At 36.2% G+C, this 72,089-nt stretch overlaps 1 protein-coding gene across 1 annotated transcript; it reads left to right on the top strand.

Moving 5' to 3' along the window:
• Positions 1-15,078: 15,078 nt before the first annotated feature.
• UBE2D1 (ubiquitin conjugating enzyme E2 D1) lies at positions 15,079-45,827 on the top strand. Its single transcript, XM_041749747.1, has 7 exons — positions 15,079-15,334; positions 37,271-37,334; positions 37,428-37,459; positions 40,153-40,230; positions 41,299-41,404; positions 44,415-44,508; positions 45,244-45,827. The coding sequence occupies exons 1-7, from the start codon at positions 15,311-15,313 to the stop codon at positions 45,287-45,289; spliced, it is 444 nt and encodes a 147-aa protein (XP_041605681.1). The 5' UTR covers positions 15,079-15,310; the 3' UTR covers positions 45,290-45,827.
• Positions 45,828-72,089: the final 26,262 nt, after the last annotated feature.

The raw sequence follows: 72,089 nt of genomic DNA, 5'->3' as shown, positions 1-72,089 counted from the left end.
TCAATTACTCTCCCCTTTACTTCTGTCATGAGACTCACTTCCACCCTTCCTTTCTTCTGCAGAAGATGGAATCTCCTTAAAAAAAGATTTTATTTATTCATGAGAGACATTGAGAGATAGGCAGAGACATAAACAGAGGGAGAACCTCCACAGAACTTTTTAACTTTGATGTAGATACATTTGTCTATTTTTGCCTTTTATTGCCTGAAACTTTGATGTCATATTCAAGAAATCATCACCAAATCCAGTGTCATGAAGGTTTTCCCTCTATGTTTTCTTCCAGAGGTTTTATTGTTTTAAGTCTTCAATTTAGGTCTTTAATCTATTTTCAGTTCATTTTTGTATATGGTGTAAAGTAAGGTCTAACTGCTATTTATGCAGACTTTTATATAAACTTTCAATTTCCTCTCCTCAACTCCTTACCCTCTCCTTCCAAGGAACTGGAGTTTTATTGTCTGAGCCTTTCTGGGTCAGCTGGCTTTTGTTTGCTCCTCTTGGCTCCCACTACACAGAAGTTTCTACCTACTTTTCAACGACCAATCCTTTTCCCTCTTACTCCTTTACTATAGCTATTTTCCAGAGTTCTGTTTCTTTTTCTTTTTTTGTATATTTTTTATTGGAGTTTGATTTGCCAATATATAGTATAACACCCAGTGCTCATCCCGTCAAGTGCTCCACTCAGTGCCTGTCACCCATTCACCCCATCCCCCCGCCCGCCTCCCCCAGAGTTCTGTTTCTAGAGTCATACTCTCTTCTGTTTTCTCTTTACTCCTTTAGGTGCAATTTATATTTTCTAGTTTCAGGTCCATCCTCTTACATGATTTCTCTCAGATATGTATTTTCAGTCCATGTCTCAATCTACCATTGGGGTAATTCGTCTTGGATACCTCATACATTTGATAACCTCAAATTGTATACGTGCTAAATTCAGTTTACCATCCCCTCTCTAGAAGATTATCAGTGTTAGCACCTTTATTTCAGTCATTCTCATAAATCTGGAGTTCAAATTTACTCTTCTTTTTTTTTCAATTTCTTGATCTAGTTGTAGTCTAGTTCCATGGATTCTTTTTTCAAAAGTTTTTTCTTTGTATTTCTAGTGCTGTCATCCTTGTGTAGATTCTCATTATCTTGGCCCTAAATACTGCAGTAGCAACTGAATTTGTTTTCCTTCCCCTATTATCTCCTCATCTAGTCCAACCTATGTTCTACTAGACAAATTTTCTTTATTTTTTAAATTTTTTTTCTAGACAAATTTTCTAATTAATATATCACTGTCACCTGCCACTCCCATGATAAAAAACCTCCTCTAGTTACACTAAGGCTCAACTTTGTTTCTAGATCTAGCAGTCAACATCCTTTACTATCTAATCCCAATCATTGATACAGCTAACTGTATCTCCTTGCTAGTCCCCAAGGAAACATTGGGGCACATTTCATACTCATTTCCATGTGCATTTCCTTTTGTTAGAAAGTTCTTTACCTATTCATCTTCTAATCCAAATGCTTCACTCCATTCAAGTGCTCTTATTCCTACAAAGGTTTCCCTTACTCTCAAGTCCATAATACCCTTTATGAACACCTTAAACCTTTATCCTCTGTACCATATCCCTTATGCTTTGCACAATTTAGTTGACCTTCAGGAGATTTTGTTATTGAGCAAATAAATAAATATTATCTTGCACTAATACTTGTTTATTTCATTTTTTTTTGCCATCTTCTTCTAATGTAGATTTTAAGTTTATGGAAGGTAGGAGCTTTATAATTTTTCTTCTGCATAATTCTTATCATCTAGTACAGTGTAATACCCTAAATAGAGGTAATCCTGAGGGCAAAGATTATTTATTGATAGTGTGGGCTGATGGCCAGATATCTGCATTTCTAATAAGTCTTTCATCCATCTCTCCATCTCATAGGATTTTGATGTACTGTTTGAGGATAGAGATCTTATCTATTCTCTTCACCATATGTCTTTAGTGCCTGACATATAGTAGTTATTAGGTAATAATTTTAAATTGATTATGCATTTGACTACAAACCACATTTGGATACCATGGCCTGGGAGAAAGAACAAGAGACTAAATTAAAACTTTGAGCTATGTGTGAAATACATATGTTGCATATGTATTTGCATGTTGGGAAAATTCATATGAAGGTTTTGAAAAGTTTAAAGCAATTCCAAAATGTAAACTATTATTTAAGATGCTAAAGCTGTTTTTTTTTTTTTTTGAGTGTTGACTTCTTTCTATTGGGTGGCAAATTTTCCCTATAAAAGAAAAATAACTGTGTAAGGTTTATTTTTAGGTGTCTTATTATTATAAAGATGAGAAAAATAATCTTTTTAAGGGTATAAATCATAGACCTTTGACTTGGAAGAGCACCAAATGTTTAAGCTCCATTCACTTTAAACAAACACACCATTTATTGACTTAGTTATAGATGAGGAAATTGGGAGTTTAGGCAGATTTAAGGATTTGCCTAATGTGGAGATTCTTTCAAAGTGTTGTCCTCAGATGCTTCAGGCATTGGAATATCCTAGAAAGTTTGTTCAAAACTATAGCTTCCAGAGCTCTACTCAAGACAGTAAGTTAGATTCTTTAAAAGAATCTGCATTTTTAGAGGCTTCTTGTATATTAGTGGCTTTTGGTATAGTGCTTCTCACACTCTACTGTTCATCTGAATTACTTAAGGATCTTATTAACTACAAATTTGGATGCAGCATGCCTAGGTGGGAGATTCTTCATTTGTAACAAGTGCTCAAGTGATGCTTATGTTTTTTGTCCATGGACCACATTTTGAATAGTAAAAATCCAGAACAGCAGTTCTCAAGGTGTAGTCCCAGACCAGCAACATCAGCACCATCTGGGAACTTGTTAGAAATATAACTTTTGTTCCCCACTCCAGATCTACTGAACCAGAAACTCTCATACATGTGAAAATTTGAGAACATATTAAAATTTGATAACCACTGATATAAGAACTTTTATTGAAAATCCCTTGCCAGGGGTGCCTGGGTGGCTCAGTGGTTGAGCTTCTGCCTTCAGCCCAGGTCGTTATCTCAGAGTCTCGGGATTGAGTCCCATATTGGGCTCCTTGCATGGAGCCTGCTTCTCCTGTCTCTGCCTCTCTCTGCCTCTCTGCCTCTCATGAATAAGTAGATGGAATATTTTAAAAAGAAAAAGGAAAAGCCCTTGCCAGAACCTACCAGGTAGTTTGATTAGTTACCCCAGGTTGAGGTTTGGACATTTTTTAAGTTTCCTAATTGACTCTAGTGTGCATTCAGGATTGCAAATGATAGTTTGAGATATGTTGGCCTAAGGTGACACCTGTATTCTTAGGACCTAAATCTCTTGCATGCTGGTGACATCCTCTTTCCACCCTTTCTGTGGTTCCTAGACACCACCACTTCAGCATACTGGCCTGTGCTGGGCTGGGATGCTATCTAAGTATCTCACCACCACTTCCTCCCCCAACCCCAACAAAATCTAACAAACCCCACCAGACACACACACACACACACACACACACACACACACTCACACACACACACACCAACAGAGAATAGGGAGGGAGAGAAAGAAAGAATTATTTCACCTAAGGAGATTTTTAAAGATTCAGTTTCCCAGCCTAGGATAAGGTGAAGAAATTTGGCTTTCTTTAAAATTTTCTAGTTTTCAAGCACTTTGTCCTGTATGACCCTGTATACCCCATACTCTTCTCCCTTTGCACAAGCTCAGATTATTTTCTCACCTGAGACAACTTTTCAAATTGAAAAATGCAAATGCTTGGGTTAGTTTAAGTAAATCAATAGAGTAGATAGCCTAAATTCTATGATGGTTGAATAGATTTTAAATCAAGGTATGACTTTTAGATGCTCCTTTCTGTGGGGAAAAGGCTGAGCTGAGAATAGAAAATTATCTTTTGGTGCATCAGTAGATAGAATTCAAGTCACACATTTACAGCTAATTGCTTCTGAGAGTATAGTTTTATCTAATCTTCCATTTTTTACAATTCCTCATTTTTACCAACCCTACCACTATCATAACTTCCCTCTACAAAAAAATTACACTCTTTATCAAAGAATTCATAATGAATTCCTACTAGTCTTATGTAGGCAGTTAATTAGTACTGTTTGGCTAAATTTTTATAGTTTAATGGGGATCAAAACACCAAGCTAAAATAATTAAGTCCCTATAGTAGAACTCCATAGACTAACAAGAAAATGAGTAGAGGATGGAAACTTGGGAGAATGTGGAAATTAGTCTCTATATTAATTTTCTATTGCTGTCCTGTTTAATCCTTTCACCCTGAGCACTGGTAGGACCTGTGAATATGATAGAATAATCACCCCTTTGATGATTTTGTTATAATGGTTCTCCCTCTTAGCAGACTTAGAAATATTGAGAGACAGAGGGAGATATATTCTCCTGTTGACCTTGAAGAAGCTGTCAGGTTGGGAGAGAGCATGTGATTAGAACTGGAGGGAGATTTCTAGGAGCCAGGAATAACATCTGACTGACAACCAGCAACAAAATGGGAACTTCAGTTCTATAGCCACAAGGAACTGAATTCTGTATACAACCTGAATAAACCAAAAGAGGACCTCAGATTCTAGGTAGGAATGCAGCCCTGTTGACTTCTTGCTTCTGGTTCAAGAGGAAGAAAAAACAACACCAGATTAAAACTCAGATCTGCATCAAAGAATAAAGAGCAAGTAAATGGTAAACATGTGGACAAACATAAAAAAAACTGTCCTTTTCCTGAACACTTAATGCAAAATTACAACATGTATCATAGGATTATAGTATTTGTAGATATAAAATGTAAGACAACAATAGCACAAAGAGCAGAGAGGTATGCCATTGTAAATTCTTACATTTAACATGGAGTGATACAATGTTAACTCTGGACAGACTCTCATAAACTTAGGATGCATATTTTTTAAAAGATTTTATTTATTTATTTATTCATGAGAGGCAGAGAGAGAGAGAGAGAGAGAGAGAGAGAGAGAGACAGGCAGAGGGAGAAGCAGGCTCCATGCAGGGAGCCCGATGTGGGACTTGATTCTGGGTCTCCAGGATCACACCCTGGGCTGAAGGCAGCACTAAACCGCTGAGCCACCCAGGCTGCCCTAAGATGCGTATTTTAATCCCTAGAGTAAATAACAGGGACAGACAGAGAAATGTAAAAATGATTAGCTAAAAATATAATAAAGGATTTTTCTCACTTTTTTTTTCCTTTTCTTCTTCCACATCCTTTTCTTTCCCTTCCTAAATAATTCAGAACTAAAACCAACAGGTAGGACCAAGCAAGTTAGGTGTCTATGCCAGAACTGGGAGAAATACAGTAGCCCAGACTAATATCAAAGCCCAGCTAGGTTGAGAAGGATATCCACATGGGGTGGGGTGAGGAAGGTGTGGTCATCAGAATTCTAATATGCCTTGTTATTACTTTCCTAGAGCAACCATAGTGAAGAATCACACACTGTGTGGCTTAAAATGACAGAAGTTAATTTTCTTATAGTTCCAGAAGCTGGAAGTCCAAAATCAAGTTTGGCTAGGTTGGTTCCCTCTGCTGGCTCTGAGGAAACAACCTTCCCCTACTTCTCTCCTAGCTTCTGGTGGTTGTCAACATACTTGGCTTTCCTTGGCTTGTGGTAGCATAACTCCAAACTTTGACTCTGTCTTCACATGGACATCCTCACTGTTTCTGTCTCCTCTGTGTCCAAATCTCCCTCTTTTTCCCTTTAAAAAGACACAAATTATTGGAGTTAGAGCCTACCCTAAATCCAGGATGATTTTATTGTGAGATTCTTAATGAATTATATCTACAAAGACTCTATTTCCAAATAAAGCCTCTTCCTAAGGTTCTGGGTGTACATGATTTTTTTGGGTAATACCATTCAACCCATAGCATCTCCCAAGACTTTTACCCTCTGGTAATTTAACAGGCTTGTGAGACCCTGAGCAGAGAAACCATCTAAGCCATACCTGGATTTCTGATTTACAGAATGAGATAATAAATAGGTTTTGTTTTAAGACACTAAGATTGTGGTAATTTGTTACTCAACAATAGAAAAATAATACAGAGAGTATCTGCAAAGGAAGGCTGCCTGATGCAAGGTATAGTGGAGTGAGGAGGAGGGCATCCTCATGGAAGACATCCCAATTTGGAGTGTTGAAATTCAAGTAGAGATAGAAGAGTGTTTATCCAGAGAGTGGCTTAGCACCGGGTATCATAGCCAAGGTGGGTGAAGGGAGCATCATTGTAGAAGGGTGGTAATGGTGACTTTTCAGAGCCTAACCAGGATGGAGAGACATTCATGTTAGAGGGCGGTGGCCCAGTAGAGAGTATTAGAATCTAAGCTGAATGAGGGGAGTGTCCATATGGGAAAGCAGACCAGTGCAGGCTTTCAGAACCTGAGCTGGTGAAGAAGATATCTGTGTAAGAGGTGGCTCAGTGCTAGTTGAGAATGCCCAATATAGGTGAGGACATCCATGGAAAAGGAAAACCCAGTTGGATTGTCAGAGAGCAAGTGGCATGAGGAAAGTTCTGATGGTGGTGCTGCCTAGGTTTGAGTATCAGAGCCAAGTGAATAGAAGACAGTATTCACATGGAGAGGCACCCCTACATGGGGTGCCAGAGCTAAGTACAGTAAGGAAAGTGACCACATTGAGGGGAGAGTAACCTAATACAATGTATTGGAGCCCAAGTGTGTCAAGAGGGCTTTCATATGGTGAGATAGACTCAGAACAGGTAGTTGGAAAAAGAATAAGATGAAAGGGGCGTCCATATGAGGGTTGCGGAGTGTGGCAGCCCAGTCCTGAGTGCTGGAGCCCAAGTGTGATAAACAGGAAATTGGGTTAGGGAATGGTGAGCTGTGGTCACAGATTAGTTATATCAGAGGAATTGACTAAATAAGCAAATATTTTTTAGTATAATGGGAGATATTGTCTTGTTAGAAAAGTGAGTTTAAAATGTGAGAAGGAAAAAAACTAGAATGAACTTTATAGTGTTGGAATTGAATTAGAGATTATTGATGTAAAGAGATAAAACTATAAATGTAAATGTTTATATATGTATATACACACATGCATATATTTACCAACTTTGTCCACGGTAAGGGTCTGAGGATAACTACACCCAATAACAATGACACACTAAATGCCCAGATTTGGGTTTCTAAATAATATTACCATTAAAAGGAAATAGAATTCCTTGATGGAAATGGCTGAGTCCAAAATCGGGAGATAAAAAGTGGAAGATTAACCTCGAGCTAGTTTTTTCTGTCAAAAAGTAAGGAAAAAAATCTCAAAGAACGAGAGGAGATAGACAGAAAGGCAAATAAGTCAGTTTGAAGGGGCTACAACTCACCAAATCTGGAATAATTGAAGCATCAAAATTAATGATGGTGATAGAATAACTGAATAAACAAGGAAGTCATGGGTCCATAGTGATATAAATATGTAAAAGAATAACTTAGCAGTTTGAGGAGGAACAGCTTACCTAGTCTCAAAGTATTCCATAAAAGGGGCGCCTAGGTAGCTCAGTGACTGAATGTCTGCTTTGGCTCAGGTCCTGATTCTAGCTAGGGTCCTGGGATCAAGTCCCGCATCAGGCTCCCTGCAAGGATCCTGCTTCTCCCTCTGCCTACGTTCTGCCTCTCTCTGTGTCTCTTGTGAATAAATAAGTAAAATCTTAAAAAAAATATATTTCACAAAATACTTATTAAAAAAAAAACAAAAAGGGTAACTTTTCTGTTAGAAGCCCCTGATACCACCTTAAATCAAGTGATCAAAATGAATATCATCATTAATAGGTCAGATTGAATTTAAAATTCATCAAGAAACATTACAGCATCACTTCTCTAATATTCCTGCGAAACATGCATAATTTAGATCTAATCATGACAAGAGATCAAATTGAAGAACATTCTACAAAGTAAATGGCCTATAATATTCAAAAGAGTCAAGGTCAATAAAGTTAGGAAAGACTGAGAAATAATTCCAGTTTGAAGAAGGCTAAAAGACAACTAAAGGCAATAGAAGATTTTGATATGAATCCTTTTGCTATAAAGAACATTCTTGGAGCAACTGGCAAAATTTGATTGGGGTCTAAGAATTAGATGGTAGTATATGTCAATATTAGTTCACTGGTTTTTGGCTCTTATGGTTATGAAAGAAATATCCTTTTTTCATTGAAATTACAAACTAGTCTACTCATGGGTGATGGAGTATCATGTTGGGAACTTACTCTAATATTGTTCAAGAAAAAGTATTTTATACTATATCTCCAACTTTTATTTAAGCATAAGATTTTGTGTTTTAAATTAGAAACTGTCTTTAGCCACAGCAATTTCTTACAAAATGTGTCTCCTGAGGCAGGGGAAATAAAAGCAAAAATGACTATCAAGACTTCATGAAGATAAAAGGGTTTTACACAGCAAAGGAAACAGTCAACAAAACTAAAAGGCAACCTGTGGAATGGGAGAAGATATTTGCAAGTGACTTATCAGATAAGGAGCTAATATCCACAATCTATAAAGAACTTATCAAACTCCACACCCAGAAAACAAACATTCTGACCAAGAAATGGGCAGAAGACATGAACAGAACTTTCTCCAAAAAGACATACAAATGGCCAACAGACACATGAAAAAAAATGCTCACCATCACTTGGCATCAGGGAAATACAAATCAAAACCATAATGAGATACCACGTCACACCTGTCAGAATGGCTGAAATTAACAACTCAGGAAAGAACAGATGTTGGCGAGGATATGGAGAAAGGGGAACTCTCTTCTCTGTTGGTGGGAATGCAAGCTGGTGCAGCCACTCTGGAAAACAGTACAGAGGTTCCTCAAGAAGTTAAAAATAGAGCTTCCCTAGGACCTAGCAATTGCCCTGCTAGGTATTTATCCCAAAGATACAAACATATTAATCCAAAGGGGCATCTGCACCTCAATGTTTAGAGTAGCAATGTCCACAATAGCCAAACTATGGAAAGAGGTGAGATGTCCATTGACAGATGCATGGATAAAGGTTAGTGTATACACACACACACACACACACACACACACACACACACACAGGAATATTACCTAGCCATCAAAAATAATGAAATCTTGCCATTTGCAATGATATGGATGGAACTAGAGGGTATTATGCTAAACAGAATAAGTCAGAAAAAGACAAATACCATATGATTTCACTTATATATGGAATTTAAGAAACAAAATAGATGAACATAGGGGAAAGGAAGGAAAAATAAAGTGAAATTTGAGAGAGAGGCAAACCATAAGAGATGCTGAACTCCAGAAAACAAACTGAGGGTTGCTGGAGGGGAGGCCAGTTGGGAGATGAGGTAAGTGGGTGATGGGCATTAACGAGGGCACTTTTTGTAATGAGCACTGGGTTCTATATGCAACTGATGAATCACTGAATTCTACCCCTGAAACTAATAATACCACTAGCAGAAATCAAGAGTCAGCTGTTTAGTCAACTGAGCTACCCAGATGTCCCCAAAAGGAAATTAACTTTAAATATAAAGATACAGGGGCAAGTGCTGGTTAAGTGTTAAGTTGGTTAAGTGTTTGCCTTCGGCTGGGGTCATGATCCCAGGGTCCTGGGATGGAGCACTGCCTTGGGCTTCCAGCTTAGTGGGAGTCTGCTTCTCCCTCTGCCTCTGCCCTTCCCTGCCCCGCTCATTCTCTCTCTTTCTCTCTCCTGCTCTCGCTCTTGCTCTATCTCTCTCTCTAGCTCTCAAATAAATAGATAAAATATTAAAAATAAATATAAAGACACAATTATATTGGAAGTCAATGGATAGAAAAAAATACCAAGTAATAAGCATCACAAAGATAGTACGACTATGTTAATATCACACAACTAGACTTTGAGACAAAATGTACAACCCCACATAAAGAGAACTTAATCTGAAAGATAAAATGATCAGTTATTAAGCAGACATAATAATCATAGATGTGTATGCATTTGACACTGGAGCTTCAAAATATATGAAGAAAATTTGAAAGAATTGAGGGGAGAAATAGACAAATCTATAGTCAGCTAGGAATTTTTATCTTTCTTCTCAGTAATTGGTTAGAATAATTGAAAATTACTAAGGACAACGATGATTTGACTTGATTAATAGTTCTGGAAATCTATCCCCAACACTTAAAAAAGTCACATTTTTTTCAAGTGCATATGGAATGCTCTCCAAGATAGACCACATGCCTGGGCATGAAAACAAGTCTCAATCAATTTCAAAAGATTGAATCTTACAGAGTATGTTCTCTGACCACAGTAACTTAGAAATTAGTAACAATATGATGCCCAGAAAAGCCCTAAATATTTAGAAATTAAACATTATAATTTTAAATGACCAAAATGAGAGCAAAAGTGAAAATTGAAAATTATATAACTGCTTGGGAAAACTTTTTGGTGGTTTCTTATGTTACTTATGTTACATATACTATTCTATAACCCAGTAATTCAAATTGTAAGGTTTTGTCTTAGAGAAATGTCAATCAACATTTGTCTATAAAATAAGATGTATAAGAATATTCCTATTAGCTTTATTTGTAATAAACCCAAACTGGAAACAACTCAAATGTTCATCTCTCTCTCTCTCTCTCTCTGATATATATATATATACACACACATATAGTGGGAGAATCTCAAAAACATTATGTAGCTTTAAAAAGTAAAACACAAAGAGTATGTATTGTATTTTCTATGCACATGACATTGAACAACAGACAAAATTGATCTATGGTGCTAGAGAGTCTGAACAGTGGTTCCTTACTCCGGTGGAGAATGAATAGAAGGGGTAACAAGGGTATTTTCTGTGATGATAGATATGCAAATGCTACCAGCTTGGGAAAGTAACTTCCCAAAGCAGCTAGTGCAATATTCCAGACTTTCTCTCTTATTTACAAGGACACTCTTATACTTGCCATATAAAAAAGAAGAGTAAGGTGGGGGGATGGGTCCCACTTTCTGAAGCACAAAAATGGTGCCTCAAAATAGCCCAAATATATCTCTCTGTAGGTGAGACTTTGTTGGTGTCTTTCAGAAGCCTCTTTGCCCCAAAATACTTCAAACTTTCCACAGCTATTTGGACCATGGTAGTCAACCCATACTTTGTTCACTAACTGACAATTTACAGCCTAGAGTAAAAAGATGATTTGCACCAAAAAGATTCTTCCTTTTGGGGAGATGAAATAGGGAGTATCAAAAAGTACTCAGCCATTTACCAGCAGGAGCAGTTACTGGGAGAGTGTCAAAAAGTTAGTATCAAAAAGTGCAAACTCAGATAACCTAGGTGGCTTAGTGGTTGAGCGTCTGCCTTTGGCTCAGGTCTGCTTCTCCTTCTGCCTATGTCTCTGCCTCTCTCTCTCTGTGTCTCTCATGAATAAATAAAATCTTTTTTAAAAAAAGTGCAAGCTCAAGCCATGTATAAGAGAAGCTAAGGAGGAGCTGGAAAAATGAGAATGGGCCAATGTGCAGAGAGAGAAGGGAGACCTCGGGAAAGGGACAGTAAGAGTAGTCAGGCTCCAGACTTGTCTTAGGGGTGTTGCAAGGGTGGGGGTGTGAGGATGGGGGACTTCCAAGTTAACTTTCAGATCCCATAAACTATTTCTATCATTCTTCCACTGTTCTATTCTCTTGGACATTTTCTTTTAAGTTACATGAGTGGATTTTTGTCCTTAATCTTTGTAATGTAGAATGTGATAGTCGTTATTGTTCTGGGCTTCCTGAAAAACTTTCCTCCACCCTCACCTTTTAGTAACAAACTCTGATCCCTGACCACATGGAAGAAAGGTGGACATATCCAATAGGCTTTTTGAAATATAAGAGTGAAACTGGAGGGACATGTGGGCTGGAAAAGATCATCATCATATAAACAAAAACAAGGAAGTATTTTTTTTCTATTTGAAGTTATTTTAATTCCAGTTAGTTAACATACAGTGTTATTTCAGTTTTGGGTGTACAACATAGAGATTCAGTACTTCCATACATCACCCTGTGTTCATCAAGACAAGCGCATTCCTTAATCCTCATCCCCCATACCCACCTCCCCTCTGGTAACTATCAGTTTGTTCTCTATAATTAAGAGTCTGTTTCTTGATTTCTCTCTCATTTCTCCCTTTGCTTGATTGTTTTGTTTCTTAAATTCCACATAAGTGAAATTATATGGTATTTGTCTTTCTCTGACTTATTTCCCTTAGCATTATAAACTCTAGCTCCATCCATGTCATTGCAAATGGCAAAATTCATTCTTTTATGGCTGAATAATATTCCACTATATATATATATATATATATATATATATATATATATATATATATATATATAAAACCTCTTCTTTATCCATTCATCATTAGTCGATGGACAGTTGGGCTGCTTCCATGTCTTAGCTATTGTAAATAATGGTGCTATAATCATAGGGGCACATGTATCCCTTTGAATTGCTGTTCTCATTTTCTTTGGATAAATGCCAAGTAAGGTGATAGCTGGACCAGAAGGTAGTTCTATTTTCAACTTTTTGAGGAACTTCCATACTGTTTTCTACAGTGACTGCACCAGTTTGCAAGAGAGTTCCTTTTTCTCCACATCCTCACCAACACATGTTGTTTCTTGGATTGTTGATTTTAGCCATTCTGACAGGTATGAGGTGATATCTCATGGTAGCTTTGATTTGCATTTCCCTGATAATGTGATGATGAGCATCTTTTCCATTTTTTCCCAAATTTTTACTTAAATTCTAGTTACTTAACACATAATGTAACATTGGTTCAGGAGTAGAATTTAGTGATTCATCCTTTACATATAACACCCAGTGATGAGCATCTTTCCATGTGTCTGTTGATTATCTAAATGTTTTCTTTGGAAAAATGTCTGTTTATGTCTTCTGATCATTTCTTAACTGGGTTATTTATTTTTGGGGTGTTGAGTTTTAAAAGTTCTTTATATATCTTGGATACTAACCCTTTATTGGGTATGTCATTTGAAAATATCTTCTCCCATTCAGTAAGTTGACTTTTGGGGGTTTACAAAATATTTATTTATTTATTCATGAGAGACGCACAGAGGCAGAGATATAGGCAGAGGGAGAAGTAGGCTCCTTGAAGGAAGCCTTATGTGGGACTCAATCCCAGGACACCTGGATCAGGACCTGAGCGAAAGGCAGACAGACACTCAATTGCTGAACAGGTGTTCAGCAGGTGTCTCAGTTGACACCCAGGTGTTTCAGTTGACACCCAGGTGTCCTAGTTGACTTTTAGTTTTATTAATGATTTCCTTCATTGTGCACATTTTTATTTTGGTATAGTCTCAATACTTTATTTTTGCTTTTGTTTCCCTCTCAGAATACACATATCTAATAAGAAGTTACTACAACTGATGTCAAAGAGGTTACTGCCTGTGTTCTATTTTAGGATTTTGATGGTTTCCTGTCTCATATTTAGATTTTTAACCATTTTGAATTTATTTTTATGTATGGTGTAGGAGAGTGGTCCAGTTCCATTCTTTTGCATCTTTCTGTCCAGTTTTCCCAGACCCATTTGTTGAAGAGATTGTCTTTTTTTCCATCGGATATTCTTTCCTGCTTTGTCAAAGATAAACTGACCATATAATTTTGGATTTATTTCTGATTTTCTATTCTGTTCTATTGATCTATGTGTCTCTTTTGGTGCCAATACCATACTGTTTTGATCACTACAGCTTTGTAATACAACTTGAAAGTGGAACTATGATACCTCCAACTTTGCTTTTCTTTTTTCAGGATTGCTTTATTTGGGGTCTTTTGTGGTTCCATACAAAATTTTAGGGTTTTTTGTTCTAGTTTTCTGAAAAATGCTGGTGGTATTTTGATAGGGAATGAATTAAATGTATAGATTGCTTTGGGTAGAATAGACATTTTAACAATATTTGTTCTCTCAAAGGAAAGTAATTTTTATAGAAAACTTCCAACATATTAGTTACTGGCACTATAAATTTTAACACCAATTAATTTTTATACATCTAGGGATTATTACATCTATTGACAGATGAAGGAACTGAGGCTTAGAGAGTTTAAAGTGGCTTAGCCTGGTTACACAGTGGGTAGCGATCAAAGGGATCAGTCTACAAAGCCCATACTTCCCCATCCACCCTGGGGCAGCCTCCCAGTTTATCAGAGTCCGCAGGAGGTCTACTTTCGAGGAAGATATTGATGATGAGATCAAGGCTTGGGATTCTGAGGCACTCCAGCTCTTGAGAAGAGGAGCTAGTGACAGAAAAAGGAAATTCAGAGAAGTTTAGGACCCAGTTACTGTGGTGCTATGGAAGATAGTGTCAGTTATGTTTTGAAAACCAAAATGATGGTCAGTTGTCAAATGGTTCAAAAACATCAGAAAGGGTGAGGAGTGAATTGGATTCAGTTAATTAGAAGTTCAAGCGTGACTTTGGTGAAAACTGGTTCTGCTTGTGTTGAAAGAAGCCAAGTTTTAATGAGCACACAAGATCCTAAGAATGCAGTGAGGAGTGTGAGTATTGAGTAGGTACTGTGAAAGGAAGGGATGGAGCCTATAGCGACGGCGAATATGAGTTTGGAGTTCCAAGGAGAAGCAGACATGCGGGATTAGCAGTGGGTAGAGGAGGTACCTTTTGAAATAGGAACTAAGGAGGTAAGTAAGGAGTCATAACCGGTATGTCTCTCTGCATTTGTGAGCAATTTAGGCGATTTGCATTTTTGAGAAGACAGTGAAGTCCACAGAAGTAAAAATAACAGGATGGCTGTATTGGAAATTCTATTGGAGATCCCTGTGTTTTACGAGCTAATTTGTTATCCCTATTTTACAGATTGGGCCCTTCAAGTTCATAATTTGATCAAAATCAAACTGCAGAAACCCAACTCATGACCGCACAGTTCTGAATCCGCGCTGGGGTTGAAGTCAGCGGTGAGTAAGCCGACGTCGCCCGGGGCGGCCGGCCAGGGACAGGGCTGGAACTACACTTCCCAGGGTGCCCGGCGGGGCGGGGCGGGGCGCGGGCAGGGAGGGCGCAGGCTCCTTCCCAGAAGCAAAAGCGGAAACAAAAGAGTCTCGCCGGCGTCCCCGCCCTCACACTCGCGCACACTCGCGCTCGGGCGCACACGGAGCAGGCACCGGCGCCCGGAGCGAGCCAGCGAGCCAGCGAGCAGCGAGCCGAGGACCCGTCGGGCTGAGCCGGCCGAGCAGTGAGCGAGTCGAGCCCGTGACGACCCTACGCCCCTCGCGCCCCGTAGCTGCCCCCAGCCGGCTGGTGTCCCCGCCGCCCTCCCTGACCCATGGCGCTGAAGAGGATTCAGAAAGTGAGTGCCCGGGCCAGGCCTGGGGCGACCGGGCGCGCTTCGGCTCCCTGCCCACGCTGACCCCGGCGATGGTCGCGAAAGACGCGCCGGGAGGGCACGGAAGGGGCCGGTGGGCGGGGAGCAGGGGGCCGGAGATGCCGGCGGGGCCAGCGGGCACTGGACAGGTGAGGTGGGAGCAGGGGCAGGTCCCGGGTGGCCCGACGGACTTGGAGGCGGGGGCCCCGCTGTGAGCTCGCGCCGGAGCTGCTCCGGGAGTCCCTGGGTGGAGATCCTCCTCCGGCTCCAGACCTTGCCAAAATCTGTTCTTCACCGTAACAACTGGATTTTGCCCTGCACTGGTCTAGTTGTGGCCCCTGTCATGCTGTGTTTTCTCCATGCCGTTTCTTAAGCCCTTTCTTTTATGTTCTTGCTTCCCCGGGCTCCCGGAGAGGGCAAGGAAGGTGTGGTGGGCCTGCAGCCTTTCTCCTCGGTGCTGTGGGTTTTTTCTTGTCCAATGCGGTTGGCTTCTGCTCAGATCCCCGGACGGGCTGGAAAAGCCCATTTGGGGCCCAGAAGCCAGGAGAAGCCTCTTGTGTCTTCTATTTTGGTGCCTCTTCTGCTGCCACTTCAGGTCACATAGCTGTAGTGAAAACATAGTTGCTGATACACAACAAGATGACCTCCTGGCTGTGATTCATCGTGAGTCAAGCCAAACAGGTTTTTTTTTCCCCCTCATGATAAACTTACATATAAAGTTCGAGACACAACAGAAACTACCACAATTTAAGTTGTTTGATGCTTTGACACATGAGTATAGAATGAGGAGGAAATGTATATATTCATTCAACAGATATTTATCCATCCCAAAGGATTGCCTTCTCTTGCATAATACTGTATTGCTACTGTTTCAGATGTGAACATCTTACAAAATTGAGGTTGGGGCATTTTTTTTTTTCTGTTCACTTTTATTTCTTGTTGGGTTATGGGTCTGTTCACTGACACAAGTTTTAAAAAGGTTTATAGTTATATGGAGAACGTTGAGAATTTATTTTTAAAGGGGGAGGTGTTTCAGCAAGTTAAGCCAATAACAGACAGCTGTCTTATAAATAATTTTGGGAAGAAATCAATGCTACAGAAAATATTTATTAACCTTTTAAGGCATGAACTGATGGAAATATATACATTGTGTTCTCCGTCAGTACTGGCGTCATCTTCTGGTACAGAGGACAGCAACTTCCAGGTCCAGCCTTTTTTGTTGTTTTTCTTCAAACATTGAATTTGTAGAATCCTGGTTTTTGTGTGTGTGCGTATACCACTTGAGGGTCTTCTCACCATAAAACATAAAGCTAACAATCCCCAATTATTGATTGTTTTCTGATTTGAAGATAATGCAATTACACATTCAAAATTACCCTAATTTTGAAGCCCTAATCAGCATCTTTGCCATGCCTTGTATGCTTATTAATAATATGTAATCTTGGCTTACATTTGATTTGAAAAATACACATGTTCCAAAGAAGTTTTAAAATTCCATTTCCTTCTTTCCTACTTGGGAGGATTCTTCACAAGACTTGGCTTATAAAATAGGTTTTAAATAATGTAGAATTTGTCCACAGTAAGTAGGCATTCAAAGAAAATGGACACTATTTGTAAATACTTTGCTGGGCAATTGTCAGTCATCATGCTGAACCAATGTATTTGGCTTATATCTATAATCTGGAATACACTCAAATCATATTTTTATTAGCTGTTATTAGTTTATAACAGAATTGTCTGGTAAAAAAAAATCACATAGAATTGATTTAGGCCTGTAACAAATTGATATTTTGGAGCATAAATTGAGGATCCCATAACATCCGATCTCTGTATGCCAGTCTTTGGCTTTCCTTTTCTGTTATCAGAAAAGTTGACTTGCACAAATCTCCTTTCCACTAATCACATGTTCATATCATTCCTTCACACTTTAAGGAGTGTTATTTTGTTTGATTCTCCACTTCTCCTTTTCACACATTCTTGATTAAAAGCCAATTCCAAGTAAGGTGTGCTGTTTGCCTTATGAACAGTTACAAAGTCTTCTTTGGTATCATTGGTATATAAATTCGTATCTGAATCCTGCGTATTCCGAGGAAAGAAGATACATATTAACTTTTGGCCTTTCTTTTTAAATATATTAAAATAACTGTCAGATACCTTCCAGGTCATTGGGTTGTGCATTTCTTGTACCTAAAGTGTCAGACCTTAAAGCTGTGAGGAACCTCAGAGAATTGCAATTTGGAGTTGAGTGGAGGGCAGGGGCAGGGGGCCAGCTTCCAGGGTAGTGTATCAGAAATATCTGTGGGACATTTTCAGACTGTCCCCACTGCTGCAAATGGAGAGATGGGGAATCCCCCAGATGGACTGGAGTGGAAAGAAGGTTGAGAACCACTGACTGTAGGCCGTAGTCCATTCTTATTCAAAGAAGGAACCTGAGGCCTAACCTGAGGCCTGGAGTGAAGGAGTGCTTTGTCCAAGTTAATCTCTGAAAAAGTCACTTGGCATATTTAAGAATGTCTTAAAAAGTTTGTGACTTCACATTTTTCACTTCATATGAAAAGGTTAAAGATGACTGAATTAAAATTATATTTATATACAAAGCATGTAGATACCAGTGCTTAAAATCGATTTTATTTTTTTATACTAGAGTATGCTAAATCATTTAATACTCTTATTTAGACATCCAGTGTCAGTTTTGCATTTCAGCTCATAAATTTACACACCCATGCCCTATTTTTAGATACAGGGAAGATGTTATCACAGTCACCTAAATCACTAAAGGGAAAAGTTCAAACAAAGTCTGAGGAGAGACACCTAAAATATGTTTGAAAAAAGAGGATAGTTTTTCAGATGGGCATCTTTTATTTTCTAGAATTATTTTTTAAATGTTTCTTTTATCAGTGCTATTTTTAGTCCTTGATAAACTTGTTTTGGAAATCACTTTTAAAATTATGAATGTTGTATCATAATACTGAATGTTTTGAAAACCAGGGGGAAAAAAAAGGGAGATCCTAATATAGTCATTAGGATCAATGATACAATAATATATCATTTGTATATTTACTTCTAGATTTTTAAAATTTGATAAATTGAAGTAATGATCATTATACTAACATGTTATGATAGGCTTTATTGCCTTTTTGGTCTTTTGAAAAGTGAAACAAGCATTTTGTTTTATAAATATAGCAACACAGATAACTATTCCTTAGTGTACAGTTCTGTCCTCAAAATGGAATATTTGCTTTTTTAATAATCAATTTGACTTAAATATATATAGATAAACAGATTACAGTACAAATTTATAAATGTTTTGAGCTGCTGAATTTTTTGATTTGTACAATTCCACATTAAACTCTTTACATCAGTCTAGAAAACCTTGAGGATACTTAAGAAAATAACCCAGCTCTCTGTGGATAGAGCATCAAAGAGAAGAAGATCCGGTTTTTATTTCTGGCTCTGTGACTTAACTAGCTTGTTTCTCTATACATACAATGATACTGCACTAAGTACATCCAGCATGTGTAATATGTACTGGTTACTCTATGAAAGATGCTATTCTAAGTGTCTGACATATATTAATTGATTTAGTCCTTAGTGGGCCCAAGAGGTAGAAATGATTGTTATCCCCTTTTTATAGATGATGAAACTAAGACACAGAAATGTTGGGTAATGTACCAGAATCATGTATCTAGTAAGTGGCAGTGCTGGAATTTGAAACCAGATAGCTGGCTTCAAATTCCATGCTCTTAACCATTTTAGTACATGGCTTTTCTTATCCAAATGGACTCATATCTATTGTATTTAAATTGATAGACCTATAGAGTCAAATGAGTTTATGGATATTAGTGCTTTGCCAACTGGACAGTTCTATACACATGTAAAGTGGTATTATAATTAAGACTTTGGCATATTTAATCATGGGTCATTCAGTGTGTTGATTGTGCATTGTAAATCTCTGCTCTGAAGTAATGTACACTGGATCGTTAAACATGGTAAATGAATGATACAGTTTTGTTTGTTTTGTTCTATCACTTAAGATTTCTCCCCTTCAAAAGGATTTAGAAAAATTGTAATTTAGAAATGTTCTGTCAAAGTATCATTTCATTGTGAAGTTTTCTTTTGAGAAAACTATGAATTAATACAGCTATTTAGTTCTTCTAGTGGCTTTGAATAGCAGTCGACTGTTCAGATTGTACAAATGTTAGGAAGACTTGCAGATTACAAGATTATCTAAGATTCCAGATTGTTTCAGTAAAAAAGATGTAACTTTAACAAAATTTTTTTAAAGGAAGAACACAATATTTATGCTTCATGGTAGATGAAGTGGTTTGCCTTGAGATGAAAGGAAGAAAGTGTTCTTTTTCTAACAAGCCACCGTGTGAATTTTTCTGCTTTTAAATCTTTGTAATTAAGCTCAATCTTCCTCCTTTTGCCCTGGTATCATGTATTTTTCCTTCTTCATCACAAGAGGTGTAAAAAAACAAGATAACCTATTGTAGTTTAAGAGTTCTGAGGTTCTTTCTCTGTGGAAATAAATAGCATAGATCTATATAAGGCCGTTTATGCCTATTTTAGGAAGCCAAACACATATTATTATTATAAAAACCAACTTAGCAGGATGTGGGATTGCCCCCAGTATAGCATCCTTACTTGCTTTAGTTCCCTGAAATTTATATAGAAAACATATTTAATGAGTGCCAGTAATCAAAATAATAGACTGGATACTTTCCATCGAAATGGAATTAATGGTTGTGTATAATGTATTAGCTCTCTTCCCTTCCCACTTCTTTTTAAAAGTGGTTGAACTGATACTATGTTTAATTAAAAACAGGTATGGAGATACATGTTCTCTTAACCCTATCATGCTGGAATAAAAGATGTAGAGTATATAATCTAGATTTTTAGGGGATGGGAAAGATCCTCAGACCACCTCCGAACGTCTGTCTGAAGGCAAAACAGGTTCTATTTCTAGCCTGTCTTGGTCGAGAGATGGCCTCTTAGAAGCTTAGGTTCCTCTGCATTTTTCTGGTTCTAGGATGAATCTGTAAAGGTTTGAGTCACACACATTAGACAGTTTTTAGAGGCTACTATGTTCCAGGAGTTGTCCTTAGTATGAGGAGGAAGCTACCATCCTGAAGCTTACAGTTTAGTGCTACCCATCCTCTCTCTGTTTCTTCCACTTGAGTTTTTTTGTGGCTCTTCTCCTTCAGTGATACCACATTGCTTATTAGATGCCCAGTCTGCCCTTTCAGATTTATGAAAGCCTTTCCAACAGGGATGAGGTTGGGGTATTGCTTCCTTCACCTTAAACTTCCTTAGTTGTACAAATAATGTGATGATTCTCAATCCAGGTGACCACCCTCCTTATGTGAGCAGAATTTGGATTTCTTTAGAGGGAACCAAACAGACCTGATGGCCTGGGTTCATTGTTCTCCAAACCAGTAAAACCCTGGCCTGTGTTTATGATTCTCCCAAATGTCGATATGTTGTATTTTCATTTAAGTGTTAAAAATTTTTTAAAAATTAAAAATATTTCCTAATTTCCCTTTTGATTCTTCTTGAACCCTTGAGTTATTTAGAAGCGTATTATTTATTCTCCCAGTATTTATGATTTACAGATAGCACTCTGTTATTGATTTCTAAGTTAATTCCATTGTCCGTGAAGAACTTGTTATTTGACTCCTTTTAAATTTTTGGGACTTGGAAAAATAAATAAATAAATAAATTAATTAATTAATTAATTAATTAATTAATTTTTGGGACTTGTTTTATGGCCCAAAATATGGTCTGTATGTTTTACTTGCATAATAATGATGCCATTCAGGCGCTCAACATAGCTTTTGAATGAAAGTGTTTAATAATTTCTAGGATTCATTTTGCCAGTTTCTGGTTGGTGTCTTTAGAGCCTAGGTTATTTCTAAGGAATGAATGCCAAACTAAGGTTTATACCTTCCCAGTGTCTTCCTGTATGTACTTTTATGAGCTTCCTGAACTGGGGTGATGAAACCAGTTTAGTGGGTCACAAACAGCATTTTAAAAAAATGAAATATAAAATATTAATGCTTTAGGTATAATAAGGTTAATACTGTTTCATGAAACTTTTATATATTTATATCCCTCTGTGTATATGTGTACTCAGTTGTGATGTATGTAATCCTGGGTTATTTTGTTATGAATTGCTATAAGGAAAATTCAGAAATCACTGTTCCATAACATAAGATCCATAGATAAAATAAATATAAAAAATACATGCCACATGTCCATACATATATATATGCATGTATGTATGTATATATAGAGAGTGCAAATGAACATATATACACACACAAACAGGTACACACTCATATACATAATGTCAAATGTAGCCTTGGAAACAGATCTATTTGATAAAAACTGTCAGTGCTCATTGTTTTCTACTAAAAGTTGTTGCTTTTTACAGTGATTGATGTACACCACAATATTCAAGAATAGTTCTGGGTGATACAAAGACTAATTGACTTATTCTGTGAAGACTTATTAAGTTCCTACCATATACCAGTTATATGGGATAGAAATGTAAGAAGTGATATTTAATGACAAATATTTGATAAATATTGAAAAATATGTTTGTCTTTTAAGTAGATTTTAAGAAATAGGCTGCTAGCTTTTATCATTTCATCTTTTTTCCTGAAGCATCGTCTTTCTTGATTACTCTGAAGTAAATAGTAGCTTTTGATAATGTAGCATTGAAAATGCTGTGTGTTGTGTGTCAAAATTCTATTATGCATTTTGAAAAGTTGTACATAATTTCCAATCATGTTTTTCTTGCCTCTCAGTGTCTTTGATCACAAACACTCCTTATAGCTTACGGAGTAGTGCTCATTTCTAACCTTTTATAAAAATAAGCTCACAGGAAAAGATAAAAAGAATGCCTTTTCATTCCCTTACTCGTCACACTTCTGTTTCTCTTGAGCACAGCTGAAACTGTGCAAATGGCCTTAATTCGAGTGCTGGAGCATTGTTGGCTCCAATGTTGATTGAGAATAATGGGCTCTAGTTACTACAGCCTTGAGGTGAGTATTGTTTTGGTCCCGGAGAGTGCTGGAGTGGAAGTCAGATGGTCTGAGCCTTTGTTCTAGCTTTGGCTTTGTGACCTTGGCCAAGAAACTCATAGTTTTTAATTTTTAATTTTCTTTATGTAGAAGTGTTATGCCTTGAACTAGATAATTTCTGTGGTCCTTTCTGATTTATAATTTTAGGCACCCCTAAATAATGTTATTTGCTTTTTGTTTTGTTCAACTAACAGTAAAAATGGTTACGAAAACAAATATTGAGCAGTGGCACAGTGCTCTGCTGCTATATGAAACTTGAATTAAAATTCTATTTACTTTGAGGGGATCCCTGGGTGGCGCAGCGGTGAGGGGATCCCTGGGTGGCGCAGCGGTTTGGCGCCTGCCTTTGGCCCAGGGCGCGATCCTGGAGACCCGGGATCGAATCCCACGTCAGGCTCCCGGTGCATGGAGCCTGCTTCTCTCCCTCTGCCTATGTCTCTGCCTCTCTCTCTCTCTGTGACTATAATAAATAAATAAAAAAATTAAAAAAAAAATTCTATTTACTTTGAGATGTCAGAATTGAAATAAATGTTGGCATCTTAATGTATAAGATTAATGAGTCTTTTAAGATGTCTTACTCTTTGATTAAAAAGCAGTTATTTGTGATGCAAATAAGATATATTTCTGTTTTTGTAGCAGTATCATAACAAGCTTTTCTGATTCCATTTAGCTTCCATCTGTTTCACAGGTGTCTTTATACTTTAAAGACTGTTTTATCCACATATTTAGAAAACTGCCTTATACAACTACCTTACATGTAGTAGATTTTTTGAATTCTGGTTAATGCATTTATGCAGTACCTTCTATATGTAAGGCGTATACAAAATGAAGTGAGAAATATGGAAAAGTGATATAAAACCAGTATTATCTAAGAAATTTAAAACTATTAAGGTTAAGGAAAATACCATAAGAAAAATATAACGCACTTTGAACAGAAAGAGTCAAAAGTAGGAAAGGCCAAATTTCATTGGGAAGATCAGGAAAAATTCTATGGAGAAGATGAAATTGGATATAGGTTTGGAAGAAAGCACAGCATTTTTAAAAGACAGGATTTATTTATAAAGGAAGGTACAGAATTGAAGGTACCAGAAAGTACTTGTCTTGTTTAGGAATGAAAAGATAGTCCTGCTTTTGGGAAGTATTTGGGGGAATAGTAGACATAAAAGTTCATACTGTGGAGGGCCTTGAAGACCCATACTGAGAAATGTGCCCTTAATGCAGAAGTTTGAGGAAGCCGTTAAAGTTTTTTGAGTTAAGGAAGTAATGTTCTTAATCATATTTTTAGGTATGCATTCTTGCCCTCATAGAATATAAGAATGTTTACCATTTGTGATTACAAATCTGATGAATGTCATGAAAAGGGGAGTATAGAGTACTCTGGGAAGATGCCTGGACCCTTTGAAGGGTTCAAGGAAAACCTTAAGAAAATGTTTAAGATGAGACATAAAGGTAAAAGTAGATAAAGCCAGTGAGTGTGGGGGGTGGGGTTGGGGAGGAGGTGCTTAGTAGTCTTCTATTGAAAAGGAAACTAGGGACAAGATAGCATTTTGGGGACTTTAAGTTATGACTGGTACAGAGAGTATTGGAAGAAAATGATTGCAGATACAAGGCAAGAGAGAAGGAGTCAGATGCTAGAACGCCTATAAGCCATTGTAAGGATTTAAAAATTTTCTGTTAAGGCTAATAAGAAATAATGAAAGCATTTGATATGGTACTTTGAGAAGATGATTTTGAATACAATGTCTTGGTAGAGGAATAGGACAAGTCAGTGAAGACATTGCATTTGTTCAAGTGAGATCCAAAGAGGGTCTGACTAGGATGGTAGCAGAGGACAGTTGGAAAGAGGGTTATGTGAGAAAAATTCTAAGGTGTTTCGACCACCTGGTGTTTTTGAGTTGGTCTGACCCACACATGTCTACCTCTGCTTGGCCTTTCAAATCAGATCTTTGAGGCTCAATAGTCAAGGCAGTCTCTTCAGAATCCTTCTACCCAATCTGTTCTCAGATACTTCAGTAGTGTCTTCCTAGTTTGAAAGTTTGGCTTCTGGGAATGTCTCTTTTTGCTTCTCTCAGACTTTTTTGCCCTTTGGGCCTCAGTTTTTCTATATCCTGGAACTGTTCGAGTTGGAGAAATTTGGACATTCTGAACAACTTGGTACTGATTAATGTGAGGAGGTAGAAGGGTAGGGTGGGACATGAAGGGAAGAAGGAATCACATGGTGATTCTAAGGTTTAGAGTTTGGATTACTGGAAAAAAGTATATTTTTATGATAATACTTCATAAAATAGATGAAACACAATTTTTACTGGGATACTTTGGGTTTGTCTAAGATACATTCTTACTTATATACTTCCTATGATGGAAATATATATAAAGGAGGTGACCAGAAGTCTTCTCTTTAAGAGGAAGCTATGTTTTAAACTAGAGGCAAGATAGTATTTTGGGAAATTGAAAGTCATTACAGCTTCTTAAAACACTGGGGAAAAGTGGTTGCAGATCTGAGACACTGGGTAAATACTGTCCCTAATCTTGACCTCAAATGTTTATTCTAAATTGTATTCTTTATAGTTCTGATTCAAAAATACTATTTTGATGCAGCAAAGTCAGTGGCGTCATGGCTTTCTTCATCTTCTTTTGTGTAGAATTTAGCTGCATTATTATTATTATTATTAATTTATTTTTTAATAGCCTTTACCAGAGATGTCTAATCCAAAGAGGTGGTGAAGCAGCTAGGACCAGTTTGTTGAAGTGAATTTGGTTCCTATAACTTGATTAATTGGATATTATCAGCATTTTGAAGCCTTCCAGGAAGAATCTACATGGTTAAAAATAAAGCTGTTCTTTAATTCAAGGGCTTAAAGAGGTTCTGTATTTGGAGACCTTTCTGACGATTGTTTGATATCTCTCTATTGGAATAGCTCTAGTCAGCTGGATAAGGAGATCAGAGTCTGAACTGTAAGCCCATGAAATGTTTACAGATAAACCAAATATAGCTCATATATCCCTTTAGAGACAACATCAAATCTGATTCCAGTAAGAATCAGTGTCTTGTTTTAGGAGTTTTGAGGTAAAGATGATTGTGTCACATAAATTAATTGTCTGTTGAGCCAGGATTTTTGAAATAATGCTTTCATATGCTTTGGATTCAGTAATTTAGATTTTTGACTGTAAATCAGTCCCTATGCACAGGCAGTTTAATGTCCTTCACACATCCAGTGGAGTGTATATTATATCTGTTATAGAGATTTAGACCATCTGAATGTTGAAGCTAGAGAACAGCAAAGCATTTTTCAGCCTGGTCAGCATAATTTTTTAGAGAGTATTTACTGCATAGTGTCATATTAGGTGTGGTGGTAAATAAGGCAGCTCTGACTTGTTAGTTTTCATTCTCTACTGTTGAGATTGGACTGTTACCCTTCTGGGAGTTGAGAGATTAATGCAGGCCTCTCTTCTCTTACATTCCCTTCTTTGTTTCCTTTTATTTGCTTACTTTCTTTGAATTAGGCTACCTCATCTACTTTTAGATTTTAAGTTCCCTAGAGGCAGGGTCTGTGTCTGGGTTGGTTTTAGGGAGAACACTCAGCATATTGTGGGGGAGTTATAAACATACCATCTGTGCCAATTTAAAATTCAGTTTTAGATCTCTTAGTACTTTCCTTTGTGTCTATTTGATTATAGAAATCTGAACTAGAATAGAGGTGCTTAGCCATGTAAAGCTATATAAATCCATTAAGTATACATTTTTGTGGACTTACAATGCTTCTATAGTTCCAGTCAAAATATAGGATAATATCTTGTAACCTACCTTTCATTATTTTACTTATACTTTTATTTATTTTTTTGTAAAGATTTTATTCATTTACTCATGAGAGACACAGAGAGACAGACAGAGACAGAGACACAGGCAGAGAGAGAAGTAGGCTCCATGCAAGGAGCCCTACGCGGGACTCGATCCTGGGACTCTAGGATCACAACCTGAGCCAAAGGCAGGCTCCAAATCACTGAGCCACCCAGGGATCCCCTATGTCTTATACTTTTATTTTGAAATTTAAATACCCTAGTTCTTTTTTTATATGAGTATTAACCACATTAGAAGAGAAAATTGTTTTGTCTGGGGCATACTTTAATCAGTTTGATGATACTTATTGCCTGATCTGTGTTTAGGTGTAAGGTTGGTTTGTTTTAATCTTACTTTGTCTCAAAGGAGAAGGACATTGGATCAACTATGTATTTCAATTTTCGATTTTAAAAGTGAAAATGAAATACACATTCTGCACACACACACAGTGTGTCTACTATAATGAGTTCTTTTCATATATGGATTTATAACTAGCCTCACTGTTTGATAGGCATCTGGTATCTTACAGGATTTCTACATTTTTCTGTTAAGTATGTTCCTGGCAGTAAACTTGCTGGGTCATTGAGTATTCTAGTGTTCACCTTTGGTAGTGAATGTCAAACTTTCCCTCATCCACCAGCAGCATGAGAGTTCCAATTGCATCACATTTTTGCCAACACTTACACTTTTTTCTGGCTTTTTCATTTTAACCATTCTGTTGGGTTTTTAGTGGCATAGCATTTTGGTTTTAATTACATTTCCTTGAAGCCTAATGAAACTGAGCTCCTTTTCATTTGTATAGTCTTTCTCTCTTTTTCTTTCTTTTTTTTTTTATGGTAGCATCTTTTATAAAATGTCTATTCAAGTCTGCCTTTTAAAAATTGATCTATAGATAAAGTTTTTACATATTTGGTATGGGTCTTCTGTCAGATATATGTATTGCAAATATTTTCTCCTATTTGATGGCTTGCTTGCCTTTTTTTTTTTTTTAACTTTTTTTTAAAATTTTTATTTATTTATGATAGTCACACAGAGAGAGAGAGAGAGAGGCAGAGACACAGGCAGAGGGAGAAGCAGGCTCCATGCACCGGGGGCCCGACGTGGGATTCGATCCCAGGTCTCCAGGACCGCGCCCTGGGCCAAAGGCAGGCGCCAAACCGCTGTGCCACCCAGGGATCCCGCTTGCTTGCCTTTTAACTCTTCTAGTGTGTCTTTCAATGAACAAGTGTTCTTGATCTTAGTCAAGTGCAAATTTTTCATTTTTTCTCGTATGGGTAGTGCTCCTCCAAGGTCATGAAGTCATTTTGTGTTTTCTTTTAAAAAACATTATTGGGACACCTGGCTGGCTCAGTCAGTGGAGCATGGGACTCGGTCTCAGGGTTTGAGTTTGAGCCCATGTTGGGTGTATTTTTATTTAAAAATAAAAATAAAACCTTAAAAAAACACATAGAAGTGTTATTTTATCCTTCATATTTAAGCCTATGATCTATTTAGAATTGATTTTTGGATAAGATTTGAGGTGAGGGAGGTCCAGGTTTATTTATTTTTTTTTACCATATGGATACCCAAATGACCATCTATTGAAAAAAATTTTTCTTTTCCTCCACTAGAATGCCACTGACTTCACTTTTAATTTTTGAATGCTAAGTTTGCCATTGTTTTCATTCCATTTGCAATGCATTGACAAAATAAGTGCTCACGGTCGACTCAGATGTCAAACACCATCACTTTTGCTTCCTCATCAGAAGTGCTATTTGTTTATCAAAAACAGTGATAATCCTATTGTCCATTTCTTTAATGTGCAACTAACTGTCCACAGTGAAGCTTTGTAGAGCCCTAGGGAAGCACCACACCATTGAAGTATGTGAAAGACATCCTCTGGATTTGGCTTATGCCCTGTGTGGCAAAATGCAGCAGCCCTGACTGCTACTTGTAATAACTAGCAAATACAAAAGAAAAAAGAAACAACAAAAAAATTAACTTTTCTGTGCTCTAGCAATCCACTTTTTTGCACATAAGGGTTACTTATATTTAAGTACAGTATTGTAGAGTGCCACAGGTTTAAAGGGTTGGGGTAGGAAGTATCTCTGAGGCAAAATATGTGGCTTTTTAGAATTTACTAGATCTTATAACCTTTTTTCTAATGTTTCATATTGTGTGTGTGTGTTTTTAAAGATTTATTTATGAGAGACATAGAAAGGCAGAGACATAGGCAAAGGGAGAAGCAGGTTCTTGTGGGGAGCCTGATGGTGGGACTCAATCTCAGGACCCTAGGATCATGACCCAAGTCAAAGGCAGACACTCAACTACTGAGCCACCCAGGTGCCCCAATATTTGTGTTTATTTTTTATTTGGAAGGTAATTTGGGTCAGTCAAGATATTTCATGCCAGTCCTTACTAGATCACACTTCTGTCCTAGGAAAAACTCTCTAGAACTCCTTAGAGTGTTCTAAATTTGAATAAATACATTCAGAAGGTGACCCTTGAAGTGTATAGCTATTCTTACAGGTATTTTCTTGGAGATACAGTTACCTCTAAGTTTCTAATAATCCAGAAGACCTCTTTCCTATACATTTTAAACTATATCTTATGAAATTATTTTTTTCTGCAAATCAGTTCTCCTCGAATTTCATGTGTCAGTGTAATCATCAACAAATATGTTGGACTAGTGACTTAGGAGGATTATTATTAGTGTCATAATTTGATACCACTACGTCTTTAAAACATTGGGAGGGTAGAGTTGGGATGAGAGTATAAAAACAGAGTCATGATCCCTATTAGAAAAGATATGGAAATGCTTAATAAACTTCTGTAATTAGTCAACTGGTTAAATTGGTCATGGGACAAAAAAAAACCCAAAACCAAAAAAATTGTCTATGCCATGAACTGCAGCCCTGTTTCTGGACAGCTCTGTTACCACAGATTGCCAGTGTTTGGAAGATAACTTTACTTTAAAACTGATCAGCTCAGCACAAACTCCTAACTCCTCCTGAAAAAGCAACTAAAAGCTATATATCCTAACAGTAGGTCAGCAGCATCCTAAATAAACAGTAAGGGTGGAATATTTAGAGTTTTGAGGTCTTCTAAACCAGAAAAACCAAAACCAAAATTTGTAACTAGAATTTTCTATGGCTTTGGCTACTTTGCTAGAATGTCATACATTCTGTAAATTGAAAATAATTGTGGCAGTAGCATGAGTTTTTAACATTTTAATGATTAATATTCTTTTGAGATTCATTTTTAGGTTTAATTATATATTACTTAAAGGGCCATCCCAGTGTTTCTAAGTGAACTGCACTATTCTCTCTTAACACCAGTTATTATGATATTTTTTATTAAATGCTATCTGCATACCAACATAAGGGAGTGATTCTGATCCTCTTGTCAAATCTAATTATTTGTATTTCTAAGAACATTGAAATTTGAAATGTCTATTCCCTGCTGATCATGTTATTCCTTAAATTTTATTGATTAACTCAAATATCACACACTTATATAAAAGGCATTGTGCTAATAAGTATTGTGGAGGAATCCATGAATAAAATGCATTAAAGTCCTGGTTTAAAAAAAAGCTTTCTGGTAGAAGAGGAAAGGGAGGGAAGAAATTTGGTATATATTAAGCATCTTATTATACATACCAGGTATTGAGGTAGGTACTTTTGTGTTGTTGGGTATTTTTTTTTTTTAAGATTTTTTTTTTTTTAAAGAGAGTGAACAAGTCAGTGAGGGGAGGGGTAGAGGGAGAGGACCTCAGGCAGATTGTGTAGTGAGCATAGATCCTATGGTAGGGCTCGATCTCAAACCCTAAGATCATGACCTGAGTCCAACGCTTAACTGACTGAGCCCTTCAGGTGCCCCGGTACTTTTGTGTTTTCATTCATTTGTCAATATAGTTCTTCAGGGTTATCAGTGATGTCCAGAAGAGGTACTTTGAGACTCAAAGAGGTTAAGTTGCCCATAGTCACACAGCTAGGAAGGGTTAGTGCGAGACCAGATTTTACCCAAGTCTGACCCCAAAACTTATGTTTTTAAAGTGGCTGTTGAGAAGATGACCACTGTTAAGGAGAATGGGTATAATTTGGGAATAGGGAACTAGTTTTTGGAGAAAAAAATTACAAAGGCCAGAGAATTTAGCCATGTAATATCGAAGTAATCAGGTGAAACCTGACTATATGTCTCTCAAACTTTTTGGTCTTAGGACCTCCTCGTATTAAGTGTTGAGGGGATTGCCTAGGTGGCTCAGTTGGTTAGGTATCCAACTCTTTGATTTCAGCTCAGGTTGTCGTCTTGGATTCATACTTGGAGTTCTCTCTCTTGCCCTCTGCCCCTCCCCTTGCTTGTGTGCTCTCTCAAAAAAAAAGTATTTAGGACTTCAGAGAGCTTTTTGTTTGTATGGATTATATCTATTAATATTTACCATATGAGAAACTAAAACAAATTTAGAAATAGTAATTTAGAAATAACAAAATTATTATGTTAACATAAATAATATTTTTATTAAAAGTACCTTTTCCAGGGGCTCCTGGGGCTCAGTTGTTAAGTTTCTGCCTTCAGCTCAGGTCATGATCCTGGCATGGTGGAATCAAGCCCCACTTCAGGCTCCCTGTTTCGGGCAGGGAGACTATTTCTCCCTTTCACTCCATCCTCCCATGCTCTCTCTTTCTCTTTCAAATAAATAAATAAAATCTTTAAAAAAAGAATAACTTGGGATCCCTGGGTGGCGCAGCGGTTTGGCGCCTGCCTTTGGCCCAGGGCGCGATCCTGGAGACCCGGGATCGAATCCCACATCAGGCTCCCGGTGCATGGAGCCTGCTTCTCCCTCTGTCTGTGTCTCTGCCTCTCTCTCTCTCTCTCTCTCTCTCTGTGACTATCATAAATAAATAAAAATTTAAAAAAATTTAAAAAAGAATAACTTTTCTAAAACAACCAAGAAGTGGCATTGTTTTACATATGTTCAGATCTCATTATGTCAGGCTTATAGAAAATAGTTGAATTTTCACATCTGCTGAGGAATTCAGTCTGTTAAAATATCACGTTATATAACTAGAAAACTCTACTGTATACTCATTGAGAGTGAAAAAGGTAAATAACATCTTAGTTTTTTTTTTTTTAAAGATTTGATTTATTTATTCATGAGAGACACACAGAGAGAGAGAGAGGCAGAGACACAGGCAGAGGGAGAAGCAGGCTCCATGCAGGGAGCCCGATGTGGGACTCGATCCCAGGTCTCCAGGATCACACCCCATAACGCAACGCTAAACCACTGCACCACTGGGGCTGCCCTAACATCTTAGTTTTATTGTGAAATTAACATTGACCTAATAGGCCCCCTGAAAGCGTTTAGGAAAACTGAAGGGAGTTCTTTGGAATATTATTGAGCAAGTTTGTGAATGGGAACCCAATTGAGCATGTAAACTGGTAACGAGGTAATGGAAAGCCTTCACTGGTTGAGTGTGATTTTAATAAGCAGTGGGGAGCCACTGAAATTCTCTAAAGAAAGATTGAAATAGAGCTGTGCTTTTTAGATTATTCTGCAAATAATGCATAGAGTTTGTGGAAGCAATTATATTTGTACTATACCTGGTTTTTGAAGAAATTGTAGTAAGCAGTAGAACAGGTATTGAGAGTATATTGTATTCTCATATGACTATATATAGATGATGGATAAGAGAAAGACAAGAGTCAAAACAATGCTGAAATTTTGAACCTGGTGACTTTGTGACAAATATTCCATTAATAGATGTTGGAGACACAGGAAAAGAAGCAATCCTGAGAAAGAAAGTGGATTAAGTTTGGGAATATATAAAAAAAGTTTTACATTATTATTTGTGTTGAAATAAATTTAGTCTACAGAAAAGTTACCAAAAATAATAAAGTTCATGTGTATCTTTCACCTAATTTTTCCTAACATTTACAACTTACATTACCAAAATGAAGAAAGTAACATAAAGTACATAAAGTACAATACTATAAACTAAACTACAGACCTAATTCAGATTTTACCAGTTTTTCAACTGTCCTTTTCTTGTTTGAGGATCCAGTCTGGGATCCTACATTGAATTTAATTGGTATGTCTTAGTATATATATTCTTTAATTTGTGACATTTCCTCAATCTTTCCTTGTCTTATAAAAATTATTTAGTGACAAGAGAAGATACTTATTATAGGTATAATGAAAAATACCAGTGTTATTTCAGTTTTTAAAAATGTCTAAGAACCTGAGTAAAAAAAAAAATCACTATTTTTTCTTTAAAAAGTTATAAAAGTATTTTTAAAAAGTTGAAATAATATAGAAGACATGAATGAAAAGTGACAACTCATTCCCAGAAATAGCTATAGCTAATAGTTTTATTTATTTTGTATGCATGTATAGTATGTGTATATGTTATGGGATCTAATGGACATACCCTTCTGTAACTTGAATTTTTAACTCAAAAACTTTTATAGGCACACAACATCTTTATATGGAGCATATACAGATCTAGTTCATTCTTTTCAATGGCTGCACAGTGTTACATCATGTGGCTGTATCATGAAACCATTCTCTTATTAATGGAGCTTTAAGTTGTCCTTGGTTTTTCATAGTTAAGTAAACTGCCTCACTGAGCATCCTGATACATGTATTTTTGGGTATTTGGACAGTTATTACTATGAGGTGAAATTACTGGGTCAGAGACCATATGTGTTTTTCACATTCACAGTTATTACCAAATTGCCCTTCAAAAGGATGTGTCTTAACACTCCCTCCAACAGTGAATGACATGTCATTTTCCTCCAAAGCTGTGGATGAAGTATTCTAATGTTAAACAATGGTTTGGTTTTGGTGACAACAATTCCTGTGGGTGTTTGACTATTTATGCATTACTCTGGTTTTTTTTCTTTACAAAGCACTACTTTGTTTTACTTTTGTAACACAAACACACATACACATATACCTCTTAATTAAAAATAAATGGTTTTAAATGCTTTGTCTTTGAGACTTTTTTTTTTCTTTGAGACGTTTTACTTTTAAATAGCATGAGGTAAAAGCAAGGCCATGAAGAGGCCTAGATGAGGGGCTAATGAAACAGTTATTGGGAGGCTACCTATGGAGTGCATCCTAGATTTCAAGGTAGTTGGTGGAGTAGGAGGAAGTGAAAGCCAGGGTCAGAGTAAACCAAACTTTAGAGGGGCTTCCATGAGTAGAGAGAATGTGGAATTAATCTTTGGCTCTTAGGTAAGGACCTGACTGATTTGAGCAGTTGGTATAATTCAGTGTTAATTCTTACATAGATAGTGGAGAGAGGAGCAAAGGAAGAGATGACTATTCCTAGAATTTCTGCTTGAAATAACATAGGACTCACTGAATTATTTTTAATACTCCATATGTGGCTATGGTGATAGAAATAGGCAAATAAGAATGCCATTTAAAGCAGAGAAACCATGAATCAAATTCTAAGACTGTTTCTGAGAATCTTGGAGTAAACTAAATTGGTATTTAACCAGTATAAGTAGTTCTTGGTTTTTTGTGTCTTACCTATAAGTATACTGGCTGCCGAATAGGCTAAGAACAAAAGGGTGGGGTTTTTTTGGTTGGTTGTAGTTTTGTTTGCTATATATTTTCACCCTCTTAGCACATCTCAGAATTCCTCATTTTTCTTTTTTCAATTTTAAGATCTATTTTTGGGGATGAAGGAGGGTATATATTGAGCCTTTTGTTTTCAGTTGGTCATTCTGTCTGCACCGATGTACCATAGGTTTAGTTACATATTTCCAAATATAACAGGGCATATTTCTAGACACATCATTTGAGAAAGGGATAGAACATTAGAGATTTAGACCCCTAAAAAGTCTAGGATGTGTAAGTCTTCACCTGAGCATTAATGTCACTATTCATGAGTAATGATCAGTTCACTATTAAGAATGTTTGATGTACTGTTCAGCTTCCTCTTTCCTATAATAAGTGAGCTTTAAATAGACAACTTAAGAACCTGACCTTTGCAGTTCAGTTGTGAGATTTTTCTCTTGTCCTGAGTTCAAACTGCTCCTAGCAGAGGAGGAAGTATCAGGGCACAAAGGGGTCCCTGGGTGGCTCAGTCAGTTACGTGTCTGCCTTTGGCTCCGGTCATGATCCCAGGGTCCTGGGATGGAGCCCCCTGTGAGGCTCCCTGCTTAGCAGGGTGCCTGCTTCTCCCTCCCTCTGCCTGCCCTTCCCCCTGCTTGTGCTCTCATTCTGTCAAATAAAGAAATAAAATCTTTAAAAATGAAAAAAAGAATCAGGGCACAAAAATAAAAGAACAAGATAACCTTGACTTTTCTGTATTATTTTAAAGGGATTTGAATAACAGTCTAACATTTGAAATTTGAACATAATATTACAAATAAAGTATAATTTTGGGCTTTTTGTTAGAATATAAAATATATGTGTGTATTTTTAGGTATGACTTATTCACATATATAGTATCTCTGTAAAAATATATCCATGCAAATAACTTCCTTTTTTTAACTACAGAAACTCATTTTCAAAATAACTAGTTTTCTGCATAAAGTAAGGGCAAAGTAGTCCCATTTACCCATTTACACTAATGTTAGAAAACTCAACATGATTAATATTTTCAGAAGCAATCTCCTAAAAGCCCAGATTAGAAAACTATTAAATAAAGCACAGTCATCTAAAATGGGTCTGTGACTTGGGAACACTCCTCCCCCAGGTATTTAAACTGATTAAATAGTTGCATTCTGCTACATTTACTTGAATACTTACTACATGTCAGAGATTGCGGTTTTTCACATGTATCATTTCTCTTGGCTGTTATAGAGACTATGGATAAAAGTAGTAATGCCACTTTACGTTACAGAAAACTAAGGTTTGGAGAGGGGAAAATAATGTTTTGCCCAAGATCATGTGGCAAGTGAGTATGGTACCTGAATTTGAAGTTCAGAGCCTTGCTTTTTAATCTAACCATTATCACTAAGTTGAGGATTGAAATCTCCCTCTTATTGTTTAACTACACCTGGACCAAAGAAACTGCTAACTTTGCTAGTTAATTCTTATCAGGAAGAAGGGTACAGCACCAGTTGTGAAGATAACAGCAACAAAAACAGAAATGAAAAGACCAAGATATACTGGAGAAGACTTGAAAGAACTAGACCAGAGTCTGCACTTGGCTCAGTTTTTAAGCTTAGGAATTTCTTAGGAAAGCCTTTCCTTATTTCTGTTAGAACACTGTTAGCCATCCTTTTCCTTATTTCTGTTAGAACATTGAACTCGTTGTAATACCATATTGTAAGGGTTCTAAGGTGCTTATATTTTTTATTTAAACATTTCTAAAATCTAGATAGCATCTTATAATTGATATAGTCTTAAAATTAATTGATAGCTTTTCTCCTTAATTACTGATACAAAAAATAAGGATGTCATTTATGGTTGTTAGCATCTTAGATTGGATGAAATAGAGTTTACATGTGTTCCCATGAAAAGTTTTATATCACTCCAACAGGTTTAAATGCCTGGTATACATAATGATTTTCCAGTTTCTAGTCTAGTCCTCTTTTAAGCCCCAGACCTACGTGCTGAACTAAATTCTCCTTTGACACCACAGGGATCACCAATTCAGTATGTCTCCTTTCCAAACAAACTTGTCTTTTTAGTATTCTCCCATTTCTAAATGGAATCCACATTTGTACATTTGTAAGCTATAAAGGTTACCAGTCTGACTACCAAGGTGTGAATCCCGCTTCCACCCTATACTAGTTTTGTGAGCATACAGTGAAGTGTGATGCCTTTGTTCTTCATCTGTAAAATGGGGAGCATGATAACACCTGTCTCTGAAGATGGTTAGGACAATAAAACAAGGAGTAAGTGTTAGCTGCCACTAATCTTCATGATACATGGCTGTGACCTCTCTCCTTACCTGTGTACATGTAATTCATCATCAAATCCTGTGAGAAGTTGGCCCTTCAAAATATTTCTGTCCACTTTTATTTCATAGCTGCTTCTCTACACCAAGCCCTCATTTTTCTCTCCTTTAGTAACTAATAGCTTCTCCTCTTTCTCATCTCTTATCCATTCAATACAAAGGCCAGACAGCTATTTTTTAAATCAGATCATACTGCTTCCTAAAACCTCCAATCTTTAGTATGATGTGTATTGTTCTCAGTTCTCTGCCTGGCCTCTGCCTACTTTTTTAGTCTCATCTTACTTTTTAGTCTACTTAACAGTGTCACTCATATCTCCCAAAATGAACTCCCACTCCTTTACTTTTTGATTTAGATGCCACTGCCTGAAATGATCTTCCAAACTAAAGTAGGTACTTCAGTCCTAAAGTATGATCTTTTTTTTTTAAGTATGATCTTTTATATTGACTTTATTATACCTTTCATATTTGGGGTGAAGATAAGGAAATTGAGTGATTTCCCCCAGGCTCGTGATGCTAGTTATGGTAGAACTAGAATGCCAACCCAGGACTGGCTCCAAACTGTGTCATTTCCCTGATCCTTCCTTTGCTTCCTTGAGAGCAGAAGAAAGCATATGAATCAATGTGCTATGCTTCCAAAGATGGCCTGACTTATCTCTTTTCTTTCTATTTAACCTTCAGGTAGGTTGTTCTTTCAGTATCCACTTCTCTGTGAGTCATCACTCCGAAATTAGATTGTAAACGTTTGAAGTTCTTTTTCTATTCTTATGGTATAGTATAGCATTCTTATAGCAGTTCTTATATAGCAATTCTATAAATTACCTTGCATACAGTAGATACTTACTAAATATTTTTGTCTTAGGGGATATTAGAGAAAAACAATATTTTAATCCATTTAATATTTTAGGGTTTGGAGATCTCTCAGGAAGGAATTTAATACTTGCTATACTCTTCTACCAATCAGTAACAGAGTACATTTTCTGTTTTCATATTTTGAATAGAACTGCCTAAAATTATTTTAAATAATTTATGTCTTCATAGACAATTGTTTGTTTCACTGGAAAAATGATTAACCTGAGGTATTTTTGCTTTGCTTCAGGAATTAAGTGATCTACAACGGGACCCACCTGCTCATTGTTCAGCTGGACCTGTGGGAGATGACTGTAAGCTTTGCTCTCTTGCTAGGATTTTGCTATCATTAATAATATAGGTTTGAACATTTGTTAATGACTCCAAAACTCCTTTGTTTGTTTCAGTGTTCCACTGGCAAGCAACTATTATGGGACCTGTAAGTATGATTCATATATATGAAATTAATTCCCGAAGCCATGCTTCATTTTTGTTGTTTCACCTTTGATCAGTTGTTTGTGGCTAAGGTTGAGTTTTCTTGTACTCTGAATCACCCAGGAAGCAAAATATGATTAAAGGATTTATGATGATTTTCTAGAGCACTGGTGGCAAATACATCACTGTGATGTTTTCCTTTGGCAAATCCTTGATTATTACAAATAGTCATGGATCGATCACCCAAAGTATGCAACCAGGCTATACATTTGTTTGATCTGTTTTTAAACACAAAAGTCAGTTGTTCAAAATTAAGCATAGTTATTCTCATATCAACAATTTTAGTAAAAAAAGCAAAACAATTTTAGTAGGTTAGAAATAATTAACTCAGTAATGGAATACCTGCAAGTAACAAGCACCAGTTTGCAATAACTGTTTTCACTGTTCCTATGTATGAAAGAGAATTGGTGAGATAATTTCAATGCATCTGTCTTTGCCAACTCGTGAATTTGTTGTTTATAGTTTCGTTGTACTGAACTCAAAATTACCTATTTTGTGACTGGCTTTACTTAATAACACTTACTACCCTTGTTAAGATTGTTTCTTTCTATGAAACAGGCTTTTCTTTCTGTGCACAAAAATCTGATTGCAAAAGAATGGGCATTGACTACTTTCTGGGTGAGAGTATACTAGTAACATGTTTCCATTAACACCATTCTCTCCTGCCTCCCCTGAAAGAACTTTATCTAGTTACTCATAGAAGTTTAAATCATTTTGCCTTGTGTTTCATTTTAAAAGACAATAAGTACTGAATTTTCAAAACAGGAGTCCTGGGCAGATGTCTGAAATTACTAAACTGTTACATTGTTAGTTTTTTAAAGGGTAAATGCAACATATTTATTTAAATAACAACTTTAAGAATCTAGTTATATGTTTTTCATTGCTTACTAAGAACCTTCAAAATACTACTATTTAAAGGCCCACCCTTGCCATTTGAATTATAGCCCTTCACAGATATTTCTTAGGTGAATCACCTGTAGCAAATGGTTACAATTATGTTACTCATACCCCTTTATTTTAGTAATCTAAACATGCCACTCTATAATATCATTTGAATTTACTTATATTTTCTACATTCCTTATAATTTTTGCTGAACTGGAATTAAACTATATATAGTAAGATATATATTATATATATATATATATTATAAGTAAGATATATATATTAGATATATATATATATATATATATATATCTATTATCAAGTACAGTCCTCTAATGTATATGCAGAGACTCGAAGAAGTATTGATAGTCTTGCTAGTATTACCAAAGTGGTAATATAACATGATAAATTTAATTAAGTATAAAGGAAGGGCACCTGGGTGGCTCCAAGTTGGTTAAACATCTGACTTTGGCTTAGGTCATGATCTTAGGGTCCTGGGACTGAGCCCTGCATCTGGTTCCCTGCTCAGTGGGGAGTAGTCTGCTTGTCCCTCTGCCCCTCCACCTCCTTGTGCATGTGTGCGCTCTCTTACTTTCTCTCAAATAAATAAAATCTTTTATATATATATAAAGGAGGGATCCCTGGGTGGCGCAGCGGTTTAGCGCCTGCCTTTGGCCCAGGGCGCGATCCTGGAGGCCCGGGATCGAATCCCACATCAGGCTCCCGGTGCATGGAGCCTGCTTCTCCCTCTGCCTGTGTCTCTGCCTCTCTCTCTCTCTGTGACTATCATAAATAAATTAAAAAAAAATATATATATATATATATAAAGGAATATATGTGGGTATGTATATATGTGTGTGTGTATAAAGGAATTAAAATAGAATTTTAGGTATTTTGCTGCCTTTTTTCTTTGTCATTTTTTTTCTTGCTTGTAGCATTAAATGTATTTTCTAACTGCCATAAAGAAACATGGCCATATTTAAATTCCTCTTGTAAAGTTGACTCCTAATTTGGTTAAATGAATATTGAATTTATGTAGGTTTATTTTTAGCTTTTTTTGCGTTTTCCACATTATAAACCGTTACTAAGTGAAGATTGGAGATCTGAATTGTTTGTCACGGAGCCTTTCCTTTTTGTAACTTGGTCTTTTTAGTTCATCTCTATTCTTGCCCCTTAATGGACACTCAGGGGTGCCTCGGTGGCTCAGTTAAGTGCCCAACTCTTGATTCCAGCTCAGGTCATGATCTCAGGGTCATGGGATCAAGCCCCACGTCAGGCTCCCTGCTCAGTGGGGAGTCTGCTCAAGATCTCTCCCTCTCTGCCCCTCTCCCAGCTTACATTCTCTCTAAAATCAATAAGTAAATAAATCTTTTTTTAAAAAGACCATCAGATCTTGTTTTGTAAATAAGAATACTAGCCCCACCCCTTTTTCCCATACCAATTACTGCTGCAGAAAATTATTTTCTCAAAGCAATCTTAGTGTATACCAGTCTATTAAACTCTAGACTCATAAAAAGATCTGTTTAAGTCACACTACTGTGTGGGTCCTATTTTTGTGTTTAACTTTGATGTTGTCATGATTGTTGGAGAGTCTTCCTTCATATCTGCTAAGGGAAACCTATTTTCAAGGTAAATGATTTGCACTTGGGACAGAATGATGGCATTTTTTTTTTTTCAAATCTATTTAAGGGGATATCATATCTCAGGTTACTAAAAAATACAATAATTACTGATGCAAATATTTGTAATTTCAGCCTGATAGCGCCTATCAAGGTGGAGTCTTCTTTCTCACTGTACATTTTCCGACAGACTATCCTTTTAAGCCACCAAAGGTACTTTAATTTTTATGATTGATGTGCCTCCTTTGCCAGGGATCTTACTCTTTACTCCAAGATATGTATGTGATGTCAAACACATCATGTCAAACACATGGGTAGATTAGCATGTTGAAACTATTTTGTAAAATAACTGAATTTAAAATATGCTTTCTTACTCAAATATTGGACTATATCTATAAAATAAAAGGCAGTATCTGTTATACTATAAATTAGCTTTCTTACCTTTTTTCCCCTCCTTATTAAAATATATGTAGTTTGGGAAATTTTTTATGGTCAAGAATCAGACTTTTCTATTCAGGAGATTATCTTTCCAAAGTTGACCCTATTTCTCAGTTCTTAAGTTCTTAATTCAAAAATTTATTGAGCATCTCCGATGTTCTATTATATTGAGGATTAAAAAAATAAATATGGTACAGTCTCTTTGTTAAGTGGGGTAGGAAAAATAAAAATGTGTTCTTATTAAATTAAATATAAACTAGATCTGAAGAGGAAATAAGTGATGGTGACATCAAAGAGGGAGAAATTTGTTAACAAATTCTGTCACTCAGAATAATTATTTCTGATTTTTAAAAACACCTGATTAACATTATATATATGAAACAATATAGTAACTTCCTGGAAGATTAGAATTCTTGTCAGACTCCTTAGGATAGGTAACGGCCCCTCAGCTTTCTTGTGGACCAAAGTCAGCACCCTATTTTTAGATCCAAGTGTCACTTGCATGTATCAACGATAAATTAAGAAAAGGATTACTTTAAGGGATGATGAAAGCCATGGTTAATTACTTCAGGTACTACTCAGCCAGTCATATCAGCTATAAGAGTTTTATTTATTATCTTCCAAAATACTTCTCAGTTCCTGAGAGGAAAGGGAAAACTGACTTTATTTGCTTTTACACTCCCAGTAGTTAAAACTGTGTGCACAAAGTAGATGCTCAGTTTCTTGTTGAATACATTTCTCCTCTAAGGTTATATAAAATTGAGGACATTTTGCTCTAGCACAATTTTGTTCTGTTTTGTCTATAGTTCATGGATTGTCACATTTTTTTGTTTTGTTTTTTAGATTGCTTTCACAACAAAAATTTACCATCCAAACATCAACAGTAATGGAAGTATTTGTCTTGATATCCTGAGGTCACAATGGTCACCAGCTCTGACTGTATCAAAAGGTAATTTCATTTATCAGATTTATAACAGTTGATAACAGTGAGACAGGAAAAATACAGCAGAGGTATATAGGGAATAAAGTTTAAAAAAAAAAAATCTGTGTTTTTTCCTGCTTTGATTTTGCTTTATTTTCATAGCTCTTCTTTTACTCTTTTGCTTTTAGCAGTTAGCTTGGCATGATTAATGGGCAAATCGTAATGATAAAATGAGAGAAATTTTAAATATGTTAGAGCTAGATATTTGGATAAGCCTGTTGACATTTTACTACTTTAGTTTGGGCTTTAAAGAGAGAGATAGGGTATAAATAAGATTTTAGGACCATCTGTCCCATTTATTAAATGGGATTTTTGATGTAATGAGTAAAGTTATACTTCTCTTACATCATCTAAGAAAAAATACCAGATGAGACTGATAAATGATTTCAAATGAGAGACACATTTCACTTTAGAATAGCGCAGGACATTTAGCATGTTAGTCTAAACTTACAGTAACCAATAGCATTATTTTCATGACTGATGATCCATGTGGATTCTCAGCTTTCACAGATATATAGCTTTTCCTTGTTAAATTATCAAATGTGTACATAGACCTTCGGAAGCCTTTTTGTTATTAGCCAATACTCTATACTGTGCCAGTTCTCTTAATTTATGTCTTTTTTCTCTAATAGTAGAGAACCTAACCATTGGAAAATACTGTTTTGAGTTAGAAGCATCTGCTGAAGTAATTTAATTTGGTAGTTTTCCCTTGTTCTAGAATTTAAGAAAATTATTTCTCTTGAAGGATTAAAGGGAGGAGTGAGTCTATGCTCATTTTAAAAATCGCTTTAATAAATGCTACCTTAATGTTTAACTTAAAAGTGATTAGGTTTAGGGGTGCCTGGGTGGCTCAGTCAGGTAAGCGTCTGTCTGCAGTTCAGGTCATGATCTCTGGGTCCTGGGATCCAGCCTGCATCAGACTCCCCTGTTCAGCAGGGAGTCTCCCTCTCTCTCCTCATCATTCATTCTCTCTCTCTTTCAAATAAATAAAATATTTTTTTAAAAAGGTGTTTAGGTTTATAGGAAGCAGAGTCCACAGAAATATTTTAAGTATTAGGTAAGGAGTAGCCCTTCCTGTCAGCTAGTTATTATGAGTGGCAGTTTTTCTGACCAAAATGTTTGTATAAAATGTTCATGTTGATTCTGGTGTCATTTTAAAAAGCTTTCACATAGTATAACTGCTATGCACTAGATGTAAGAAAGTTTGTGTCAAAAGGTTACTCAATAAACTCTTTCCTGGAATGGTATCACAAATGTAAGTCATTTGGCATAAGTGGTTAAGTACTTATAAAAGAAATGGCACACTGCCAGATGTTGAGCACTTATCTTCTAACATTGGAAACTTTTTATAAATATTAGTTAATATTCTTGGCTCCTGGAAACTGTCCTTGAAGAATTTCAAGGAGCCTCAGTTTCCTCATATGTAAAATGAGGATTATAAGAGTATTACCACCTAAGGTCGCTATGCATCTGGCACATAGAAGGCACTCAAGAATGTCAACTATTAATACCTTTTTCTCTATCTTAAAACATTTGATTTGCGTATATGATAGTGAAATCAGGGCATGTGGCTTTTGGCAGCAAGAATGAGAAATGAGGGATTTCCATATTTTAAATGTCTTATTTTGCTTTTTTATCATGAGTTTAGTCTAGAAACTCTGGAAATGTGAGCTAAGATAATCTACCCTATTGGTTTAATATATACAAGGTTTAAAATTTTAGTGGGCAGATGAAAGATAAGGAAGAAAATATTAATTTTCTTATTAGCCCTTAGCAGCCCCCTTTCACATGTGTCATTTAAGAATTAACTCTGTTTGGGGATCCCTGGGTGGCTCAGCGGTTTGGCGCCTACCTTTGGCCCAGGGCGCCATCCCGGAGTCCCGGGATCGAGTCCCACGTCGGGCTCCCTGCATGGAGCCTGCTTCTCCCTCTGCCTGTGTCTCTGCCTCTCTCTCTCTATGTCTATCATAAATAAATAAAAATAAATAAATCTTTAAAAAAAAAAAGAATTAACTCTGTTTTATAAATTCACTTGTGGATTTGTAAGAGTAGGAAAAGATAAATAAACATAGTAGAGGAAGGTGAAGATAAAATGTTCTTCCAAAGACTCCTCATACCCCCTCAGAAGTGGTGGCATGCAGTTGAAACATCAGTGAGGAACCAGAGTCCTTGTTCCTTACTTCTTCAGATACTTTAGATTGTTTTTTAAAATGCAGGTATTTGAAATAGTATTTTGATGTGGCAAGATACAACTACTTTTTCAGTTTTCATTTCTATTTAAAAATGTACAAGTTAAATATTGATAATTGTTCACATTATTATTAAATGAGTGTGATACAGATAATGTACATGGAATAAAAGATTTATTGAAAAAATCTGACAAATCTTTCTTTGTAGGCAAACTATAGCACTAAAGTAAAAAGTACATAAACATGAATCTAAAATGGTTTGGACTGTTAACTATAATTTGCTTTCCTTATTTTGAATTGATTAGAACATAGATTTTCTGAATTATAATAAAATAAAAAGTGGACAGTTTCCTCATTAAAGTTCAGAAATATCTCTAAGAAATATCTAAAATTAGGATACTGTTTTTAAAATGTTTTGATTAGCTATATATGTTACCTAAAATTATTTTTGTAGAGACCTCTTGAAATTAAATGTTTATAGTTTATAGTTACTATAAAGATGCATATTTTTTAAATAAGTAGAAATTCAGAGTTTAAAACATCAAAAATTATGGTAATTTTGTATTATATATCCTACATGCTAGTTTTATAATTTTTAATTTAAAAAATATTTGTTTCTAAAAAAATATATATATATTTGTTTCTAAGTAGTCTACAATGTAATTTAGCATGTTACTTTGTTTTGTTTTCTTTATAAGTTCATTGTCTATATTCAGTCAAATCATTTTCATATATGTAATTGTGCAAAATAGATCATTATCTAATATGTTGTTCTCTTTTCAATCTAGTTTTATTGTCCATATGTTCTCTACTTTGTGATCCTAATCCAGATGACCCCTTAGTACCAGATATTGCACAAATCTATAAATCAGACAAAGAAAAGTAAGTGTTTACTTAAGTTTATGCCTGGGTGTATTTCTGTGTAGTCTGCCAAAATAGAAGTATTATCAATACATTTAAGTACAATTAATTGTGTTTATTATACTAAGTTTGTTTATCTTTCCAATGGAAGAAATCTTTCATTTTAAACTTTATTAGTCTTTTTACAAAAGATATCATTCCTTCCCAAATAGTGTTTAATCCTTTACTATTTAATAGTACATCTTGTATTTGCACAATATGACTTTATTGATAGGAAAGAACTATATATAGTTCTAGGTGGTAAATTTAAAATAATTTGATAATGGGAAAGCATTGAATATTGTATTCCTTATCTTCTCCCAGGAAGAGAAGTTATCCCTAACCCCCTCCAAACTGACGTAATTTTCAAGCTGCTTCATCTTGCTGGTACTTTTGATTCATTTGCAGTTTACAGACAGTGCCCATTCAGGGTTGGCTTTTATAGATTTATGTTAGAAATTGATTTCCTCATTTTGTTGTTTATAATTTAAGCTTGTTTTTATATTGGTTGTAGAGAAATCCATCAGTTAAAAATTACTTGTTTTCTGTTTTATTTATAATGTATGAACCTAAGTCACCAATATTGAGCCAATAATTGGCATATGAATGAGTATTGCAATTAAGTGTAAAAAGGTAAAATATACAGTTTTATATAAATAGGGCTTCTAAAAGATTCAGTTTGTATGTTTTTACTATATCTCTTTTGTATGCCTACAGATACAACAGACATGCAAGAGAATGGACTCAGAAATATGCAATGTAAAATCAAAAAAATTTTCATATATACCAGAGTACTGTAAAATCTAGGTTTTTTTCAACATTAGCAGTAAATTGAGCACTGTTTACTGTTTCATTGTACCATGAAATCCTTTGAATTTTACCCACTTTACATGTATTTCTGAAGCAAGACAAAACAAACTTCCAAAAATACCCTTAAGACTGTGATGAGAGCATTTGTCATTTTGTATGCATTAAGAAAGACATTTATTATGGTTTTTAAGATACGTGGACATCTGCATCTTCAGCTTACAAGATCTGCAATGCATCTGAAAAACAACCAAATTATTTTTTGCTGAAACTAGATGTTTTTACATGAGAAATACTGTACGTGTTGTCTAAGATGTCATCAGTTTTATAAATCTGTATTCAGATTTCATTCTTTGTTAGCTCACTTTATAATTTGTATTTTTTTACTGTATAGACTAAATATATTCTATTTACATGTATGTCAACTCATTACCTTTTCCCTGTGAACAGTATTGAAAAAACCCAACAGCTGGTAATTAAATGAATTAACTGTCTGTCTCCTTTGTCTTAGGGTATTCTGTAGATTGATTACAGATTTCTTAAACCTGAAAGGATCTTTACACTGTAATTCTCAGTATCCTGATTATGGAGAAACACTTGTTTTGATTTTGTTATACTTGACTTAACTTTATTGCAATGTGAATTAATTGCACTGCTAAGTAGGAAGATGTGTAACTTTTATTTGTTGCTATTCACATTTGAATTTTTTTCTGTATAGGCAATATTATATTGACACCTTTTACAGATATTAATGTAGCTTTTTCCATATAAATAAAATGCTTTTTCTACTATTTGTCTTGATTACTTAAAGAAAGAAATTATCTATAAGTAAGGATCAAAACTATAAAATTTTGCATGAAAATTAATTCCAAGTTGTGAGAATGAGATCTGTCGTATTTGGCATTCATTGCCATTAATTATATAAATTTTATTGCTTTAGGTTTGTATCTGTTTATTATAGTATCAGTCTAGATGATACACATCAATACCTTGTTATAGAAGAGAGTTTAGAATAAGTTGGTTTGTCTTAGATCACATTTTAAGTGGATTATTTACTAAAGTACTCTGATGAGTGTAAGGCAGTGTCACTCACAGTGAAGAAGGAATAGACCTGAAAAATAATTAGTTTAATTCATTAAAGTGCCCTCTAGATGGAACGGACATTGTATTTCTTAACATTTTAAAATCTAGAATTTTTAAAATAGTAGTGTAGTGCCATCACAGTTTGAAAGAGAACATCCATTTTTTACTATAGATGATATAAAGAAAATTCTAAAATGATGCTTTCTTCTGTTTTTATAAATTTTCAGTTAGAAGTGATTTAAATAAATAGGTAATCTTTGCAGATTTTAAAGAAAACTAGAAAGTTCAAATGTTTTAACTTGGAAAAAAATACATTTTTAATTATTTAGCATGGTTACCAAACTTGAGTAGTGTCATTTTTAAGAAGAGTTGTAGCTCTTTGGATTATTGCAGTAGTTGTATAAGTGTACAAGAATCTGTGATGGATGTAGTCATTAGTAAAGCATCTAAATCACTTAAGTATTTTACCATGGATCATTATTATTAAAGCACAAATAACCCGTTGTTAGAAAATGTGTTTTTATAAATGAATGTAAAAATAATCAAATGAATTGTGAAATTGATGTTTAAGAAAATACAGGTTTAAAAAGTAACTATATTAAGTAATGTCTTGAAACAAACATATCATGAAAAACACTGCTTTACTAGGTATGTGATTATAAGCTACATTCACCCAGAATTTGAACACTCAACTTCATTAGACTTTAATATTTAGTATATTTTGATAGTAAAGGATTTTGTTTCTTGAATATTTCACTTTTTTAAAAACTTTGTGTGGCATTTATTTTTGGAAGTGTCTTTTTTTTTCTTTATTAAAGTTTTGAAACTCGCCTAATTCTTGTTTGCCTTTGCTTACATCTGAATTGTATACCAGACTCCAGAGGAGTGAGCACAAGTTCTCGTAATTAAATAAAAACCTTAAGAGTTTAACAGTAGCATAGTAACTAGACAAGTCACCATTTTAGTTACGTTGTTTTTGCTTCATTTTGACAAGGATATATCAGTTATCTTATACAACTGCAAGGGGCCTTTCTCCATAAAGTAACCATTAACTTAGAGACCCTTGAAGTGAGGAAAATGGGTAGTCTTTTGGAGATTTAGGATAGTACCCCTTGAAGTCCTGGATGTTTCAACACAGTTTAAAACCATATTTAAGTTGAATTCTGAATGCTTGTAATTGCCACATAGAGTAAATCAGATACAAGTTGTAAGGGCAGCCTTACCCTCATCTCCCATATTTGCATATGATTCCTGAAGTACTTTACACCTGACTGTGTAAACTATATATATATAATTACTCATTTTTGCTTTAAGTTGCCCCCCTGACCCCCTCGTCCTTAAACTGTTAAGGGAAAATAAAAAATTTACTTTGTGGGTCAACTACTTAACAATTGCAAAGGATTATAAAGTATTAAATGAGAAATATACAAACACAGAGCACAAGGGCAGTCCTAAGAATTCAAAAGAGTAACTTTTTAAGAATTCAAAAGAGTAACTTTTTAAAAGACTTGAAAATACCACTCGTGGGACACATGGGTGGCTCAGTGGTTGAGCTTCTGCCTTCAGCTCGGTGTGATCCTGGAGTTCCAGGATTGAGTCCCACAGTCCCTGTGGGAAGCCAGCTTCTCTCTCTGCCTATTAATCTGCCTCTCTCTCTATGTCATAAATAAATAAATAATAAATAAAGAAAGAAAGAAAGAAAGAATATTAAAAAAATACCACATGTAGTTTTTCATTTCTTTTATTATTTTATCTCAGTGATCTGTTTATCTTTGTACATGATTTAGCCACTGCTCTTTTGCAGGATCCTGCTCTCACAGTTCTGTATTTTAAGATGGGAAAGATTGGGGAAATTAATTTTCCTCTCAGATTAAAAGAGATTCTTGGTCATGAAACTATTTGTATGATGTCTATTTGTTGTACTCAAAGTCCAGTAAATGATGTTTGAGTCTACTATAGAATCATCAGTCCTGTTACTAGGACCAGCCATGGAAAATGATCAGTGCTTTAGCCATGACCATATAAATAGAGCTTCAGTGTATTCAAATTGTTGGATTTGGTTTGTTCAAAAAGAACAGTTTATTGCTTATCTTTTTAGTTTGTTTAAATCTTTTAAGTGATTACCAATATAATAATAACAAACCTGAACTTTAGAAGTTCAGTTTTATCTATCATCTATAAACTAAGACTTTCAAAATATTTTTCCTTAAAACAGGGACTTAATTGCAATTCATTAGACCTAAAGTGTAATGCAGGTCATTTGTGAAAGTTCTTATTTTTTTAAATAGTATTTCTCTTTTACTGTTCTAATAGTTGTACAGATAAGAGAAGATTCATTTAATTTCACTTGTAAAAATTGCTATGTATGGATAACTTTCTGTACTGATTGACATTGGCAAGCTCTTATTAAACAATTGATGTACTTTCACCAGGAGTTTTTCAGTAACAATGATAATTAAAAATTTGTGGACACCTGATGTTTTTGGTTGTAGAAATAATCTGTAATGTAAAAAGTATGTTCATAACAACTTAATAGCTTTATATCCCTTATTTGTATTATATTACATTTAAATTTCTGCTGCCATTATCCTGTTATATATAAATATAAGAATATTATATATGTATATATAATATACAATTTTAAATTGTAAATGAATTGAACTAATAGGAGGAGGGAATATTCACCTAAAAAGTATTAACAATTGGAGCCATTTTTGTATAATAAGATATGTTTCTTTAAAAGCTTTCTTTAGCACTCTATTAGGTTCTACTTGTAGAGGAAGGGAGGTGCCTTAACTCATGAGGAAGTTGCTTTTATTCTGACAAATATATAAAATCTGAGCTAGGCTTTCCTAATATAATTTGTGTGAAGATCTCTTTAGTTCAAAAAAATCACTAGGAGTTGTGTATGAAATACAATAAACCCTTAATATGCATATTGTGGAAGCCAGTTGTGACACCACTTGTGTTGGCACTTCTGAACCACTCATTTTTTAAAAAGATTTTATTTATTTTAGAAAGAGCATGAGTGGGGGGGGGGGACAGAGGGACAGGGAAAGAACCTCAAGCAGACTTTGTGCTGAGTGTAGAGCCCCATGCAGGGCTCAATCCCAGGACTCTAAGACCACAACCTGAGCCAAAACCAAGAATTGGATGCTCCACTCACTGAGCCACCCAGGTGCCCCCTGACCCACTCATTTTAAGAGGCCATAACCACCCACACATTCAGTGTGTCAATATGATTGACAAGACTAAGCATATTGTAATACTTAGCTAAGACTTATTATAGTGACATAGCAAAGATACACAACTCAGGAAGAGGGAATGACTAGAGGAATGAATCTAGAGGAACCCATGTGCAGACTTCCTATGCAGTCCTCAAAGAGCCCACACAGATTGTACTCCAACAGTGAAATGCATTAACAGGGGCACAGTATTTCTGCCCAAGGAAGCCTGTTAAAAGCTCAACGTCCAGGGTTTTACTGGGGGCTAAATCATACGGCACCCTTTGCTCACCAAATTCTGATTTCCCAGAAGAAAAGCAGGTGTTCATCATAAATCACGTGCTTTTTTAAACAGTCTGGTCAGATTAGCACAGCTAATACAACCTTATCATATGGAGAAAATTTCAAAAGCTAAGTTTTTGGATGTCAGCTGAGGGCCAACCTTGTAAGCAAGCCTTTCTTGAATAGTCATGGTACCCTTGAAAATCAGCTGAACAAAAAAAAAAAAAGAAAAGAAAAAAGAAAATCAGCTGAACATGGAGGTTTATTCCTGGACTCTTCTATTGATCTACATCCCTTAATACCATACTATATTGATAACTGTAGCTTTGTAGTAACTTCTGAAATCAGGAAGTATGGGTCTTCCAGATTTGTTCTTTTGTGATATTGTTTTGACTTGTGTCCCTTCTGATTCCAAATGCATCTCAGGATCAGTTTTTCCATTTTTTCTGCTGAGATTTTAATTGGGATTGTATTGAACCTATAGAGCAATTTTGGTGAAGACATCTTTTGTTCTATCTATTGCTGAATGACAAATCACCCCAAACTAAGTGTAAAAGAAAAACCTTTTTTTAAAAAATTATGCTCATGAATAATGTTGGATAAGGAATTGGGATGGGGCACAGTAGGGATAGCTTATCTATTCCATGATACTTAGAGCCTCCGCTGGGGGTTAGGATCTGGGGCTTAAATCATTAGGAGGATTCTTTGCCCAGATGTTGGGACCCGGACAAGTATTGTATACCAGAGCACTTATTAATAGTCTATGTGACTTGAGCTCACAACATGGTAGGTCAGTTCTAAGAGGGAGTAGCTGGGGACAAGTGTTCAAAGAGAATATAGAGAAAGCTCCATGACCTTTTATAATCTCACCTTTGAAGTTACATAGTATCACTTCTGTTGTAGTTTATTGGTTGAAGCAGTCATAAGCCCTTCCGAAGGGAAGGGGACATAGTCCCCCACTTTTCCATGAGAAAATTTAAGGTCACCTCAAAATTCATTGTATGAATTCATTCATTCGTGATTTCCTCCATTCCATGAACACACACACACATATACTGATTGTTTTGTAGTGTTCTGTATAGATGTCTTGCATATTTTTCATTGGATTTATTCCTGGGTATCTAATTTTTAAAATGTATTAAGTTTTTTCATCTTATTTTCTGTTCTTACTGTATAGAAATCAATTTATAATATTTGATTAGTATTTTGCAGCCTTGCTAAATTCACTTTTTAATGGTTTGTAGAATTTTAAGGTTTTCTACAATTATAATTATGTAACCTGTGAATAATGATAACTTCCTCATTTCCAATATATAATTTCCTTTTCTTGTTGCAATAGCTATGACCTCCTGTATCATGTTGAATAAAAATAGTGATAGCAAGTATCCTTTCTTGATTTCTGAGGAAATGCTTTCATTGTTTTAAGTATGACGTTTGTTTATTACCAAGTTCCTTCTTTTCCTAATTTATGAAGCATTTTTATCATTGTTGAGTTACATGTTAAATTTCATTTAGTGCTTTTTCCACATCAAAATTATTATTGTATTTTTACCCTTTTTCCTCTAATAATATAGTATGAATTATATTAACTGATGTTCAAATGTTAAAATATCTCTACATTTCTGAACTAAACCCCCTTTGTGATGCACTATCCTCGTTCACAATCACTAACTTCTGGGGGTATGCTAAGATGGTGGCATAGGAGAAGAATGCTAGGCTGGGCTCATCCTCAAGCACAACTAGATAACTATCAAATCATTGTGAATACCCAAGAAATTGATCTGAGGACTGACAGAACAAACTGAACTAGAGGAAAAGAAGAGGCCACATGGAGGAAGGTAGGAAGTGCAGAGATGTGGTTTGGAGTAGAAATGAATCCCGGGTTCTGTAGACAGGAGAGAGTCCTAGTCAAGGAGAAAGATGAGAGAGAGTAGAGTACACAGGGATATGCACATGGAGTACATTTCCCCAAAGCCATTGCCTGGGAAAAAGAGAGGGCTGATTTTCGTGAGTTTTTGCAACCAGCGGGGATTAAAGACTGGAGTTTCAAGAGGTCAACAGGCTTGGCTGAGATAGAGCCCTGAGGGTGCTGCCCTGCTCCTGAAGAGAAGTCATGCAAGCAACCCCAGGGCAGATGCCATGATCTGAGGATTGCCTAATGGGCATGGGGAGAGGATGTTCACTCTTAGAGTTTATCTATGAGGTGGCATTCACAGAGGTGCATCTCCTGGGACAAGAGACCACAGTCACCATTTCCCTTTCTTGCCCCTCAGCATAGGCACATGGATAACTTCCTGAGGGTTGCTAAGCCAGATACTGAGCCTCCTTTGCTCCAAATACCATGACCCTGTACTCTGGTGCCACTGCCCTTATTGGTCAAACCTGCATCAGTCCCAGTACAGTGAGTCCCTTCCCCGGAAGACCAATGCAGATCCCCCTGCCACACTAGGTCCCTAAAGTCTGGAGTTTTCAAAACAGGCTTGGCTGGAATAGAGCCTAAAGTGTACTATGCTGATCCAGGGAGACAAGGAACCCAGAGATAGCATGAAAACAGTGATTGAAAAATACTTGGGACACACAAGGGGAAGTTACTCACTCTTCTGGGAGTGCTTCCCTGAGAGTAGCAAGCATGAGGTCCCCTCTCTGAAGACAAAGGGGCTGGCTGGTGCCATTTCCCTTCCCCACTCCTCAGCATAAACCAACTTCAATAAACAGCATAGCACCAGCACTGATTGCCTAACCTCCTTATACCAAGTCCTGCCCCCCTGTGGTACTGATTTTCTCAGGCAAGTATGCCTAAGAATCCGCTCACTGGGCCATTTCTCCAGAAGATCCAGAAGACTAGTACAAACCCTAGCATTCACCTCATCTACCAACAACAGAGCTCTGCAAGGCTTCAGTTCTAGTGGAAGTAGCATCAGGGCTCATTTAATAAGTAAACCAGAGCACACCTAATTAAAACTCTAGCGATCCAAACACTGCTCACTGCAGGCAAGAACCTCTGCAGACAACTGACCTGTTGGATAGAGCAGCTAAAACACAACTAAGTGCATACAGCATACACCAGAGACACTCCCTGATGCACCAGGCTCTGGATATTATACGACCTTTTCTTCAAAAAACCATTACTTTCAGGAGCAGGAAACATAACAGGCTTTTCTAATAGAAGAAGACAGAGACCTATATGAAATGCCAAAATGGAGGAATTCATCCCAAAAGGAAAAACAAGACAAGGTCACAGCCAGAGATCTAATTGAAAGAGATATAAGTAATATGTCTGATGGAGAAATTAAAGCAACAATCATAAGGATAATTGCTGGGCTTGTGAAAAGCATGGAAGACATCAGGAGATCCTTACCACGGAGATAAAAGAGTTAAAAAGAATAGGCAGAAATGAAAAATGCAGTAACTGAGATTTGAAACAGACTGGCTGTAATGACTACAAGCATGAAAGAATCAGAGGAAAATGAATAAGTGATATAGAAAATAAAATTATGGAAAATAATGAAGCTGAACAAAAGAGAGCAGTCCAAGAGAACTGATTCGATCAAATATAATAACGGTATCATAGGAGTCCTAGAAGGAGAAATGAGAGAGAAAGGAGGCAGAAGGTTTATTTGAGGAAATAATAGCTGAAATATTCACTAACCTGGGGAAGGAAACAGACATCCAAATCCAGGAGGCACAGAGAACTCCTATCAAAATCAACAAAAGCAGGCCAATGCCAAGACATATTGTAGTTAAATTCGCAAAATATACTGATAAAAAAAATCTTAAAAGCAACAAGAAAAAAGAAATCCCTATCTTACAAGGGAAAACTATACAGCTAGTTGCAGATCACTTCACAGAAACTAGGAAAGCCAGAAGAAGAAAGTGACATTATATATATATATATAAATTCAGTGTGCTGAATGGGGAAATCTACAGCCAAGAATACTCTAGCAAGGCTATCATACAGAATACAAAGATTGATAAAGTTTCCCAGACATGGGGCACCTGGGTGGCCCAGTCAGTTAAGTGTCTGCCTTAGGCTCAGGTCATAATCTCAGGGTCCTGGGATTGAGCCCTGTGTTGGGCTTCCTGCTCAACAAGGAGCCTGCTTCTCCCTCTCCCTCTGCCGCCTCCCCCCACTCATGCTCTCTCTCTCAAATAAATAAATAAAACCTTTTAAAAAAAAAAGTTTCCCAGACAAACACAAACTAAAGGTGTTCATAACCAATAAACTGGTCCTGCAAGAAATATTAAAGGAGGAGATCCCCAGGTGGCTCAGCAGTTTGGCACCTGCCTTTGGCCCAGGGCATCCTGGAGTCCTGGGATAGAGTCCCACATCGGGCTCCCTGCATGGAGCCTGCTTCTCCTCTGTCTGTGTCTCTGCCTCTCTGTGTCTCTCATGAATAAATAAATAAAATCTTTAAAAAAATGAAAAGAAATATTAAAGGAGACTCATTGAGTATGATGGAAAGACTGAAAGTGTCAAAGACTACTTTTCTGGAGAAAATCTCCAGAAACAATGACAAAACAAGTAATAAAATGGCATTAAATACATATCTATCAATAGTTACTCTGAATGTAAATGGACTAAATGCTCAAATAAAAACACACAGGATTGGATTAAAAACAAGACCATCTGTATGCTGCCTTTATAAGAAAATCATTTTAGACCTAAAGACAGATTGAAAGTGAGGGGATGGAGAAACATCTATCATGCTAATGGATGTCAAAAGAAAGTCAGAGTAACCATACTCATATCAGACAAATTAGATTTTAAGCCAAAGATTATAACAAGAGATGAAGAAAGACACTATATCATAATTAAGGGAACTATCCAATGAGAAGATCTAACAATTGTAAATATTTAGGCTCCCAACTTTGGGACACCCAAACATATAAAAGAATTAATAACAGAAAAAAAACTCACTGGTAGTAATACAATAATAGTAGGGGACTTTAAAACCCCACTTACAACAATGGACATATCATCTAGGTAGAAAATCAACAAGGAATCAATGGCTTTAAATGACACACTGGACCGAATGGACTTAACAGATATATTCAGATCATTTCAGCCTAAAGCAGCAGAATACACATTCTTTTTAAGTGCACATGGGACATTCTACAGAATAGATCACATAACAGGTCTCAAATCAGGCCTCAACAAGTACAAAAAGATTGAAATAATACCATGCATATTTCCTGACCACAATGCTATGAAACTTGAGGTCCACTGCAAGAAAAAATTTTGAGAAACCACACAAATGGAGGTTAAACAATATGCTACAAAGAATGAGTGGGTCAACTAGTAGTTGAACTCAAAGAAGAAATTAAAAAATACATAGAAACCAATGAAAATGAAAATATAATGGTCCAAAACCTTTGGAATGCAGCAAAAGTAACTACAAGAGGGAAATATATGTCAATACAGGCCTCCCTCAAGAAGCAAGAATAATCTCAAATACACAACATAACCTTACCATTGTAAGGAGCTGGAAAAAAGAACAAATGAAGCTGAAAGCCACCAGAAGAAGGGAAATAATAAAGATAAGAACAGAAATAAATGATACAGAAACAAACAAACAAAAGCCCAAAAAATCAGCCTAACAGATCAAAGAAACCAGGAGCTGGTTCTTTGAAAAAATTAATAAAATGGATAAACCCTTAGTTACACTTAGCAAAAAGAAAAGAGAAAGGACCCAAATAAATAAAATCACAAATGAGAGGGAGAAATAATAGCCAACACTACATAAATACAAACAATGATAAGAGAATATTATGAAAAAATATATGCCAACAAACTGGACAATTCAGAAGAAATGGATAAATTTCTGGAAATATATAAACTACCAAAATGAAGACTTAGAGAACTTGAACAGACCAGCAAAGCAATTGAACTGAACCAGCAAAGCAATTAACAGAACCAGCAAAGCAACTGAATCAGTAATCAAAAATCTCCCAACGGTGCCTGGGTGGCTCAGTCAGTTAAGCAATCTGATTCTTGATTTCATCTCAGATCATGATCTAGGTATCATGGGATCAAGCCCCATGTTGGGCTCTGGGCTCAGCAGGGAGTCTGCTTCTCTCCCTCTGTCCTGCTCCCCGTGGCGCACTCTCTCTCTCTCAAAATGAATAAATAAAATCTTAAAAAAAAAATTTCCCGGGGATCCCTGGGTGGATCAGCGGTTTAGCGCCTGCCTTCTGCCCGGGGAGTGATCCTCAAGACCCCGGATCGAGTCCCACATCAGGTTCCCAGCATGGGGCCTGCTTCTCCCTCTGCCTGTGTCTCTGCCTCTCTCTCTCTCTGCGTCTCTCATGAATAAATAAATAGAATCTTAAAAAAAAAAAAATTTCCCGACAACCAAAAGTCCAGGTCCAGAAGACTTCACAGGGGAATTCTAGCAAACATTTAAAGTAGAGTTAATACCTATTCTTCTCAAACTATTCCAAAAATTAGAAATGGAAAGAAAACTTCCAAACTCATTCTATGAGGCCAGCATTACCCTGATTCTAAAATGAGACAAAAACTCCACAAAAACAAAACGAAACAAAACAAAATAAAACAAAAACTACAGTCTAGTATAGTAATACATCCCTGAGGAACGTGGATGCAAAAATTCTCAAAATACTAGCAAATCAAATCTGATAATAGTACATTAAAAGAATAATCCGCGGATCCCTGGGTGGCACAGCGGTTTAGCGCCTGCCTTTGGCCCAGGGCGCGATCCTGGAGACCCGGGATCGAATCCCACATCGGGCTCCCGGTGCATGGAGCCTGCTTCTCCCTCTGCCTATGTCTGCCTCTCTCTCTCTGTGACTATCATAAATAAATAAAAGTTAACAAAAAAAAAAAAAAAAAAAAGAATAATCCGCCACAAACAGTGGGATTCATTCCTGGGCTGCAAAGTGGCTCAATATTTGCAAATCAGGGACACCTGGGTTGCTCAGTGGTTGCGCATCTACCTTGGGCTTGGAGTATGATCTCAGGTGTTTGGGTCCCGCATTGGGCTCCCTGCAAGGAGCCTGCCTCTCTCTGTGTCTCTCATGAATGAATAAATAAAATCTTAAAAAATATATTTGCAAATCAATCAGTATGATATACCACATTAATTAAAGAAAGGATAAGAACCGTATGCCCCTTTCAATTGTTGCACAAAAAGCATCTGACAGGGCAGCCCGGGTGGCTCAGTGGTTTAGCGCCGCCTTCAGCCCAGGGAATGGAGTCCCAGGTCAGGCTCCCCGCAGGCAGCCTGTTTCTCCCTCTGCCTGTCTCTCTCTCTCTTTCTCTCTCTCTCTGTCTCTCTCATAAATAAATAAAATCTTAAAAAAGGCATCTGACAAAGTACAACATCCATTCATGATAAAAACCCTCAACAAAGAAGATATAGTAAAGGCCATACACCAAAAACCCACAGCTAATATCATCCTCAATGGGGAAAAACTGAGAGCTTTTCCTCTATGGTCAGGAACAGGACAGGATATCTACTCCATGACTGGTATTTAACATAGTACTGGAAGTCCTAGCCTCAGCAATCAGACAACAAAGAGGAATAAAAAAACATCCAAATAGTTAAGGAAGAAGGAAAACTTTCACTATTTGCAGACGACATGCTACTCTGTAGAAAATCCAAGAGGGCAGCCTGGGTGGCTCAGCGGTTTATTGCTGCCTTCAGCCCAGGGCGCGATCCTGGAGACTCAGGATGGAGTCCCATGTCGGGCTCCTTGCATGGAGCCTGCTTCTCCAGGCTCTGGAGTGTGTGTCTCTGCCTCTCTTTCTGTCTCTCTCTCTCTCCCTCTGCCTGTGTCTCTGCCTCTCTCTCTCTGTCTCTGTGTGTGTCTCTATGAATAAATAAATAAAAATCTTAAAAAAAAAATCCAAAGACTCCACCCAAAATTACTAGAACTAATACAGAAATTCAATAAAGTCACAGGATACAAAATCAATGTCCAGACATCTGTTGCATTTCTGTACACTAATGATGAAGTAATGGAAAGAAAAATCAAGGACTTGATCTCATTTACAATTGCACCAAAAACCATAAGATACCTATGAATAAACCTAACCAAAAAGGTAAAATATCTCTACTCTGAAGACTATAAAACACTGGTGGAAGAAATGGAATGGGAAACATTCCATACTCCTGGATTGGAAGAACAGGTAGTGTCAAAATGTCTATGCTACCCAAAGCAATCTACACATTCAGTGCAATCCCTATCAAAATACCAACAGCATTTTTCACAGAGCTAGAATAAATAATCCTAAAATTTGTATGGAACCACAAAGGACTCCAAATAGCCAAAGCAATCTTGAAAAAGAAACAAAAAGCTGGAGACATCACAATTCTGGACTTCAAGTTACATTACAAAGCCATAGTGATCAAGACAGTATGATACTGGCACATAAAAAAGACATAGATCAGTGGAATAGAATGAAAACCCAGAAATGAACCCATAACTATATGGTGAACTAATCTTCAACAAAGCAGGAAAGAATATCCAATGGAAAAAAAGACAGTTTCCTCAACAAATGGTGCTGGGAAAACTGGAGAGCAACATGCAGAAGAATGAAACTGGACCACTTTCTTACACCAAACACAAAAATAAATTGAAAATGGATGAAAGACTTAAGTGTGAGACAGTAAAATCCATCAAAATCCTAGAGAACACAAGCAATAAGCTTGTTGACATGTCAGTAACAAGTTCTTACTAGATATGTCTCCTGAGGCAAGGGAAACAAAAGCAAAATATACTATTGGGACTTCATAAAAAGCTTCTGCACAAAAAAAAAAAAAAAAAGCTTCTGCACAGCAAAGGAAACAACCAACTAAAAAAAAAAGAAAGAAAGAAAGAAAGAAAGAAAGAAAGAAAGAACTAAACTAAAAGGCAACCTTCAGAATGGGAGAAGATATTTGCAAATGACTTATCTGATAAAGAGTTAGTATCCAAAATGTATAAAGAACTTATGAAATTCACACCCCCAAACCCTATGATCCATTTAAGAAATGGGCAGAAGCCATTAATAGAAGTTTTTCCAAAGAAAACACAAATAGCAACAGACACATGGAAAGATGCTCAACATCACTCATCATTAGGGAAATACAAATCAAAACTACAATCAGATATCATCTCATACCAGTCAGAATTGCAGAAATTAACACAGAAAACAATAGATGTTTGTGAGGATGTGGAGACAGGGGAACTCTAACACTGTTAGTGGGAATGCAAACTGGTGCTGCCTCTCTGGAAAACAGAGTGTGGAGGAGGGTCCTCAAAAAGTAAAAAATATAACTACCTACAATCCAGCAAAATCGTACTATCAGGTGCAAAGGACACAAGAGTATTGATTTGAAGGGATACATGAACTCTTATCTATTTATAGCAGCATTATCAACAACAGTCAAATTACAGAAAGAGCCTAAATGTCCATTGATTGATGAAAATATTTATATTTACTATTTTCTTTTTCTTCCTTTAGTTTGATATTTAATTTTTGTTTAGCCTCTTGAGATTGAAACAGATTTTAGCCTTTCTTCTTTTGTAATATGTGCACTTAAGACTATATATATATATATAATATATAATATATATATATATTCTCCTAAGCCCCACTTAAACTATATCCTACCAATTTTGAAATATTGTATCTTCATTAGGTTAAAATATTTTCAAAGTCTTGTTTTGATTTTTTCATTTATCATTGAATTATAGAAATGTATTATTCAATTTCTCAGCAGTTGGATTTTTTTTAGTTATATTTTTGCAATTGATTGCTAGCTTAATTTCTCCATGAGCAGAAAATGTAACCTGAATGTTAATTCTTGGAAGTTTGTTGAAGCTTGCTTTATGACCCAGCATATGGTAAATTTTGATAAAGATTCCATTTACATTTGAAAAGAATATGCATTTGTTGTTATTAGGTGCAGTGTTTATAATATGTGCTAATCAATCCAGTTTATTAATTGTGTTCACAGTGTGTATTTGCTTGTTCTCATAGACATTAAAGGTAATACGTTAAAGTTTCCCCTTTATTAATGTGAAATTATCTATTTATTGGTTTATTTTTGTTTTAAAGATTTTGAGGAGAATTATTGGATATACACACACATAAAATTATGAAATCTTACTAACAGAGTAACCCTTTTCTAACTAAGGGATATCTCTGCTTCTAATAATGCTTTTGACTTCAAGTCTACTTTCTCGAATTTTTTTTTTAAGATTTTATTTATTTATTCAGGAGAGACATAGAGAGAGAAGCAGAGACACAGGCAGAAAGAGAAGCAGGCTCCCTGCAAGGAGCCCAATGTGGGACTCCATCCCAGATCCTGGGATCACACCCTGGGCTGAAGGCAAATGCTCAACCACTGAGCCACCCAGGTGTCCCCACTTTATCAAATATTAATATAGCTTTCATTTTGGCTAATATTTATAGTGTTTATCTTTCTGGTTTTTAACTTTGGACCTTTCTATGTCTTTTTAAAAATGTGTGTCTCCTGTACTTAATATATTGTTTGGTTTCATTTGATTTAGTTTTTACCCAATATAACAATTTTAGTCTTTTAACTGGAATATTTAGTTCTTTGCATTTAATGGAGTTACTGATGTAATTGGGTTTGTATTATCCTGGGTTTTTAAAAATATGTTTTATTTTTCTTCTCTTTTCTTGCCTTCTTTTGAATTAATTTTTGTAATAGTCCTGTTTTTCCCTCTGATAGCATTTTGTTTTATTTTTTAAAAAATATTTTATTTATTTATTCATGAGAGACACACAGAGAGAGGCAGAGACACAGGCAGAGAGAGAAGCAGGCTCCATGCAGGGAGCCCGATGTGGGACTCGGTCCTGGGACTCCAGGATCACACCCTGGGCCAAAGGCCGGTGCTCAACCACTGAGCCACCCAGGTGTCCCCCCGATAGCATTTTAGACATTCTTTTATTCTTTCAAGTGTATGATTATCCTGAATAAAAAGATTCATCTTTGTCTTATTACAGTTTAATATATATCATTACTTTTATTATTTTCCTAGTAATGTAAGAACCTTATACTTCTTGGACTCTGTTATCCCTTTCCTATCTTATTCATCATTATTGTCATGTATTTTATTTAGTTCTATATATAAGTAAAATTCCACAAGACATTAATATTCTTATTTTGCATGTCATTGCCAGTATACTTACCTCCAAAGTTACTTTTTCCAGTGCTCTTCATTGCTTCTCGCATTTTCATGTTTCCATCTGAGGTCATTTACCTTCTGACTAAATAACTCCTTTTGGTAGTTCTTTTTTTTTTTTTTAAGACATATTTATTTATTTGAGAGAGAGAGCACAATGGGGGGAGAGGGACAGAGGGAGAAGAAGAGAGAGAATCTCAGGCAGATTCCTCACTGAGTATGGAGCCTGATGAGGGACTCCATCCCACTACTCTGAGATCATGACCTGAGCCAAAATCAAGATTCCGAAGCTCAACCAACTGAGCCACTGAGGCATCCCTAGTATTTCTTTAAATGCTAATATACTTGTGACAAGTGCTCCTTTTCTCCTGAAATGTCTTTATTTTGCCATTATTTTTATGGGATATTTTCACTGGGAATAGAATTCTAAGTTATCATTTTCTTTCAGCCCTGTAAAGACATTCCACTGTCTTTTTTGGATTCTACCATTCTGCTGATAAATCATCTGTTAGTTTTATTGTTGCTGCTCTAAAAATAATATGTCTTTTTTCTTTTTTTCAAAGATTTTTTAAAGGTTTTATTTATTTATTCATGAGAGACACAAAGAGAAAGGCAGAGGAAGAAGCAGGCTACCTGCAGTGCAGGGATCCCAAGACCCTTTGGCTCTTGACCGGAGCCAAAGGCAGACACTCAACCACTGAGCCACCTAGGTGCCCCAATATGTCTCTTTTCTATGACTACGTTTAAGATTATTCTTTTATTTTTTATTTTAGCAGTTTTGCTACAAAGTGTAGCTTTGTTGTTATCTTGCTTGAGGTTCACAGAGCTTCTTGAATCTGTAGGTTGATACATTTCATCAGTTTTGGAAAATCTCAAATATTCATCAAGTATTGACTCTGCCTCATTTTATTTCTTCCCTTTAAGACTATTAAGTATATTTGAACTTTTGACTGTCCCACATTTCCTAACATGTTTTCTTTTTTTTTTTTTCTCTTCTTTCCTTTGGGCTTTAGTTTGGAAATTTTGTATTCATCTTTTTCCAGTTCACTAATCTGATATTCTGCACATACAATCTGTTCTTAAACACATTCACTTGGGATGCCTGGGTGGCTCAGCGGTTGAGTATCTGCCTTTGGCTCAGGATGTGATCCTGTGGTTCTGGAATCAAGTCTCACATCAGATTCCCTGCATGGAGCGTGCTTCTGCCTCTGTTTCTGCCTCTCTGTGTTTCTCATGAATAAATAAGTAAAATCTTTTTTTAAAAAAAATCCCACTCAATTTCAAATATTGCAGTAATTTCAGATTGTATTTTTCAGTTCTAGAACTATCTCTTTTTTTTTTTTTACATATTTCAGTTTTCTATTAAGTCCCTAAATTATTTTCTCCATTTTTTTCTATGTTTTGAATACTTAATCAGTGATTTTAAAGTCTGCTAATTCCAATTAACTGAATCACTTGTAGTTATGCTTTTATCAAAATCCAGACAAGGTGCATAAAAACTGTTAGAGACACTAGATGATGTTATTTTCCATGAAAGAAGGCTCACTATTCCCTCTGCAGGTGAGGATGATCACTTTAAGGCAATCAAGATCTATACTTAGTTTGGGCTGGTTTGCTGTTTTATCCAATTCAATCTATGCCTGGCTTACCCTTGTTTAGAGTACACAAGGCTCTAGGACTGTTTCCTTAGAGCAGAGGGACTGCAGGAAATTCCATTCTGCTTTTCAATATTCTTGATTCCCAGTTTTAGCCTTTTGCTTCTTAAGAAGAGCTGCAGAATTTGGCAGATACTTTGAGAGTGAAATAACCATATTTTTGAAGACTCCCAGATCTGCTGGAAACCACCAAAAGTACTACTGGTTTTTCTGTCATAAACAGTCACCCTCTGTCAGAGATCCAGGCTGAATCTCAGCCTTTCACCACAACCAAATCAACAAGTACTCCATGGAGAAAAAGGGCTGTAGATCATGAGTGTCTGTTCCTACCTCAGTTTTTTAACTCCCCTTTCTTCTGTCTCTCCACACTATGAGATTGCAAAAAAATTACACTATAGTTTCAAAAGTTTAGTTCCTTAGCTTCCTGACTGGCACAGTTTAAGACTCTGGTACATACCTTGAGAAGAAAACCAGTTGCATGTGGAGGTCCCTTAGTCTCCAGTTCTGTCCCTCCAGCACTGTGAACGACAGAAAGGTCTGCTTGTTTCTCTGCCCTTCAGTATTGGCCTGCTGCCTGTGTTAAGCCCAAATTTTTACCTTCTAGTCTGTACTACAGAAGAATGGTTATAAATACTCAAGAGCTTACCTTTGAGAGTCTCATGGTTTCTGCAGCAATCTCATCCCTTTTCAATCATAATTTTTTTAAAAGGCTTTATTTTTAAGTAATCTCTACTTAATCCCCAAGATCGAGAGTCACATATTCTACTCACTGAGCCAGGCAGACACCCCATCAATTATAATTTTTATATTTCAGTTCTTCTGATTCTCAGGACAAACCTATCTGGAAACAGAAATCCCTATTGCTTCTCTCTCTCTCTCTCTCTCTCTCTCTCTCTCTCTTTTTAATGTACTACTACAACAATCTCCTCTCTGTCCTCAGACTGCCTTCAAATCCATCATCCACAGACATGTCAAAGCATTCTATGTAATCCAAATCTGTTCTTGAAATGTGTAACTCCCCACAGCCTCAGTAGTGGTTTTGCAGAGGGGCATGAGGACGAAAGAAGAGAGGTTAATGGGTTAGCCTTTGGATCCTACACTTCTACTTCAAACAGTGAAGCTCATTATATCTGACTTGTATATCAGAGTCTTGTGGGTTCTCACATTTGTTCCCTTTGCTTAAATCATCAACTGGCAGAATAAAGTACTAAATATTGTGATCTGACCTGTGTTGCACTTCCAGACTTATCTTCCACTGCCTGCCTCCATCTTGTTGGAGGATTGCAGGATTTCCTTCTTTCTCATGACTGAATAATATTCCATTGTGTACATATACACATCTTTACTCATTCATCCATTGATAGACATTTAGGCTTTTTCCACATCTTTGCTATTATGAATGATACTGCAATGAACGTAGGAGTTCAGATATTACTTGGAAATCTTGTTTTCATTTCCTTTGGATGAATACCCAAAAGTGAGATTGGTGGATCATAATAGTTCTATTTTTAATTTTAGGAGGAACCTCCATATTGTTTTCCATGATGGCTGACCAGTTTACATCCCCATCAACAATGGACAAGGATTTCTTTTTCTCTCCATGCTTGCCAACATTTGTTACCTCTTTGTTTTCTGATGATAGCTATTCTAATAGGTAGGAGGTGAAATCTCATTGTGATCTTGATCTCATTGTATTTCTTTGATGATTAGTGATGTTGAGCATCTTTTCATATACCAGTTGAACATTTTTATGTCTTCTTTGGAAAAATGTCTATTCAGTTCTTCTGCCCATTTTTTAAAGTGGGTTGTTTGGTTTTTTGCTATTGATTTGTATGATTTCCTTATATTTTTAAAATATTAATTCTTTATCCAATTTATTATTTACAAATACTTTTTCTTATTCCATAGTTTCCATTTCCATTTTTTAAATTGTTTCTTTTGATTAGCAGAAGCTTTTTAGTTTAATGTAGTCCCACTTATTTATTTTTGCTTTCATTGCTTGTGCTTTTGATGTCAAAAAACTATTGCTGAGACCAATGTCAAGAAACTTTTTCTGTTTCTCTAGGAGTTTTATGGTTTTAAGTTTTATGGTTAAGTCTTTAAATCCATGTTTAGTTAATTTCTGTGAGTAGTGTAAGATAGCAGTCCAATTTCATCCTTCTGTATATGATTATACAGTTATCCTGGTACTATTTTTTGAAGAGACTATCACGTCCTCACTGAATATTCTTGAATCCCTTGTCAAATATTGATTGACTGTATATGCGAGAATTCTTTTATGGGCCCTTGATACTGCTCCATTGGTCCATGTGTCTATATTTATGTCATTGCCATACTGTTTTGATTGATATAGCTTTGTAGCATAGTTTGAAATCAGTAAGTGTAATGTCTCCAGCTTTGTTCTTTCTCAGGATTGCTTTGACTATTCAGGGTCCTTTGTGATTTCATAGGAATCTTAGGATTTTTTTTAATGTCTGTGAAAAATGCATTGGAGTTTTGATAGGGGTTGCATTCAAAATATATTGGGGAGTATGAATATTTTTACAGTATTAATTTTCACAATCCATGAACACAGGATAGCTTTCTATTTATTTGTGTTCTTTCATCAAAGTTCTATAGTTTTCAGTTTACAGATTTTCACTGCCTTGGTTAAATGTATTCCTGAGTATTTTAGTGTTTTTGATGCTATTGTGAATGAGATTATTTTGTTTTTCAGATATTTTGTTGTTGGTGTATAGAAATGCAACTGATTTCTGTATGTTGATTTTGCAGCCTGCAACTTTAATTTGTTAACTAGTTCAATGGCTTTTTAAGGCTTTTTAGGATTTTCTATATTTAAATCATATAATCTGCAAAGATAATTCTACTTCTTCCTTTCCAATATGAATGCCTTTTATTTCTTTTTCTTGCCTAATTGCTCTGTCTAGGACTCCAGTAATGTGTTGAATAAGAGTGATGAGAATGGGCACATTTGTCTTCTTCCTTTTATTAGAGGAAAAGCATTCAATCTTTTTTTTTTTGAAAGGTTTTATTTATTTATTCATGAGAGACATGGAGAGAGAGGCAGAGACATAGGCAGAGGGAGAAGCAGGCTCCACACAGGGAGCCCGATGTGGGACTCGATCCCAGGACCCTGGGACCACGCCCTGAGCCAAAGGCAGATGCTCAACCACTGAGTCACTCAGGCATCCCAAAGCTTTCAATCTTTCACCATTGACTGTGTTGTTAGCTGAGGGCTTGTCATGCATGGCATTTATTATATTGAGGTATATTCCTTATTTGCTCAATTTGTTAATAGCTTTTATTCTGAAAGGATGTTGTATTTTGCCAAATGATTTTTCTGTATCAATTGAGATGATCATATAATTTTCATCTTCTATTCTATTAATATGGCATAAAACATTATTGACTTACATATATTGAACTATCGTTTCATCCTAGGAATAAATCCCACTTGATTGTGGTATATTATCCTTTCAACATGCTGTTGAATTTAGTTTGCTAATATTTTGTTTAGGATTTTTTGCATCTATGTTCATCAGGGGTATTGGTCCATAGTTTTCTTTTCTTATAGTTTCTTTATTTGGCTTTGGTACAAGGTAATGTTCTCTCTTCTTCAACTTTTGGAAGAGTTTCAGAAGGATCAGAAAAGTTGGAGATGGATTGCTATTAATTCTTCAACTGTTTGGAAGAATTCACCAAGGAAACTCTCTAGGCCCAGGCTTTTCTTAGGTGGGGGATTTTTGATTACTGATTCAATCTCCTTATTATTGGTATGTTTCAATTTTCTATTTCTTCATGTTTCAGTCTTGGCAGGTTGTGCATTTCTAGGAATTTATCTGCTTCTTTTAGCTTATCCAATTTATTGGTGTATGTTCATAGTAGTCTCATGTCCTTTGTAATTCTGTGGTTGCAGTTATAATGTCTCTTTTTCATATCTGACTTTATTCATTTGAGTCTTAGTCTAACTAAAAGTTTATTGATTTTGTTTATATTTTCAAAAAATCAGCTGTGGATTGACTCATTTATCATTTTATAATGATATCATTTTATAATTTATCTCTTGTTATAGTTTTCTTTATTTTTTTAATAAATTGTAAGTTTTTGCTTATGGCTACCACTGGGCCTACATGAAACATCTTATAGATATAACATTCTATTTTATGCTGGTAACAACTTAATTTTTACATACAAAAATTCTGTCCTTTTACTTTCCTACCTTTTATGTTTTTGATATCATCATTACCTCTTTTTATATTGGTATTCATTAAAAATTATTATAGCTAGAGTTATTTTTTATATTCTTATCCTTTACATTGGAGTTAAGTGGTTAACACATCTCAATATTATGGTATTAGGAATTCTGAATTTGACTATATATTTACCTTTACCATTGGATTGTATATTTTCAGGTTAATTGGTGTCTTATTATTTCTGCTTGAAGAACTAATTTCAGTATTTCTTTTTAAAATTTTTTATTTATTTATTCATGAGAGACACAGAGAGGCAGAGTCATAGGCACAGAGAGAAGCAGGCTCCCTATGGGGATCCTGATATGGGACTCAATCCCAGGACCCCAGGATCATGCTCTGAGCCAAAGGCAGATGCTCAACCGCTGAGCCATCCAGGCATCCCCATTTCAGTATTTCTTATAAGACAATTCTATTGGAATACTAAGTGAAATAAGTCAGTCAGAGAAAAGCAAATACCATATAATTTCACTCATATGTGGAATTTAAAAAACAAAACAAATGAGCAAAGGGGGAAAAAGATAGGCAAACCAAGAAATAGATTCCCAAATATAGGGAACAAACTGGTGGTTACCACAGGGGAAGTGTATGGGAAGGGAGTAAAATAGATGATTAGGATTAAGAAGTGCACTTGTGATGAGCACTGGGTATTGTATGAAAGTGTTGAATCACTGTATTGTACACCCGAAACTAATATTATGCTCCTAACTAGAATTTAAATAAAATCTGAAGAAGAAGAAGAAGAAGAAGAAGAAGAAGAAGAAGAAGAATGAATGAATGAATGAAAGAACGAAAGAAAGGCTATTCTATTACGATAAACCCTCTCAGGTTTTGTTTTTCTGGGAAAGACTATTTCTCCATTTCTGAAGGAGAGCTTTACCAGACAGTATTGTCAGTTGGTACGTTTTTTCTTTCAGCACTTTTCCTAGCCTGCAAGATTTCTGCTAGAAATATGCTAATAGCTTTATTGTGGTGAGGAGGGTCCCTTGTGAGTTACAAGCTTCTTTTCTTTTTATGCTTTTAAGATTCTCTACTTGCCTTTGATCTTTGACAGTTTTATTTACTGTGTTTGGGAGATAATCTTTTTAAGTTGAGTTTGGTGATCTATGAGCTTCATGAACTTGGATATCTAAATCTCTCACCAGATTTAGAAATTTCCTAGCAATTGATTCTTTCTTTTTAAATTTTTTTGTTTATTTATTCATGAGAGACGCAGAGAGAGTGGTAGAGACATAGGCAGAAGGAGATGCAGGCTCCCTGTAGGGAGCCTGATGCAGGACTTGGTCCCAGGACTCCGGGGTCACAACCTGAGCTAAAGGCAGACACCCAACCACTGAGTCACCCTGGTGCCCCCTCAGCAATTATTTCTTTAAGCTTTCTTCCCTGCTTCTTGACTCCTTTTGGAACTTCAGTAATTCTCAAATTGTTTGTTCATATGTTATCCCATCGATTATGTAGATTTTCTTAATTCTTTTTCATTGTTGTTGCTGTTGTTTTGTTCTCTGACTAAGTAATCTCCAAGTTCTTGTCTTCTGACTTGGGTTCTTTCTTCTGCTTGTTCCATCATGATGTTGATGCTCTCTATAACATTTTTGCATTTCATTCATTGAATTCTTCAGCTCCAGAATTTGTTTTATTCTTTTATGATTTGTATCTCTTTATCAAGCTTTTCTTTTCATGTATTTTTTCCCTGATTTTGTTGAATTGTCTTTCTGTGCTGGTGTGTTTTGGTTTTGGTTTGGTTTGGGGTTTTTTATTGTAGCTCATTCAGGTTCCTTAAAACAGCTATTCTGAGTTCTTTACCAGATAAATTGCAGATCTCTAGGTTTTGGGCATCAGTTCCTGAAAGGTTCCACAGTTCCTGTGATCCTTTCGTGGTATCATTTTCCTTGCTTTTTATGTTCCTCGAAGTTTTGCATTGTGGTCTTGATAATCTGACAGACACCTCATCTAGCCTTTCCTAGGTGCCTTCAGGAGAGAAATAACTTCCATCAGCTCTGCTAGGGTTTCTGAGGTTTTCTCAGATCTTCTACACATCTGTTCCATTCTTCTTGCTCCCTCTTGTGGCAGAATTCTTAAGCTTATATACCTTCTCTTGATCCTGTAATGTACCAGGTTGAATGCTGACAGCTTCCTTTTTGTTTTTCCAAAGGTGGCATTAAAGCTTTAATTTGTGATCTCTCTCTGGCCTACAGATTCCAGCTGGCTCTCTGTGAATGCTCACTAGCCATATGCCAAAGTTTGCTCTTATAGCTGTCATCAGAAAGTGCACACAGGAAGCTGGATACAGGTTGTGGATATGTTTGTGTTGTGTGTGTATGTGTGTGTGTGTTGGGGGGGGGGGGGATGGCACTGAGGACTGAGGGTGTCCATGGTCCAGGTGAGAGGATCTGTGGATAAAGTGTCCCCTGCAGCTAGTGGGCTGGATTCTTGATGGAGTCCACAATACAGTTAGTAAGACCCACATCTCTTTAATACCCTCTGAGCATCCTATCTGATTCTCCTTCAGTCTCTTCCCAGTCCTTATGTTTATGATCCAGCCCTCTGGATGGGCTGAGAGAAAAATGAGCTCCTTTCACAGTATTCTGCAGAGCTGGGGAAGTGAATTCCTCATCCATGTGCTCTCACTTTCCCTTGTTAACAGGAGAAATCATGGGCTCAAATATCTCTTGGCCTTAAGCTGTGCACTGTCTTAGGGGAGAGGTGATGACTCCGTTCTTCCTTTTCCAATGTGTCGACACTCTTTTTTTTTTTTTTGCTTCAATATTGTCCTGGAAAATTTCTGGAAACCTGAACTTCTACAATGGCTCTTTGGGCCTTGATTATCTAAGAGTGTTTTGTAGGGACTCCTAGATAGTAGTTGAGAGGGGCTGGAGTGGATCACAGGCCACTGTAATGTCCACAGCTGAGACCAAGGTTGATATGCTTATTACCAATCACACAGGTGGTAGAACTCCCAGGTCCTTTGGCAAATAGTGCTAGATCCCACAGCTCCCATCTAAGCACTTTCGTTCATGGATGGATGTCAAATTGTTGGTGGGGGGTGCACAGATGAGCTATGTCTTATTCAGCCATAATGCTGACATCACTCCACCCCCAGTATGTATCTTCATAATTGCATTTACCATGCTATATTATCAGTATCATAAACTGTGAGATCCTTGGCATTTCCCATTTTTGACTCCCCAGCACTTAGCACAGTGTCTGGTACACAAGAACTCAAATATTTATTGAATAAATAAATGATTGATGTAAGCATCGGAAGATACTTGGAATTTTATTTTATTTTATTTTTTGATACTTGGAATTTTAAATGTCATGTTTATATTGGGAAGGCATCGATTTATATAAATGAAACCTAATAAAGACAAAAAATAGAAGTAAGTAGAAATAAGAAATAAATAATAGCATTGGTAGGTCTGTGTGCAATTAAAGAGAGAAAAATATTACATGGAGAAGGCAGATCTATTGAAGGTGAAACATTGGTCTGATAGCCTCTAAGAAATCAGTGTAAGTTTTTAACCAGCAGACTGATGTAATGAAAGCATTAGGAATATTTATTTACCAAGGATAGAATTTGAGTAGGGATAGTCTGTCATACTAGAATCCTCAAAATCTTTCTTGGCTTCCATAGACTAAACTGGTCAATGAAATCCTGCTGGTGGTACTGAGAAATGCCTTTGGAGTGTGAGCTGTAGCAATGTGCTAGTTCAGAATCTCAGTCTCTTTCCTGGACTTAGCAATAGCTTCCTCACTCATCTCCTTCTTTACAGTTTTCTCACTCCCATCACTTTCTGTGCTCTTACCAAAGAGATGTTTCTAGAAACAGTGTTACCTGCCTAAAAAATTGCCTTTTGCTAACAAACTCCTTAGCATATTACACACAGCCCTTTACAACCTAATTCTGCCCATCTTTTTTAGATTTGTGTCATATCACTCATTTCCATATATATATGGAATATTTATATGTATATAAATACTATATATATAGCATATATACTATATATATATATATATATATATAGAGAGAGAGAGAGAGAGAGAGAGAGAGAGAGAGAGAGAGAGAGTACACCATGCTCTCAGGTTTATCTGTGACTTGCACATACTGTTTCCTTTTTCTGAAATGTACCTCCACCCTTCCCCACTTGAAAAAACAGTTCAAATGTCACCTGCTTTATGAAGCCATCCCCTCCTCCCCCAGGCAGATTTAAACAGATGGATTATGCCTTAGTCATCTTTGTATTTTTAGAAGTTATTGCAGTATCTAGCATAGTACTGGCTTCTACTAGGAACTAAATTTAAAAAAATTTAAAGATGAATATCATTTATATTTTGGGAACAATGTAAATCAAACAGATTTATATAAAGTAAAAAGTGAGTACCATATATACACTCTTGCAATACTCAGGTACAATCACCATTAAACCCAATTTTATGTGTATTATTTTACACACTTTTTATGCATTCACAGACATGTGAACATGTGTGTGTAGTTTTAAAAAATTCAAGCCTAATGTTTTTGAATGACTGACTGAATGAGTGAATAAAGGAACTTTTTAATAGTACTCAGTTAAAGAAGTAAAGAAAGAGTCTTTATGGGGATAGAAAAGTAACAATAGAATGTGAGTATTGAAAAATAAAACTACTACAATTTCATGATTCTTTGTCTATGTTGTCCTTACATACAATCAAATATAATTTCAAAGCTGCAAACTGTGGAGTCATAGGTGGATATGTATAACAAGATGCAACCAGAAAGATAATCCTTTCTATATATCTCTCTCTGAAGACCAGTTTTCATATCAGTACAATATAAAGAACGCCACATCGTAGGATTTTGAAACAGAGATAATGTATTAAAATGTCAAATACCAGGATCCCTGGGTGGCTCAGCGGTTTGGCGCCTGCCTTCCCCCCAGGGTGCGATCCTGGAGATCCGGGATGGAATCCCACATTGGGCTCCCAGTGCATGGAGCCTGCTTCTCCCTCTGCCTCTCTCTCTTTCTCTCTCTGTGACTATCATAAATAAATAAAAATTAAAAAAAAAATTTAAAAAGTGTCAAATACCAGAGGGGAGGAGAGTGGGGGATGGGTGAAATAGGTGA

The sequence above is a fragment of the Vulpes lagopus genome, chromosome 3, assembly GCF_018345385.1.
Source record: "Vulpes lagopus strain Blue_001 chromosome 3, ASM1834538v1, whole genome shotgun sequence".
In the NCBI taxonomy this organism is placed as follows: Eukaryota; Metazoa; Chordata; class Mammalia; order Carnivora; family Canidae; genus Vulpes; species Vulpes lagopus.
This window is presented reverse-complemented; position numbering and strand designations above follow the sequence as displayed.

What these genes read in the sequence shown, in the direction of transcription:
- UBE2D1 (XM_041749747.1), top strand. Translation starts at nt 15,311, where the DNA reads ATGGCGCTGAAGAGGATTCAGAAA. An exon ending in AGCTCTGACTGTATCAAAAG is followed by an intron (nt 41,405 to 44,414) that starts GTAATTTCATTT and finishes TTTTCAATCTAG; the next exon opens with TTTTATTGTCCATATGTTCT. An exon ending in TATAAATCAGACAAAGAAAA is followed by an intron (nt 44,509 to 45,243) that starts GTAAGTGTTTAC and finishes GTATGCCTACAG; the next exon opens with ATACAACAGACATGCAAGAG.